Below are 72,089 nucleotides of genomic sequence, written 5' to 3' on the forward strand. Positions count from 1 at the left end.
TATGTGGTAAGCAGGATGACGGCATGTTCCAAAATGAGATAATGCATTCTGAATTGTGAAAGAAAAACAGATAATTTAAGGAAAAAGTCACTGAGGTTTGCTGCTAAAAGCTGTTTGGAATCATGTTAACCTCCAAATAGGTAACAAATTAATCTCTATAAAATCAGGCAAGGTCATCCAAAGCTAACAGTTTCAGCTCAGCACTGAACACACAGTCTGGATGCTCTTTGAACAATGCTGAGTTCATATAAACAACAAAGCAATAAGCACCTTAACACACAGGCTATTCAACAAGTACTGAAAAATGCAATTTGAGCAATGTGATAAAAAAACATGGCTATAGCACCATGTGGAATAGAGCAGATATACTCAAAAAGCATCTAGGTAATTGACCCTCCACCACTACAACTATACCTTGAGGCCATTCAAACCTGTGGAAGAATTTCACCTGAAATACCCAGATACAGTACCAAGTTTTATTTCTGCATTGGCATCCTCATGAAGTCAAAGTGGGCTCCTGATGAGAAAATACACAGTATTTACCTTCTTTTGCTGCCTATGCAGCAGTCATTATGGAGTATTTGTCATGCCTAAATCTAATATCTTCTGTATGGTAAAGACACTCAGAATGGAAATGGAACTACTTATTTTGGAAAATAACCACAACAATATTAAATAAAATAAATGTCTGAAGGGGCACAAAAGCAGCTGCATATCTGGCCAAAGTTAGATGACGAGTGATTCTCTTGGCACAGGCCATAGGAAGAATTAGGTTCTGGAATAATGCACATCTATGGATGTCTGCAGCTTGCTCTTCACAAGTTCTTCAGTGCCTCTCTCTTGCTTTTTCACAGCAGTGATGTAGTCATCCTGTGTCCTGTCTATAATTCAGTGCTTATAATTTCTTAGTGACCACAAAAAGTCTTTCTGCTTTCTGTTACCCTCTTTTCAGGCATAAATAGTTTCCTGGGATAAAAGAGAAGTATATTTCACTCACTTCTAAACGAAGCTAGTACCTAATGCATATTTTTAAAGTTTAAACCTAGCACTAAAAAGCAAACAAGGCTTCACATCTTCCTTAAAATTATGTCAAAATACAAGGACAGAGGGAAATTATTTTCAGACAGGGCATCAGTCTAAAAACTGTTGACCTCTATGATGTTACATTCAAATATATAGCAATAGTCTTGATCACTTTAATGAGAGCCATTTTACGGGTATCATAAACCATAAATATCTATAGTATTAAAAATGATTTCTCTAATTTAAATTTATTTAAAATGATTTCTCTAATAATGTCTCTAAGTATCATCATCCTCTGGAAAGTAGATGAGACTATTATGAACAGGAATATATGCAGCTGTTAGCCATACAGCTTCATAGAATATTTACATGTTAGACAGCTCCTCTTCTGCAGATGCCCTGAAGCAGCTTATTTAGTGTTTGCAAGCTTCTCTTTAACTATTTTTATTATTCTAATATCTGTTTGTACCAGCCAGGTGTTAAATTTATATTCCTTACTTTTTGCTCTTCCCCTGTTGACTACAGTACATTACAATACTTCGCTGTTTTTCCAGCGTTGAAATATTCTTCCATTATTTCAACTTATTTACAAAAGTAAATAAAATACATTCAAACATATTTTACTTTTTCCAAGAAGAAAGTCAATAAATTTTTCAAAACCTGTACTGCCCATTCTTGACAAAACCCAAGCTGATAAATTAAGTTTTGCATACGTGACAGAGATGTGGGAAATTTACTCATAATTAACCACCATTTGCATTCACCAAAGAGTAAGCAACAGCAGAGGAGACAGAGAGCATAGATGCTTTTTACGAGCTATCAGACACTGATATACATACTACATATTGTAGTACCTTAGAGCATTATCATAACAAGGTAGCATAAGAAAATCTTCACTACTGAATGAAAATCCAAAATTTATTGAAGCTAACTAAAATTGGTAGTTTATCCTTTCCTTTTATTCCTTTGTATGTCAATATCCACCTCCCAGTCTGATGGTTCTCCTTCAAAGATGCTTGCTTTTGTACTTAATCACTGAATACAACTGAAACATTAGATAAAAATACATTTTTAAAGACTTACTTTTCCTTTATTCTATTTTGGTTTTTCTTCCTATCACTTAGAAGTACATAATTCCCAGACTTTTCTGTAGGGAGCAGTAGAGTTACCATGTTTTACACTATACCTAGTACATTTTCTTCTATATTGCTCCCCGTGGTTCAAGCAGAGACCTAATATGCAAACCCAGTTCCTTTGTGGTAGAAAGTAAAATTACATATTGAGTCAGGCTTATTACTTAGTGTAATATTATATCTAAACAAGATAATAATAAAAATAACAACATAATATTTCTTTCACACTGAGGAATAATAGTAATAACAAAGCATGCTAACTGATTTCCCAGAAGGCCATAAAAATGAACAAAGATCTAGTTTCTGTGTTTAGAAATTTCCAAAGCTGTCACCCCAGAGAACCATATGTCAAGACAACAAATTTGGTCTTTTTTTTTTTTTTTTTTTTTTTTTTAACTTCTTAACTCATGACTGTCATCATGGTTCTTTGTGGTTTCTCCACCTCAAACGCTACATGCATTAATGCCTTCCTGCTTTACTCCTTCCTCTGCGCTAGGCCAGCATGAGCATCCAGGGAAGCTGGGAAAAAAAAAAAATCATCTAGCAAAATAGACAGTTAGGCTGCCCAAGTTGTTATTGCTCCTAAGAAGCTATTGACCATATTTCATCTTTGAAAAGTGCTCAAATTTTGTACTAGGTCCATATTTTTCTGTAGACCAAAAACTTGTCTAGGGGCATTTTTCAAGTGCAGCTACATTTGCATAGAGGCTGTTTCAGCTGCTGGCACTGTAACCCTCTTCCTCTTGGGTCACTTTGCTCAGCAACTTCTACCTCAGCAAAGAGACTCCACAAAGCAAGATACACAAAGTTGAAGAATACATAGCAATTATTTACTTGTGAATGCAGATCAGAGCTGCCTAGGACTACAGAGCAGGATGACACATAGACATTAACATCTTACTACTTGTGGCAAGCAATGACTTGTCAGTGATCTCTGTTGTTCCTCAGAATGCTAATCCTCAGCCTTGCTGAGTTGTCAACTTCTAATTCACTTTTTTTTTTTTTCTCTTATGATTTCATACCTTTTCTTGTCTGTGTTCTTCCTTTTGAATCCTTCAGAATTAAAAATAATTGGCATCTTCATTTTCAGAGTAAAGCTAAGCTGTCACACTGCTGTGCATCACCAAATTAGACTTCAATCACAAACTGCTGGAACCCCAGCTGGGAGTTAGGGTACCCTTGTAGCATAGCACTATTTATTAACCTATAGAAATAAGAACAGCATTTGAAACAACCCTAACTACAGTAGCATTTTTATAAATGCTCAGATCTTCAATATACTTATCTCCCTATGTAACAAGATTCTTCTTTGAGTTCACACACCTATCTGCACAAAACTATCTCTTTAACTCAATTTCTCTAATTCCTCTAACCAAAGTGTTTAAAAATAAATGACAATGTTTGACAAATAAATGACAAAATAAATGAGCAATGTTTGGAAGTCATTTTCTGCTCTCATTAGCCATACAGAGCCGTATAGATTTCAGGTCATTGAGGAATACATTATGGGATTTATTTCTCCAGAAAATAAAACTGTTTATCAGACAAATGAAGCACTGAAGTAAAACAAAACCTTGTTATTTTTGTAAATACCTAGATGAAAACATGCAATCAGAGAGGTTTAGGACTTTTAGTTTGAAACCTAGGTTAAGATAAAGAGTCCTTCACCAGGTGAGCATTTACATGCTTGTTCCCATAAAAATTTGCAGTCATCCCACATTTTTGTCATACCTACTGTTTTTTTTATCACTTTCATCATAGCTCTTGTAAGTGTAGACATTACATTCTTATTCTTTTGTAACATTAAGCACAGACAAAGCCCCATGCATTCAACAGATTCTGTTGATAAGAATCTAAGGGGAAAAAAAAGGAAAACGACACTAAGAAGCCTCTGCTGTGAAAACTCACACTAGAAATGTAACGAACATAATACCAGTTAAGAGACCTGTCCACTCATTTTTTATTTATTTTTTTTTTTGTAATGGACTAAACAAATAAAGCTTTCCATAATTGTCACCACTGGTGAACTGCAAAAACATGTTTTAACTGGTTTCAGTGAGCAGCTCTTGTGAAAGCCATGACATGTTATGCACTTCTGACATTCTTGTTGCTAGCACCTCTATTTTCACACTGCTGAAATTTGCCTGTTTCCTCCCTTTACAATTATTTTTCATTTTGAAAGGAGAAGAAAACAGAATCGTTGGATCTTTGTCAAGAGGCATGTATTCCTGACAGAGCACACACAGTTGTTTTTACCAAAGCAAATAAGGTGAATGAAGGACAGAAGAAAAATAATTTTTCAGCAAACGCAACCATAGTAACATATAGTCACGTAAAAGCTTTTTAAGAAGCTTCTGTATCAAAGACAGAACCACTAGAGACTCAAGTTATTTGAAGCACAGCAAGTTCCTATATCCTAACCAACGTAAGTATTTAATTGGAAAAAAAATAATCAATTTAGAGCCAGAGACTCATAATTTTCTTTTTACAAAAATTTGAAAGACAGATAAGAGCTTGAAACATAGTGTGAGAAAAATCAGTGAATTGGGTTTACATGGGAAGGGTTTGATAGCAGGTGGGCTCTTGTTATGAAGACGTCTGTCCTCCCAACCAACCACTACATGAGGCCCTGCTTTCCAGGACATGGCTAAGCACTGCTCGTGGATGAGATGTAGAAAACATACATATTTTTTCATCCTCCTCTTTGCTTCTGCAGAGCCTTTGCTTGTTTCTTTTTTTTTTCTCCTTTTTTTTTTTTTTTTTTTTTTTTCTTTTTCCCTTTAATTAAATTACTCTCATGTCAACACATGAGCCTTTTTCTTTCCATCATATTTTCTTCTCTCCCTTTCTTTTGAAGTGGGGGAGCTAAAGAGTGATTGTGGTGGAGTTTAGCTGCCCAGCAAGGGAAAACCACTAAAACAAGAAAAAGAGCTTTGAGCTTGATACAAAGTCTATTAAGTTAAATAAATTTTAATGTAGATGGACACTGAGTGCTGAATACTAATGTGAATGCATACTGCATCTTCCTTCATTCGGACTGTAATGAATTTCTAACTTTTTCTGTGTATGTAATCACTTGTAATAAAATAATATCCAGAAAAAAAAAAAAGAATTCAGGAGGTACTACCAAATGAATATTACTACAGATGTGTTTTGTGGGTTACGTTTTTTTCTCCTGTTCTGATGGCTTCAAAATGTTATAAATGAAGTCTCAACTCAATCTGAATTTTGTAATATTTATACTTATAAAAGGTATAAAAGGCGAGTAAACAGCACTGGGTGTGCGGGGAGTCTACGCTCCACCAACACGCACACACGAACATCAAACATTCTAAATATACAGAACATTGCTTTTACATACTAAACCCGAGTAGGCCTATATATATGTACAATCAAAAAGGGTAACAAACAATCCTTTAAGTTCCATGACTTAACAGTCTCCATTTTCCATTCCTTTTGAACAATATGTCTTGCTTTAAGTTGTCAAGCAACTCGGCCTTCGGGCCGTATGTATCCAATCCTTCCTGGAGCGAAGCATATCCATCTCCTTTTCAAGGCCAGTAAGGCCTGGGTCAAAAGGCACGTCCAGGTCAGCAGGGGGCGTAACAGCAAAAGCCTTCGATGGCTGTGGCAGCAGAGGGGCGTAGCAGTCGGATCAGTAAAGGAGCCCGCAGCTCCCTCACTGTCTGGCAAACCACACGTTTCTGACTGTGGTCCCACATGGCTCTTTAAGGCCTCAGAGATTGCTCGCCAGGTGCCGAGCAATCCCTCTGCAACCTTGTCGTTTTTAGTTGCAGAGTCCCACACCTTGACATCAATTTGGTCCCATGTCTCAGGCTCATAAACTGTCCGATTGTTAATAAGGAGAATAAGCTGTAAGGTTACCAGGACGGTCTTTGTTCCTAAGGACGTATGATTCCCCATAATGCACAACTGCTTACCAGCGAGGGGCAGTTGTGTGCGCGGGTCCGCTCCTCTCAGCTTCAGCTTCTTCCCAGCTCCGGTGTGCCCATTTCCAGCGACTTTCTGTCCGAGCTTCTCTGAGCGGTTTGCTGAGTCTGGCCGAACCTATCTTCATGAGGCGATCAATGTGCCTGTTCCCGTCCTGGTCTCCATTCTGCCAGCCTGTTCCTCTTCACTTCTTTTTGCTGCTTCTTTATTGATGACGTAACTTCATCGTGTTGCCTTTTTTTTTTTTTTTTTTTTTTTTTCTCTTGAGGGCAGGCTCCCCTCTTATACCCTTCACCCCACAGCAGTTCTTTTCAAAACAACTTCTCATTGGTCAAACAACTGTGACTTCATGAAGTCTCCTGAATCACCCTTCTTTGTTCCCTCTAAACTCAGTTACATTCCTGATGGCCTCATTGTTAAGAGTCTAATGTTACTAACCACGGGGCTTGCGAACCCCATGGCCACACACTCAAATCTTCCCCTTCTTTATTAATATCAACCATTTTCTCGACACGAATTACCACTCCATATATAACATTTCCATGTTATATTTTCTAAGTGTACCTATTTATATACTATGACGTATACCTGGTTTATTTGCTGTCTCTCTGGCTTCTGCATGATGCTGTAAGTAAAAATGTGAAAATAATAAAATGCTTGTCAAGTGGTGTTTTTGATCATCAAGATTTCTTGATCTTCAAGAGGTACCATAATTACATCTGGAACATACCAAATTGCTTCTTGAGTTCAAAAACCTACTCTCTTATAATCACAACTTTAATGGAATTTGAAATGCAATAATACATGCCAGCAGAGTTATGTATAGGAAACAAACTAAGTTAATAATTTTAAAACAGTAGCATTAAAGCTGAAGCTCAAGGTTGTTTTATGTTTAATTGTTGACACTGACAGTGCTGATAAACTGAAGATAGATATAAACATGTACACACATGCACTCAACAATGAAACTGCAGTTTCAAAGACTTAGAGATGTTAAGAACTGTGTTGTTCCCAAAAAATACAGATGAGCATCCATTTTCAAGACAGTATGTTAAGCTTCACTGTGATTCAGCTCTTCTTGAGATCTTCTTTCTTAATAGTAGGTTTGCTCTTTATCCGAATCAGAAAACTGATCTCACTAGAAAAATAAATAAATAAATAAACAAACACATCATCAGAAGAAAACAGGCAGGAACATATAGAGTCAATGGCCACCTTTTCACAGCATTTTTACATCCACTTAACTTGTGAAACCACACCCTGAATACTGGAAAAAACTACAACAAACAGGCAGCAGACACAGATCCCATACATTCTAGAGCAAGGCCCTGATGTGCAGGCACATCACATCATATAGCAGACAAGAGCACCCTAGGAAGTGACTCAGGTGAGAGGAGCATGGATCCTTCCGTTTAGTCACTTGCACAGGGAAAACACATGGCACAGCTGTCCCAGCAGACAAGGAGAAAGCGGGGAATGCTAGCTGATTCTCCCCAAAGCAGAATTTTCCCTGTATCATGGGGTAGGATAATTTAAGATTGTACTCTATACAGCGCAAAGAAATAAGGGCAAGTACACGCTCAGTGAGCTGACTCAGCAGCCTTGCAGTACCTGGTTAAGCAGTGCTAATTCAGTGATTCGCAATTTTCTGTCTGCTGCTGAATAATAGCCTAAGACAGGCTAATTTATATTAGTTCACAAAAACTAACAAATCTTGGTACATGTACACGTACCATTTATAATAGTATATTTATCTTTTAAAGTGGATATATTATAGATAATTGTTATATATACCTATCCACATTTCTTCAAATTGATACTAAAATTGTTTACCAGAAACAAAACATGAAATGATACTTAAGACCAAGCCTATCAAAAAAAAAAAAAATCTTCATTGATAAAAAGGGGATGTGCTTCTCAAGGTTACTTCTAAGGATTAGAAGCTACGCAAGACATAAAGCATAGCTTTAACGATTTTCTTTGTCTCCTCTTTTATTACATTATAGCTGGCTCAGAGTCAGTCATTAGTCTTTGTTTACTCACTCACATTCTCTACGCAGCGACTGAAGCAGAACATCACAAATTAACTGGATTAGTGATTAGCCACCTGTAGGAACTCAGCCACTTTGCAGGATTTGGTCTTAAAAAAAAAAAAAAAAAAAAAAAAAAAAAAAGGACCTAAAAATCTGACAGATAATTGAAGAATGTTTTCCAGCTATGGCTGCTAAATTGAACAACAGTCTGAAACTAAGGCACCAGCATCTCTATAAGTAAGCATTTAACACGGACGTTTCCAAAACTACCGTGTTCAAAAGTTCAGTAACCCACATCAGTGCTACAAAATTTCACTCAAAACTCCTTAGATGTCTGATGAAAGAGAATTTTCTTAAGCTCCAGGAACAGGTTAGAGTTCTTACTGACAAGTCTCTCTGTGCCTCAGGAGATGTAATAGATTTACTTTTAGGTTTACTTGGTTTTAAGTGCAATTTATGAAAAAAAAAAAATCTACCTTTAATATCATCACTGGACATTGAAACATCCAAAATTCAGGAATGCCAAGATTAAGCATATATTTATAGACAGACAATTGTACATACATAGAATGAAAAAGAAAGAAACTGGTGTTTAAATAGCTTTTCAGTTAAAGACCCAGAAGTCTTCCACATGTCATTAAAAGCAAGACTTTTTAAAGCAAGACTATGCACTGGCAATATAGAATCTATATGTAAACTACATCATGCAAAGATCTGAGTTATCACCAATACACTTGGCACCTGAATGATGAAAAAAGGCAAGACAGATTAGTCTGTAATTTTCAAAATGGAATTCCCTGAAAAGTCAAATCAATATTCTGTATGTCAAAAAATCCTATATTTTCAAGTCTCACTTGCACCAGGATTCAAAGCAAATAATATTTTATCCATATGATTAAAATAAATAGAAAAACATCTGATTCTTCTAGTATTTAAAATTATTATGTCAATCTTTTCTCTCAAAGGAATTTTAGGTTAACATTTCCATAGAGGACTATGCAAAAATAAAAAAACAGGGGATTTTGAACACATATCCCATTAACCTTTAAAGAAGATATCTATCTAAATCCCTTATACTTTAAAAAGGCTGAGTTATTTTGCTTTTCTCAGATCTGAGATAAAGTGAGTGTCAATGAGGTATCTACACTAACCCAGTTTCTACTCTAGTCTTTTGCCTCACACACCTTTCATGTTCAACAGCTTTCTTAACACAATAGAATAAATGACAAGTAACTGTCAAGGAATGCCCCGTTAGAACAATGAATTAGCCTCATCAAAATAATGCAGTCTTAAAAAAGGTATTAAAAATACTTAAATCTCTGAAGAGAGATTTTTTCTTATTGAATCCACAAGGATGTTATTTGTACCCAACACATGACAAAACATATTTTTTGCAGCAGTTAAATGTTATTTTCTCATTGACATTGCACAGTTATAATTTAAGTGTATTCTCCTGTAAATTGAAGTCAAAGTATACCTTTAAGATTTTACTAATCAAGTATACCTTTAATATTTTACTAACCAAGCTATCTGCAGAAATAACAGAAAATATATATACTAAGTAGAACAGATGCACAAAGATAGGTCTGTAAAAGTTTCTACCTGGTTTATATTCATCAGCATGGGAAAAGAACCTAGTATCTCATCCGGAGTTCTGCCTGAAATAACAAATTTAATTCCTCTCAAGATCCAATATTTAATGTCTTCCAGACATCTATTCTGTCTGAAATCACAGTTTGAACAGAATCTCAAAACCAGTAACAGGGCACAAGAAACACAGACCTAGTTTGTGACAAATTAAAATAACCTTCTCTGTAAAAGCACAGTTTTTGTGTTAGCTCACCTTCCACCAAAGCAAAGCCTGGGAACCTCGAACTTGACAAAATACCGTAGCTTTCCACTGTTTTTTCCCTCCTGATTGCTTATTGGAATGAATGATTGATTTGCCTAAGAGATTGAGGGTGATAAATCAATGATTTGAATGTCCTACTCTGTCACACCCAGACCCACCACAATTTTGGGGACTATGCTAATCCCCTTCTTGCTAAGGTCAATAAACTCTCCTCTTGCCAGACTGGAGTAGTAAGTAGTTTGACCTACATAACTTACCCAATGCTGCATTTTTCTCTACAGTACAGAAGTTATTTCCATATCAAACTAATATCACCACTTTATCACCTTATGCTGGATAGATGAAAATCTTTCACTGCCAGAGCAATTCCAGGTCCAGAATAGTAATGATAGCAAAAAGTAGCATACTGTGAAGAGAAAACATGATGGGTATACTGGAAACCCTGTAAGGGAAAATCTAAACATGCAGTGACCAGATGTACGTGTAACAAAACATAAAACTATCTATGAAATAAATGTGTCCTGGTAAAGAGTGTAACCTCTCTGCCCCCCCCTCAAAAAAAAAAAAAAAAAAAAAGACCACAATTTCTGAGAATGTTGTTCATAAAAATGCCTCTTTATGTTTTTAATAGCTTGGTTGGAGATAAGGGGTCATACTGTTTATTACTGTTTATACAGGACAACCTAGGTATGGTGGAATTGAATGTGTGACCATCCAATGGATAGTTAAACAAGTCTTTAAGGCACATAGCCTAGGTATATTTTTCATTTGGAAACTGAATACTCTAGAAAGTCTATTTTTAGTCAAACATTCAATCACAGTCTTCATCAGGAACTCCAAAATGTACTCTTTTCTTTGGTTCTGTCTTGAAGAAAATATTAGTTATTTCAGACCTGAAGTCCATTGAATCCTCACAAAACAGGCCTAAAGTTACCTAGTTTGCATATAAAAATAAGTAAAGATGATTAAATGAATATAGGAAGTGACATTTTTCTTTTCTTTAAAGCAAATCTTATCTGCATCACTTCTTCCAAAAGACTAGACCTCAGAGATTTCTAAATTTTCACTTCCTGCTTTTCACAGCACCTACCAGATGAAGTCTTCCTGTTCAAAACAATGCAGGTAATATACTTGGAGACTAACTATATGCAAATTTAGATCCTTAATAACCATCCTCACTGCCACATTCGTTTCAGTGCTTGGTAGAGCCATGTTATTTTATATCTGTGAAAGGTGTACTTGGATTACTCCTCAGGTGGGCAGAGAAGAGCCAAAGAGAGGAAATTCTATTTCCAAGGTGAAAGGTAAAGTATGCGACAGCTCCCTGCCGCTGGCTCTGTGCTAATAAAAGGCAGGCATTACACATGATTAGCATGCATTTCAGACCCCACAAATCATAGAGAAAAATCTAATAAAGCCTTTTGGCAAATCATTACCTACAAAAATTACGTCAGATTCACAGGAAAACAGCAATAATACTTTTTCATACTTAAAGACTTCATTTACCAGCAGATGAACACTACTCTGTGTTGTCATTCAATAATGTCAAATAAACTTTTAAGTGACTAGGACAGAGCATTATTAAGTCTTTCCAAAATTATACATCCTTCCTGAATATTAAGCTGTACTGTAAGTGCCTGGTGCTATGCCTATAGTAATGCTTTCATTTGCTATGTCATCCCTGGGAGTCTGCTATATTTTACTTGACTCTGTAGCAGATTCTGTTACCAAGTGTTCTGTGCAGATTCAGGAACTCTTCATTACTTTTAAGTCTGACTGTGTATGTCACTAAATTTACTAGACAAAAATAACTGACAATACCTTTGAACTGCAAAGAAATAGAAACCAACCTGGAAATTGCTAAATACAGCATACAAAAAAAAAAAAAAAAAAAAAAAAAAAAAAAAAGCTTATTTCTAGTTTTGATCTGTGTGGCACCAATGTTTGTGATGCCATGAGTGCCCAGCATGATTCAAAAGGTCTCCCCTCTGGCAAATATCCCTCTGTTAGAGGACATGAAACATAATTCCTGCTTTTTTTGTTTGTTTGCTTGTTTAAAGTAAATAAAGCAGTTTCTAGGTACTGTTATTTGTTATACCATTCTCAAACTAAGTTGCACGACACAAAATGCCTTACCCCTTCAGAGAAAATGACAGGAACTAAGACTTTCATCAGCATTAGTTCCCAAACAGCTAATAAAGGAACAATTCCTCAAATCAGCTTACATCCAAGTGAAATGGTAAGTTATTACCTTCCACAGCAAGTCCAACTTCTAGCACAGCATGGATGCTTTAGATACAAATATCTGTATGATAATGAAACGGCATAACGGCACAAATAAAAAGCCAGGCTTCCTAAACACTGCTAACTCTGGCTGGACTGTCCATGCCTTTTGGTATTGATAGACAAAGTCTGTAGTAGGAGTAGAGAACTCCAAAAGAATGACAGCATCAAGAAGATTAATTTAGGTTGGTCAGTCTCAAGATCCTCTGGTCCAACTCTCCGCTCAGTGTGAGGCTACCATGGACTGTTGACCAAAGTCAATTTCTGAATCCATCCAATAGTGTTGACTCCACCACTTCCCTGAGCAGCCTGCAGCAGTGTGAACTTCCCCCCTACCCCACAATATTTGTCAACATTTTTCTTCAAGGAACCTACCTTTTTCCCTTGCCTGTTTGCCTCCAGGAAAACTCTGATCCCTTTCCATTGACTCTTGTTCAAACTGGACTTAAAAGCCATCAAAATACCAATGATGATTATTTATGAGTTTAAGAGAAATGGTGTCAGGTATGTAATTCCAATTTCCATTTTCCCATGTTACCATAGTTACAGTCATTTATATAATACAATAGTTTATCACCTCCATACTTGTATCTAATAAACGTCAACCTTTGAGTAACTGCAGTCAATCTCCTCCCTTAACCTCTGCTTCTCCTCTAGTTTCTCTCTCCTCCCCAGCTCTTCATTCCTCCCACGCCCTAAGTCTTCACTGTAAGGTGAAGCCCACAAAGAAACGTCAAATCGTATGGAAGAAAAACCAAAAATGTTTAAAAAATGTAGCAGAACTCTTGCAGCACTCTGGGCTGAATCTGCAAACAGACATGAGTCACAGAGCATATAAATACTGGTCTACTAGAAACCATTGCTTAAGACTTGCCTCTGACCTGTCACAGCGCCAAAACGTAACAATCACTGAGCTACTGACTACTTTTGGCACCTGTGAAAACTGTGTTCTGGACTTTAAACTTTCCTGATGTTAACATTGCTTTAATCCCCTCTGCGAGGAAAGAATAGCTACAAAACAAAAAATGTTCTCTTCTTCTGCAGGGATTAAGCTTCCCAACTATCTTATTGAATGAATGCTATTATAAGGTTCTAACCTAACAATTTAATAAAACCTAAACCCTCCTAAATCCTAATACTCAGATGAAAAAGTGAGAAAACATTTAATATTACATAAACATATTTGGGATTCGCAGAACAAATACCTTATTTGAAAAAAAAATCAGTATTCCACCCTAAATAGTGGATTACATTGGCTAGTTGAACAAACGTAAATGAATTTGCAGGTTAAGTTATTCCACATGGAAGGTAAGGCATAGTAGCATTTTCCTTCCACTCCTATTCATGTTGAACCCCTGAACAGCATAGCTCACAACGCATTCACTACGAATTATGAAATACATTTTCTGTATTGAAAACATGGTGACTACCCAGACTTGCAAAGCCCCAGTGCAGGGGCTCTCCATGGGCTGCAGCCTCCTCCAGGCCACATCCACCTGCTCCACCGGGGGCTCCTCCACAGGCTGCAGGGGGACAGCCTGCTCCACAGAACTGCTGCTGCATGCCTGGAGCACCTCCTGCCCTCCTGCTATGCTCACCTTGGGGGCTGCAGGGCTGCTTCTCACTCCTTTCTCCCAGCTGCTGTTGTGCAGCAGGTTCCGCCCCCCCCCCCCCCCTTCTTAAATCTGCTCTCACAAAGGCAAACACAACATCACTTACCAAGTCAGCTCTGTGGCCAGTGCCTTTTGGAGGCATCTGACCCCCCCCCCACCCAACATGGGGCAGCTTCTGGACTCTTCTCACAGAGGCCATGCCTGCAGCCCCCCACTACTGAAACCTTGCCATGTAAACCCAATACAAATTAATCTTAATACTAAGCAACACCTGGCAAGCCTAATTAGTCTTTCAATAGATATCCAAAGAAACTAATGAGGCCAGTGAGTTTGAGAATAGAAATATTGAGCACACAGCTCTGTAAATCAGTTCAATGGTGTGACTATGCTTTAATGTCTGTCCTGCTTCTACTGTAGCCAACCAGCCAGAGAGACTCCATTGGAGGCTATGGAGGTGCAATTGTTGGATGGACCCTTTGGCCAAGAAGTTGTTCCAGACTGTCTTCAGTTGACTAGTCTGCTCCCTCCCAGAAGCGGGCTGGCAAAGTTGATGAACCTCATTGTTTTAGAGGAGACAGTTTTGACTGTAAAGACAGCCAAACAGCATCCAGTGCTACCTGCGTTTTGTATCCAAAAAAACAGGTTAGAGAGATTGACAGCTTTTCTTTTCCCCAGTCCATGCAATTACATCCTAAAACTAATTTCAAAACATCTGTTCAATAGGTTTCACTGTTGTCCTTCTATAGCTACTGTAGGATACTAAATCCAACAGAGTAATTTAGCTGTTGGTCCAGTCTGATCTAGCTACTGCAGCAATTATTCTAACAGACAATCCAGCTCTAGTCTGCCAATTAACATGAAATTAATGAAATGTTAGAAGCTGGATCACAGGAGTTTATACCTTACATAAACAGGGGTAAGCTTGGATTAAAAATTAGGTATCAAATTTTATTTTCCATGTAAGGAGATTTCAAAACTTGCACAAATTCAAACAAGTGACAGCTCAGCATAGCAGTATCCAATTCATCTAAGAACTATTAAAAAACATCTATGCCGAATATCCCCTATCACCATGAAAGAGCAGTTATTAAGCTTCTATTTAGTACAAAAAACTTCAAACACTATACACCAATCTCTGAAAAGTTTTTATTATCACCCCAAGCTGGTAGATATTACAAAAATAAACCATTATATAATAATGTAATTTTAATCATACATTTTTTGAAACAGAAAAGAAATAGAAAAAAATTTCTGTGGATATCCCACAAAGCACTGAACTCTGCATTTGTTCTATTCTTGCAGAAAAAAATAAAGTATCTCCAAAATAATGGAATGCAGTCTTGGCAGCCATAAGTTTATGGAAACTTAGCAAGGCTTGAAGTGAGATTGATGGCTATCTTGGAGGAGGTGGAGGTGGTGGTGGCAAAAATGGGTACGATGAGTTGTACACATTTGGGCCCATCCAAGCCATGTTTAGATTTGAAGGTGGATGGTGAAATTGATGCATCTGATTACTGGAACCAAAAACTGGAGGAGGAAAGGGATACTGCTGCATCATTGGATTTTCACTTCTGTAAGGCTGCCGGAACACCGGAGACTCATGATGTATTCTGTTGTCTGAATAGTATGCCTGTGGCGGTCTCATTTGAGGTCTTGAAAATCCTCGAGGTCCTGATGGTGGAGGAAATGGAACACCAGAGAACTGTCTGTCATGGTACCCCCTTGAATAACTTTGAGCAGGCTGTTGCACTGGCTGATGAGCTCCTTTGTACTCATCTTTAAAACAAAAAAAAGTTTTAGTATTTTGGAAAGTTTAAATTTAGTCCTCACAAACCTTTCAAGAATCACTTCTGTCTTCAAATACAAACAAATACCTAACCTGTATTGAGAGAGCTTACTACAGTATACAGTTAAGTCTGTTTTAAGATCATACATCAGAAGTTGAAGTCAATGAAATTGGAAGCGTAACCTTTTCTACAATACTGGCAAGTAGAACAAAGAAGTACTGGCAAGTCTACTGTTTAGCAACTAATCTTTACTTATTGGAGTAATATAGAAAGAATGATCCTGAGTGCTGCAAATTCAATCATTAAGAAGGAAACTTCACGTTCTTCCCCTCTAGGCATTTTCACTTGCATTAACAAACCATGCAAACACTCAAACTAAGTATTTTAGAAGTTTCAACATAAGGCCAGATTTAGCAACACACTACAAAGATCAGCAGTCCTTATTCCATCTTTAGTTTTTCATTTTCATTTTTAGTTTTTCACATTTTCATTATGTTGCAAACTACTACTGGAATTACTCAACATTAAGCACGTAAGGATATTTCCTCACGTCTTCCAAAGTTTGTGGTGTTAAAATCCATGTGCTTATAGGTGTAACAGAAAACAAGTTATTTTACTTAACTAATTGCTACTCAAATAACTACTGCAAATGTGGTGTCAAAAGTTATCTTAGTAACAACTTACTATTCAAGACATATCTAGGCAGATATATGACAGATATTTATCATGTTTTAAGCCAATGTACTAGACACTGCATTGATTGCACTAAAGTGCTACACATCTTTCAGACACATCTTTGGTATTATAGCAGATACAGGACAAATTGTTTCAAGTCCAATTTAATGAAGTTAATCAACTCTATCGGGGGAAAAGGCAGACCTAAATCTTTAGCCAATTAACTTCCAGCATTCATCTTTCAAAGATTTTTTTCCTGTACAGGTCACACTGTAAGCATACGTGTAAGGTTCATGATAAGTGTGCAGCCAGTTTATATGAATACTGTAAGGGTATTCATGACATCCATTCTGTAGAATTGCGTAAGGACTACATGAAGAGCATTACAACATTACAAAAACTTCCAGGAAGTTGCTAAGATATTCAAAAGGCTACAGAATTTACACAGACACATGATCTCTTAAAGATTTTAGGGTTAGAAACACAAGTAAGTACATAACACCACAAAGTCATTGAATTTGAGTTTTATCTGGACCTAATCCTTGGTGCTAGATTGCAAAACCATTTCATCTGTAAAAAAACAGATCTGTGAAAACAGTTAATACCAAGATTCCTAGCTGTTTTCATGGGGGATTAGGACCTTTGATTCCTTTGCTGCATCCAGCCCTTTAGGAAGCACTCGTGAAATCACTTCATGTTCTTTTAGTTCTTATTAAAGACTGTAACAAGGAGCAATTTTTAATGTACCTGGAGTTTTATGAAAATGCAACCATATAAAACTCCAGCTGAGACTGAGTTTGTGCTCCAACTTAACAGCCATCCTTGCTGCTGAATTCCATAGCCAAAAGTAAACTGCAAGTAGCATCAACTTTAAAACGTGTTATTTATGAATAACAAGCTCAGTAAATCATAACTCATACTTCCTTGAAACACTGAGAAAGCTCGTCCTGTTCTGTCCTCAGTTATGTACAGTAGTTCAGTAACAGCCTCAGCAAGCCCTAGGAAAGACACGTCCGCAGTAAGCTGGCAGAATAAGGACATGCTAGAAAATATGCCTTATGCAGTGCAGATAAGCAGAAACCAGGAGAGAAAATAACAATCAGCTATGAAAGAAGGGATGAACTTTACACAGAGGAAAACAGTTAAAAGGACAGCTGCTGACTTACAAGCTATAGAGAAAAGAGGTTCAGTGGGTGGGGGTGCCATGCCTAGCAACTGTACTAAAAGGCAGCAAACTCATGGCAGGAGTCAGTCCAAGAAAGATTTGTCCAATGGTATGACTAATAATGATTTTTTCAATGCAAAAGCAATGCACAGCAAAAATGGAGCAGACAGAAGCAGCAAACTGATATGCAAGCAGTAGCAGAAAAAGAGTGGAGGTAAGGTGGGTCACCAGTATTTAAAAGAAGTACAGAAAGCACATAACAGAAGGATATCAGTAATATCAAAGTAAGACTGAATTTAAATTTTTCAGCCAAAATGACAATAAGAATGTTTTCGTCACTAGAGACACAAGTGAAGACAGGAAAATTCAGTTACTGCAAACAGCACAGCCGCAAACATACACATGCAAATGATCTGTCAACAGCAGGAAGAAGTGAAGAACAGTGCATATATTATGAAAAACTACACAGTTCACTAATCTACTCCAAGTTTATCTAATGACTATGACAGGTGAACAGCGGATCTCAGAGAGCTAAAGACAGGTAGTTAATTAAGGAGAGGTATTAATATGCCTTGGGTGAAAAAGAGCTTCCTTTCTAGGAAGAGAAGTTCTGCATTGAAGACTGGCATCCTCTCCTTGAGTCTCAAATAAACGGTTTTCCAAAAATCATACATGGTTTTCCTTTATCTTCTCCCTATATTCAATGGCATAGGTTGAACTTAGGCCACAATGACCTCTGCAATAAGCAAGCTCCGAAGTCTGAAAGGTGGCATGTGCTCTCTATCCTTGCTGTGTATTAGATCACACCATCTACCCTAGAGGCTTTGAGTCTCCTCTGACAACTACCCTGCTCTATACTATTTCTTTCTCAGCTTAATGGAAAAAAAATTGCTGATTTTCCTTAGAAAGTCAGGAACAGTCACAGATTCAAACACTCAGCTTTGGAAAGTACACAAACATTTATCAACTGTATGAAAACAATTTTTAAGATCTGCTGTATGAAAAGCACAATGATATCTGACAGATGAAAGCACTCTCCCAGTGTTCACTCACCTGATGTATTTGTTTCTGATCTGAATTTCTTCCTTCCTTGATTTTGAGCCTTCTTTTTCCTTTGTTTTGCCTCTCTCTCCTTCTCATCATCACTGTAGTCCAAGGCCTGGTTAAAAAAAGAGGAGAAAAAAGCCATTAAAATATTTAAAAAAATGTACAAAAAACTTCAGTTCTAGCAATAAATCAGTATTTAGAAAACACTGCATCCTGCAGTCAGCTTTGAAAAATACTGAAGCTGCACTTTCCTGTTTTGCATTCTAAGAGCCATCATATGTTCAGCTGGCTTCTCAACAATCAGAACCTTAACACTCCACAAATTTCTCAGAAAACAATTGGACAATTCTCAGTTATTCTTTCCAATTTTCCTAAAAACAGCAACATTCAAGCACTAAACATATTTTTGCCTTGAAGTTAGTAAGAAAAAAAAAACAATTGTATGACACTCAACAGATTTAAGCGCACATCCTTTTTCATGAATACCTTTCACAGCTTACTGCTAAAAACTGCAGTGAAGATTTTCAGAACTTGCATGCAATTCAACACAAGTCTACCAAGGATTCTATCTCACTCTTCCCAATCCAACCTAATACAGACAATTCACCTAGTTCTCACCAAAATTAAGAGGAAAAGAGTAATACAGCAGTAGCTGAGTGAAACTGAGGAAGCTGGCTAGTAATTACCAACAAAAATCTTGCAAGGGGTTAACATGTTATTTAAAGTACAGAGTAGGTAAATTAATATATGGGTTATTTTAATAATCTAAGATTTTCATGACCAACACTGAACTGAGCAGTTAAATTTAACTACATTAAGCTACAGAAAATTAATATGTACTGACAATTTTAGACTAGTGAGATTCTAATAATATTGTTCTTGTCTGTTAAGCTTTCAATAGCAATGTTATTTCAAAGGAATTTTCAGTTTTGAAGAATGTTGTAATTTACAGTAGACTCAATGCCACTGCAACATTTTGTTCCTATTAGGCAAGGTTTTGCTACCTTTAGAACCCTAGCTTACACATAGAACAAGGAGGGGTTATTAACAGCAACAAAGAAATCTGTTAGCATAACTAGTTCCTCAAAAGACTGCTCCCTTGTTTGACTAAGGGGGGTGAGGGGCACAACCCCTACCTACCCCAGTTCCAAAAGGAAGGTTTTTGCTGTTTCCTGATGTATTGCTTCAGAGCACACATCTAAAAAACCCAGCACGGATACACTGCTAGGAAAAAAAGCAACCTAAATGTTAATTCTGAATACAATTACTTCCTCTTCTGCGTAACTGGATTATATTCTTACACTCCAAAAAGCCACAAGGAATGTAACAGTACTACATACTATGAAGTAAAATCTCTTGCTAGCTTCTGCATTTTTCTAAGGATTAAATACATCATCCTCAAGCAGAACAGAAGTAACAAACAACAGGTACCTTCTGCTGCCACCTCATTTTCACATGACACTCCACAAAAGCTACCTCAGAGAAGTCACAGTTATCTCCTCCTGCTGGCCTTGCACCAAAACACCATGCATTGTCTTCCTATGACCCTAAAGACATCCTATGACCCTAAAGACCCTAGAGAAATTGTACTGCTGAGTCTACAGCTAAAGTAGGCTAATTACAAGCCTGTGGCAAAAGAAACACTTATCCCATACCTTAAAAAAGGTAAGAAGCATGAAAGACCTAGCCAGGATTAAGTTAAGGTTCATGGAAAAATAGAACTTCATAGCATCAAAAGAACTGACTCCAAAACTCCACGCAGTTCACTGGGGGAGCTTGCCAGACAAGCTATGGAATCAACTGCCAGCTGAGGGCTCTGAAGGAGCCTGGCTCTATGAGACAATTTCAAGCATCAGTAGCATAAAATTAAATCTGCACCCCTGTCAACAGTTATTGCCTTCAAAGCAGAAGATACTTTCTACCAGCTCATCAGCTGTCACAGCCTGGTTATCCCAGGGTAATGTGTAACTACAGAACTATCCAAAGATGAGCCTAATTAAGGATTACAAGCTGTTGTGTATTGTTTTCTACAGAACAGTAAGCATGCACATCGCTAAGTCAGAAAGGTGTCACAAAACCCAACTAGGTTGCCCATCCTTGCCAGCAATGATTTCTTTCAAATCTCCTTCCTTTCTTCCTATCATGAAGTACAGCAAAGTTCCCTCGGTACTTTCAGGTTCTAATACTCAAAGACACCAGATCATCTTAGAAAAAAATCTTTTCGTAAATAATTATCAACTTTGGAAAAAGCAGTGAACCTGTATCTGCTAAAGACTTGAGTGTTTCACTATACACAGCCAGATTTTAAAGTTATTTAGACACCCACAAATTCAAATTAAGCATTTACATGCTTACCCCCTGAATAGCTTTAAAATACAGCTATGAAATTAAGAACTTACCATTAACCTATGAGCACATTTTATATCACCACCTTAGCCAAAAGCATACAGTCTTTCAATGCTCTGTTAGTCACATATCTACAGTCTAAATCTGTGCAACACTTCTAATTCTCAGATGATAATTCTTGGTGAGATGTCTTCCCAACAAAGGAAGGAAACCTACATTCAGAAGTGTTAAACGAGCATTCTTTGTGAGAAGTTCACACTGCTCAACTTAATTCAGCTTGTGGGAAGAAAAAGTATTTTGAAATCCATACCCCATACTAAATAAAGCAACATTCTGGATTGACAAACTGATACATCATTACAGCACGTATCTTCAAACCTTACAAAAAACTCACATATTTCTCCTTCAAGCCAGAACAACGAACCAGGATAAGGTATGTTAATGCAGTATTGCTTAGAACAACAAAAACATGGAAACCCACTCAAACAACTAAAAGCCCTTTCCTACCTATAGTTTATATTTGGAACCATGTTCTGTGGAACTACACTAACCTGTCAAACTTTCATAAAATTCAGAAAAAGCAGTTAATTTTAAGATCATTTTAGTACACTATTTGAGGCTTCTAGGACTTTGAGCTATTTTGTGTAAGTTAGGCTTAAAGTAAAAATTGCATGGAAAAATGGGAGCTTTAAGCCAGAAAAATCAGTCTCATGATGTCACATCAATAAAAACACCGTTTGTGGCTGTTAATAAAGAGGCAAATAGTCATGAAAAATAACGAATCAGTTAAAATTTGTGTTAAAGAGCACTAGACAGAAAGGCTGGTCACTGAAGTCATTAGAGATCCTACAATAAGTGATGGTTGTGAAGAGCTCTTGTTTCTGTATCATCATATATGACTGCCTTTGTATGGAAAAAGCTCATCTTGTTACACTGGCATTTTAATAGGAAACAGTAGGGAAACCTTAACAAGGAGCCATTCAAAGAATGCAACAGAACAGGTGTCACATTAATCTAAGAGACTAACATCCAACCTTGTAGAATACTAGGAAACCTTTATATACAAAGGATTGGTTATGTCAGGGTGAAAGGCAAAGATACTGTGAAAGCACAGCAAAGACAAAAATGCCCTAGCAGAAGCAGAACTATCTGGCAAAGTAATAGTTTTTGCTACTGAAAGTTGATCATTCAGGTTTCCAAACACATTCTTGAAGAACTGGAAAAACTGAAAATAAAGATACATACATTTAAAACTGCAAAAAGCAAGTAAAAAAGATAACTAAATCTCTCTCCTACTGACTGGTAGGCCTCTCCAAGGAAAGCAGATGCTCTTTACAAAAGTTATATCAAACTCTTGTATGCTTAAAAAAAATAAATTGGTAATTAATCCCACTGCACAGAATGTTTTCTATATACATTTTCAAAAACAATAGAACAAACTATATATACTTACTTCAGGTGGCGGTTCTTGGTCATTCTTCCAAGATGCATCTGACCCCTTCTCCCTAAAAGTAAAAAACACAGAGTGTTACACAATCAAGAAGTAAGAAGTTTTAAGGAGGCTATGAAACATCTCATGTTTCACTTGTGGTATAGTAACATATTTCAGGTTAAAAAATAATTTGTATGAAAACTGTAGTGTAGCAAGTAGGGTAATACTTTCTTCCAGACTTATCTGATATACCAGGATATATGCCTGTTTTTAAAGAAGCATTTGTTTTTTTCCCACATTTTTTTCTAAACAAACAGTAACATATGTGTCAACTTAGGGCTTCACCAGACAGGCCACTTGAAAACACTTTCCTCCTTTGAGTAGACAAAACACTTCAGACAGCTAATATTAAGCTGCGACCAGTATCCTCCCAACACGTCCTTTTAAACCTAAATTGCTTGAAATAATTGGGACAAGTCACCAGAAATTTCTTATGATAACTACCGTCATAAAATTTCTTATTCTTCCCTTATATACCCTTATCCTGTTATCTCCAGTTGAAAAGAGTAAAGAATTTGTCTAGAAGGATATGAGCTTCAAGTCCATCTATCGCAAAGCAACTTCAGAATCAAAACCCTAGGCTTGGCTTACAATTCTATTAAGATAGCATTAACTAGATAATCAGTTAATAGATGGTTGTAAATATAAAATTAAAATTTAAGACAAAAGACATGTGAAGAAGCAAAAACAACTCACAAAAAATGTTCTTGCCCCAAAAGAATTCTGAATTGGTGCCATTTATTTCTCTCACCACTTCAAGAACTCCATTAAAAAAATCAAGCAATTTCATTGATCAGTAGCAACTCTGGAACAAGTTTAATTTAGAAGTCTGTCAAATATGCTTCTTGAAAATTTAATATATTTTGGTCTGTAATTTCAAGACAATCTTTACTTATGCAAACTAAACAAAATGCTAAAATGCATACTTGTAAAATGGAGCCATGTAAGTTTAGAAAAGTGTTCTATATGAAATATCTACAAACAATGCTCTAATAACCAAGCATTATGTAATCAGCAAGTCAACAAAAATCAAGCTACAACAGCAACACTGATGTACATGACCAACTCCATGCTGCCTGGATTTAAACAGACCTGAAAGACAGCCCAAGAGAATACAGGCAACTCATCTCGAAGTGCTTTGTGCCTCAATCCCCACCCGTAAAACTGAAGCTCAATCTTTATGTATGGTTAGAAAACCTTAAAGACAACACCACCGTGATTATCAGGAAAACACCTCAGAACACAACCCATTAATTTCTAGGCTACAGAAAACACTAACAAGGCAATGAAGAAAGGAAGAATATTTATTATGAACAAAGTTCATTGTTTCTTCCTCTCACCTTCTTGTTTCAGGGTAATAAACTCCCTCCAGAAATACCAGAGCATAAACAAGACTTCAAAACCTGTCATCACTAGGCAATACGTAGTACTACTAACTGCAAAATTCATCTTAAGTTTTCCTAATCTTAAAGTAGTTTATCTCACTCTGCCAAGGCAACCTTCACCATTTCAGCACAACAGAACAATTTCCATCCTTTGAGATACTTAATCTTCTGCAAAGAGCAGGACACTAATTCTTAGATTTCTGAATTCAGGTACTGTAAAACCTAGAAGTCTAACAAAAAGGTGACTCATAGGAACCATGAAAATACATGAGCTTCTTTGAATTATTGTGTTTCAGTCAATGCAGACAAAAATCCACACATTACTTTTATTAAGTCGTTTTGCATTCAAGAAACTTGGCACTATCTACTAAATACTGATACTTCCATTATCTTCTCCTTTAATGCATAAAGCCTGTTCACACCACTGCAATTTTGCACAATGCAAGCAGATTTTTAAAAAGCTTCAAACTTAAGTTTTTTTTAGATCTTAATTCTGATTGCTTTCCATTTCAAAGCACCACTACAGTTCTGAGTAGCATTTTTTTAAAACTTTTAAGCTGACAACACTTCACAGACCAATCTGCAGAGCGAAGTAATCTAATCAAGAGCAGGGAACAAAATCACTCGTCATCAAATTTGTAATCCACAGTCCAAAAAGCCCTACCATAAACCACTGACTGAAGCTGAATTCTTCTACTGTCCATGCCATCTTGGTTTCTTTATATAGATGTTACAGCAGAGATAAGACATGGAAGTTGTTTATCCATTTCCACTGGCAGAATCTATCTATCCTACCTGCTTTGTGAGAAGGTAGCTTCAACAGATAGTACCAATGGTGTCACAAAAACTTAAGAACCTTCACTGACAAAATACATCAAAAATAAAAGTTCCAGTGAAATAAAACTGAAACAGGACCACCATTCTCAAATGCTGGTTACTTTGGACTAGACTTGTTCACATGTATCATTTTTATGCAAGGCAAGAAGCAAGGTCTGACATGCTGCTCAACTGCAGTGATAAGACGTGGAAGTGTTGAACATCTTACCTAGTGTTCAATTTCGTACCACAGTAGTTAAGTATTACTGAAATAAAACAAGCAGTTCCCAGAACTACTTGCAAAGCATACAACAAATTATAAAACTGATCTCACATCTCAGATGCTGAGTTTGGCCTACAGTTATTGATGCAGTAAGCAGATTATTAAGTCTGTGCAACTACTGCGCTAAGCAACAAAGTTCACTTGCAAATTATTGAAGACCAGCTGGATGCAGAAAAACAAAGCTTTCTCACCCTACTGCTTCCATCTATTTTAAAGGTCTCCGCTGAAAGTGGTGTATACATTTTTTAAAAATACCTGCTGCTTTCAAAGAAAAAACCTTGCAGGCCTTGCTATATCCTTGGTCAATAAAAAAAAAAAACAGTAAAAATACTGACTGAAGTTGTAATTTATACAGACACCAAATGTTACAATTTTTCTCTGTGATAGTGAGTCAAATGAGAACTAATCCTAACAAATAGGGACTTAGTCACATGTGACAGAACTTCTTTAAACCTACAGTTATCTCAGACATTTCATTATTAGAAAATTAATGTTTAGCCAACAGTTACCATGCCCTGTTTCTTCGTCCTTAGCTTTGAGTACTCATCTTTGAGATGGTAACAAACCGTATTCATACATCATACTTTCCTCAGGCAGGCAGATACTATGAAGAAGTACTCAAGGCTAAACTTCGATTCAGCATTTTCAGCTACATTAAAAAAAGTTATAACCAGACTAGAGAAGATGTGCTACTTACTGTCTCAGTTTCTCTGCAAATATATACTGGGTGAAGTCCTGCACCGATGGAGCAAAATACATGTTATCTTGCACATTAATACTTTTCTCTTTGATATGCTCTGGGCTGTTAAATCGTAACACATAGAAGGGATGCATAACAGGACCAAATATCTCAAATATCTGAAAGAGACAAAAAATCATTTTAAAATGCACCACCAAGATTAGTTAACTAATTTAATCACAAACAACTGTGAAGCTTTAACATAACTTGCATTATGTTAATCAACTTGAATTGATGTGTTTTCAAATTGCAGCATCAAATCAAGTGATTCTCATGTTTTACCTTTATTACTACATTCGTTTGACAGTGTATTTTCACATGCTAATACTGCCTTCACCCACCCAACTGCACTGCTTTCACTGTTTCCTTCACTTTAGTAATCTTTCCTTTTGTCAGACTTCTGTTCCTCTCTTGATTATGCTTTCAAATCTGAGTAAATCAACACCTGAACAATCTCCTGACTGTTTACTCCTGAAGTCCATCTCTAGGAGATGCCTTTATGTTAGTTTCCATGTCTTTTCAATGGAGAACAGAGAATTCTGAGATGTATGGGACACCTGCAATTTGATGTTTTCCAGTGTTCCACTCACATCTAGTACAGACAAATATTCTGGTAGAAAGCCATCACCTAGAGGTGTCACTTTCTCCATAGCATATACAGAATTCAATGTAATACCCCTATCAGGAAACATTCTTCTTAAAGCACACACTAGCCTAAACCTGTACCACCAGAGTACACATACATAACTATTCCTGTGTTTTCCTGGAAAGCTTATTTTAATTTCTCCAATCTTTGCCACAAATCCTGGCAATAAAAGAGCAAAGATTATTATTAAAGCAACCTCTATTTCCATAAGCAGTCATATCAAATGACAGAATCAGATAACAGACCACATATTGTCATTCTATATGGATGCAATGAGTTCCAGGCTCGGAATTTTTAAGATTAAAGAAATCAGATGACTAAAAAAACCCTAAAGTTCAAGGAAAAACTATGCATAAAGGAAATGTCTCTCAGTTGACTCAAATACTATTTGTTGCAAAATAAAATACTTTGAATTTAATATTAGAATAACAGGTTTTTATGCTTTACACACACACCTTTCCTGCAGCTTGCCGATCTTCTTTAAAAATTATGCTTTCCTCATTTATTGGAGGTAGGCCTCTCACAGATTCAATTATTACTACAATGGAAAGAAAAAAGCAATTAGAATTTTACGTTTCAGGAGCAGTATGTACTTAATTGCAGAGGAATACAAGAAAAATATCTCTATTTATAAACTAATCGTCAGCTTCACCCCAAAATTATTGCGCACATATAAAATTTCTTACAGTCATTTAAAACATTCTCCAGTGATCTGAGTGAGAAGATTCACACTGGTTTATAGAACTATCAGATACAAAACAGAAGTCTCAGATACATGTATGTGAATTACCTATTGCATTTCCTCAGGCTGTTTCTTAACAGCAACAGTAATTTGTGGGGGAGGCTGCAATTTTTTCGCATGTGAGTATAGATGCATGGGCATGTTCTGCCTTAATATTCCAAAAAAAAAAAATCCACCAGAAAAAAAAAGAATAGAAATAGCTATTAATTTCCCCTAGTAAGTTAAAAATTATGCCAAACAGTGCAATCACAGCAGTAACCAGGAGCGTCATTTATCAGTTCTGTATACAGATACGCAATTTGAAATATTTTTGCACTTCAGTGTCATACAGTAGTCTCATCCTACATTTGGGCCTAATTCATGATTAATGATGGTATGAGTGGTCAAACTGATCAAGTCATTCTAGCACCTTAAAAGATGAAACGCTTAGGAGACTTATGTACTTAGAAAGGGACAGAGAAGTATGCTTTTTCTGTGTTAAATACACAATTTGATGATATACAGCCTATGAATCACCTTTATTTTTAGGTTTTCCAGATTCAAGGATAAATAGCTTACTCTTTACTGGAGTCTTTAGAATGCTTCACTCATTTTTTTCTTTTTTGCTTAAGAAAACAGAAATATCGTCTTCCTTTACATTCAGTAGAAACTACACTTAAAAGCTATCAGCGGTCTAGGAGCATCATACTCAAAACTTCTGATTCTGAAGGTGATCTTCTCCACCCTTAAAAAATAATGCTAAATTAACTATTTTCAATTCCTCAATCATCAAATATTCAAGCCCTTAACATCACTTTCAGACTCCTCCAAAAACTAACAAAAATCTTCCAAACTTATGTAACAGAACTTAAAGCAAACACCTCCTCAAGCAAAACCTCCTAAGGCTCAGCTGCTATTTCGATCTGCAAGCGTGATATGCCAAGCAAGCCTGTGACAATGCTACAGACTTAACAGTTTACTGAATTTTGTGAGATAGGGAAATCACTGTTTTGTGTCTACCTATATGATAAAATGTAGGGTGAAAGAAGCCCAGTATGTTGTTTAATCCTCATGAGAAATATATCCTACAAAAAAAAAAAAAAAAAGGCAAATACACACAAAGTTCTCAACTCGAATTGACCACTTACAGATCCCAGTCTTCAAGTATGCCAAGGAAGGCATTCTAGCAACCATAAGCTCCAACAAAAGCAGGGAGAACCACTATGAGATTTTAACCTACAACTGATTTGACCTATAGTCCCCCCTACCCTAGCCTAACAAAATCCTTAAACTTCAACTCTTCCAGGACCACAGAATGCAATCCTAAGGCAGGTTTGCTATATATATACACACACCAAAGCTGTTTACTTTCCAGGCTACAACCCAGAGATGAATTTTTCTGTTAAGCACCTTGAAGCAAAACACAGCAGAAGTTCTGTTAAACGTCGATACACTGAACAGAAGTATATGTTCACCAAAATAACTACCATTCTCCTAACTACTGTGAAGCACTCCTTAATCTTGTTTTTCTACCCCTAACTTGACCTCATAGTATGCCTACTTACAGACATCAGCATACAGACATTGCAGATTTTATCAGAAATCTCTACCGTTTTCTGTAGAAATCTTCCAAGTATAATCGAAGGGGCAGAAGGAGTTCAGGATACTGATTACTGTGTTAATAGTTTTGCAATTTCCAAGTCTTCAACACATGTGTACCTGATACAAATTTGGTATACACAGGTTTCTATTTAGGTCAAAAATCAAAAACAATCTGAAGTTAATTGACAGAACCCCTGATATGGCCATAAATCAATTGAAATTGAGGCCTCTCAGACACCTGTTTCCAGCAGAACTGAAAAGAAAACATGCAGATGGAGGAAGCCACAAAGCAAGGCAGAAAAAACAGGAATTAACATATATTGGGGTTTTACTACACACTTTAATCTTTACTTCATACTTGTTTACTGTTGTGTTTTCTAATTTTCACCAACCAGCATAAAATCAGCAGTACACATGTTCCAGTTACACAACGCAGAATGCAGATTAAAGTTGTCACCTGTCAGTATACAGACAGGATGTGTAGAGATTCTATTCACCAGTAACAATTGAAACATGAGGACAATTTTCAAAACCAAAGTCTTTAAAAGTAACTTCATTTAAGCATTCACACTCTAAACCTAAGGTAAGAATAGCTGTAATCTCTCTCTTGAATATTTAACTTTCAACTTCTTTTCAAACTATTGTTTCAGCTGAAAACAGCCCTCATCATTATAAATACGTGAGAAAAGATGAGTAAAATAGGCCAGACAACTACCTTCAATGGCCAGACAACTACCTTCAATTCTTTCAAGACAGCTTCGGGTCAAAGATTGAGATGAACTCTAAAGCAACAACAACAACAAAATTGTGGATGAATAGCTTGTATCCCCTGGAGTTTTTTGTTTGTTTTTACAATATAAAAGTTTTAATAGCAAAAGCTATATGCTTCATTCTTTTTGTTTTCCCATTCAACATAAATATACTATTTTCAAATCTCCAATTCTCCTAGGAAAATTGCTTTAAAAGCAGTTCAAGCAGCATGGAGCACTTCAAATACGCTTAAATACAAATGCACTACGGAAGTTTCATTAATACCAGCTTCTGCAAAACTTATTTCACATACCAAAAACTGACGTGCCAGGTAGAGCTGAAAAGATCCCTAAACACATACTGCCTACAGCCAAACCTACATCTATTATGTGTCTCAATCTTATTAAGCTTACCCTCCAGCATCTATAAATCACATTAGTCATGCTGTCCTATGACTGCTGACGATGGCAGCCTGCATTTGGTCAAGGTGCCAGAAATGGGATGAACTACGGGGGGCCAAAACGATGAACTTACTCAAAATACCAATTATCCAACAGATGCTGCGTTGCAAACAAGCACTTGGAACTGCATTGTACAGTGTGCTTTCACTTACACACCTCCTGTATCTTCAGATGTAATTCATATGTAGCATTTAAAATCTTTGGATATCAAAAAACTGCACATGCTCAATCTTATTGTTGCCAGGATTAATACAAAGGCCATAACACAAGGTGAGAAAAGGCTTCTTACAAAAGTCAGAACATTGAAGTCCCACGAAAGCATATGCAAACAATACTCATTTAGTAGTAGTTTGTCTATTAGATCAGTTCTCAGGTGGTAACCTACTGCCCCCTTCTCTGAACAAGTGCAAGGTAATCAACAGAAATGTTTAACAGCACTATGGAACAGAATGCTGCAGTACTGAAACTTTGGAGGAACAATTAAATATACAACTAATGTGAAGATGAACACATAATTTTAAGTAAAAGGTAAATGCATCTTGCCTACCTAGCTGCTCAATGATACTGGAAACTGTCCCAAAGAGCTTCAGTTCAATATTATCAGGTAGAATTAAAGATAAGTCTTCAACTGGAGGCAGTTCCTGAAAACACAAAATCAACATTCAGAATATAATCGTCATAAATTCACCAATTTGTTGCTACACAAACTTGACAATCAGAAAAACCGCCTAGCATTTTGAAGATTTCATTAAAAATCTAGTTTGATTCATCTTTCAGAATAATTCTAAATGAACTCATCCTGGGGGAATGTCACTTTTTAAGACATCTTTTCAATTAAGACAGTACTCTGTGTATTTCCATTGCAACTGAAGTAGACACTAATTTTATTCAAGTGGATAAAGCCAGCAACTGATAGATGTTTTCATTTCTTCAGATTTGTCTTCCTAACTAAATAATAAATCACTTTCAACATACAATTAGATAATCAGTAACCACAAAACAGACCATTTATTGCCTTGACTTCAGACCAATATGAAGGATGTCAAGGTATTATCTTTAATTTAAAGTTCTATTTAGTGGAGGATAATCAGAGAGGAGCTTCGAGAAAAGCACAGAACTTCAGCTACATAAATGAGTACCACACAGAGAATACACAGAATTTTAAACTTTGCCTTTGATAGCAGATTTTAACACTTGTATTTGAACTTGAACAAACTCATTAGTCATGTCCAATGTACTCACACTAGTATTTCTCTGTAAGTTACAGTGCTGTTATTTTGACTATATGGAATGAAACCTATGTGCAACTAGTGTAAGTTACCTTCAACATCATCTGAATTCGGAAAAAGTGTCCAAACTTCAGCAGTTAACTGTATTTCTACAAGTTCATCTCCAGAAACATAACAGCTACCAGCAGAAGACTCACTCCAACAAAAGAATCTTATTCTGGCTCTCATCAACACTTTACCTTATCTTCATTTCTCGACAAACAAACTGAGGCCAAATTTTTTCCAGATTACATAACATAGCATCAGAGCCAATATACACAAATTTAGAAACACTGCAAGCTAGTGTACAGCTAGTGTACATTCAATCACTAGGTTACGTTTATTTTCTTGCAACTTAAAAGCATATCAAATTCAATTAAAGATAAGCTACTTGATGAGATTTTAAAGATACCACTTTTTACTTACATCCAGGGGCAACTCATCTTTTGTTTTAACACAATGTCTTCTGTTATCCTTCTCATTTGGATGATCATCTTCATCAGACACTGTTGATGAAGAACACGAAGAGGAAGAGGATGTAGTTGAGCTGTCTGAATCTGTGTCACTAAATGAAACAAATATGGGAGTTAAAATATGGACTCATACATGGAAGTTAAAAAAAGACACCTAAATCATGCATTACTCAACTACCTTTGGACAGCAGGCATTTTTCTGAGATGTATAATAAGAACGCCAATCCTTCCTGATCCAACAACTCACTGGACAAGATCACTAAAAAACTGAGAAAAGCAATGCTTCAGCATTTCAGAACAAACGCTAACTGTGACAGCTCACCTGGGTGCCCGCAAGACGTTTTGAAAGATAACATATTAATCTGCCTACTATAGCTCAGTCACTCTTGATACACAATCCCAACATTAGCACAATGCTAAGTGGAAGTAGAAAATATATGTACTTACTCCAACTGATGTATCTTGCACTATTAAAAAAAAATATAAAATTTTTGCAAGGCTTTTTTTTTTTTTTGTAATTTTCACTGGCATAAGTATTTATTGCCCAGGACACTTAATGTTTGAAGTAAAAGGCAAAGTAAAAAAGCAGTCATTACTCATGTTCACGTTTCACTTAGCAAAAAGTTTCCTTCCTCAAGAGTCAGAGGGAAAAACAAATACACAGAACAGTCTATCCTGTTGACTGAAAACGCTACTTACAAACCTTTAACAAACACACACCGAGACAGTCAAACATTTGTAGGATTGCATGTATGTTTTAGTACCCCATCTGACAGTTAATAGTGCAGGATTTACAAACAGGAATAAATAAAAACAAAAAACGCTCCCTTCTACCTATTTTAATATTAAATCACCTTCTTAACAAGCATATTGATGGCTTTCAATTATCTGTTGTACTTTTTCTAATAATTGCTAATAATAAAGACAACTAAAAGTAACACTTTCCTGAACAAATCCTTTGAAAAAGGACTTATTGGAACAAAATCAACATAGCAAAAAGACTACTGAAAATCAAGTAGTGAGAGAAAAATAAAAGAATGAAGTGTAAGAAGAACAGTGAGCTATGTGCTGTAGCTTAAAGCTTTCAGATAAACGATTATGATGACAATCACTGCAACAGATTTTGGAAGCAATAAAGAAGTCCCTACAGACATAAAGATTAAGTCACGAAACTCGCTGCTGTACTTTATGATGTTCTAGGACTACTTGAACTGAGCAAACCAACTATTTCCACAATCTAGCTTTACACTATTAAACCATTAATGAAGCTCATGGGGAGAACTTCAGACTTCTTATGCATCAACTTCTGATGGTTAGAAGAGGCACGTGGCAATCTCGTATTAGGGAACTGCAACAAAAAGTAGCCACGAAACTCACTGAAGCTGATTAAAAGCGTGCAGGCTTCAGAAGCTGAAAGGCAGCTTACATCTAAGCAGAGTTATCCTTCATTATGAAGAATCCTATGTTCAGACTTCCTCAGGTGCCTCGTCACAGAAAGCAGTTCAGAGGCACCCTGGGGGCACCAGGACCAGCACCACACTCAACATGATGGCGGCCCAACGAGCCACGATGCTCTACAAGCCCAAACTCTCGTGTTCCCATTGATTTCTGCGCCCCGCAGCCGCTGTTTTGGAGGTGTACTAACGACCGGGGGCCGGCTCTCGCCCCTCGAAGCGCCGCAGGGCAGCGCCGCGCGGCTCCCCCGCTCCCCAACCCACCTCTCCGAGTCCGCCGCCGCGGCCGGCCGGGAGCAGCACGCCGCCTCGCCCGGCGGCAGCACGGCCTCATCTCCCCCCTCGCCCTCCCGGGGGCCAGGAGAGCCCGGGGCCGCCGCGCCGGGGCCGAAGGTGAGCGCCTCCAGCTGCGCCGCCACCTCCTGCTGCGCCGCCATCTCGCCCGGCGCCGCCATCTCGCCCCACCGGCCGCGCACCCGCCGCCCCCCCTACCCACGTGGTCGCCGCCGCCGCCTCGGCCGGGCCGGGCGGGCCCGAGGAGGAGCAGCGCGCGTGCGCGAGGGGCGGGCGGCCGTGGGCGCCATTTGGGGAGGAGCGGCGGCGGGCTCGGGGAGTCAAGGCCCTGGGCGGGGTGACCTGGGGCGCACCGCGGTTGGACGCCGGTTTTTGGGAAGGGTAGGGGCTGCTCTTATAAAGTGGGGGCAGCTGCCACGTGTTGTGTCCTGATGCGTGAAGTCCTGTCCCGCCGAATAAATTTTATGATTAAATCGGTATTTACCACGTGTATTTTGTTTGTATTAGGCTTGCCCACGAAGGAAAGTTGGAGTTAGGGGGTTTCTCTTGAATGGGTGTGCTTTGAGGGCCTAGTGGTATGTGAGTCTCGGTAATTTGAATATGCTAATAACACACAGCAGATTTATTTAATTAGAACTTAAAAGTTTAAAAGCTCTCCGTTATCAACTTCTTATAATAATATCTGAAGTTAAAACAGTAACCCTATAATAATACCTAGCTCTATAACGCTGAACCACATCCTCCAGATCACCAAACTATTCACCACAACATAAATGAGCATTTCTGTGGGTGATTTGCCTTAAATACATGCTGTTCTGGAGCCAGAGGGTTTTTTCGGTGCGTATCCAGTGCCTTGCACAACTCCACAAGGTAGCCTGCTGGTGTATTAGGAGTCATTCCTCTCAGTGCCCAGGGATCTGACATACAGTGGTGTCCACCCATGTAGGACAGAAAAGAGGAATTCCTTCTGCTCTTCTCCATGTTCACACTTTAAGTTCTGCCCAATGACAGTGACTTGGGAGGCAAAATGCATGCCTTTTATTGAACACAATCCATCCATGGCAAAACCCAAAAGGTGTGCAAAAGACAAGCAACATCTAGAGGTCACTTGGACTGTGAACCCCCAGAAAAGCCCCTTAAACCAGACTCCAAATCAGAACTTGACAGCGTTTTGCCAACACTATTTGTTCCCAACCATGATAGAGCCTCATCATGCTGTCCTGTGGACTGGCTTCCAAATCAAGAGCTAAACCTGTTTTCACTCTCAGGCAACAGGTGAGCGTCAGAGTGTAATATAATTCTGAAGAGGAACACCATGAATAAAAATGTAAGAGAATTAAGTGTGATGAAGGCAGAGTGCAAAGAAGACTGGGATTTGAAAGTATGATGAGAGCAGAGGAGAATGAGACTCATTTCCCCGTGCATATTTTCCATGTGATAAACGTCCCCTCCAGCTCTGAGAGAACTCTCTGCTCAGAGCTCAAAGGGTGCTCAAAACAATTCCTTGTCCTCCAGACTGCCTGGGCAATGCTGATTAAAATGCCATAAGAGTGCTACACAAATATCCCAAACAGGCTCAAGTGAGCATCTGACAGGAAATAGATGTCTTCCTCTGGTAGTTCTACTAGTTAATCACAACACGACACAGTATACACAACCTGAATTTAGTAGGAAAATTAAGCATATACAAATATGCGTATAAAGTAATAACGGTTTGTTGTTGCTGTTGTTTATATTTATCTAGAATTATATATAAGCCAAGCAGAATAGACACTTTAATGTATGTTTCCACAAAAGGCTTAACGTCATTGGCAACTGGTATTTTTTGTACTGTCCTAAGTGAGGAGCCTTATATAAACAATACACAGAAGTAAACTCTCTCATTGCACACTCACCACACTCACACCACCTTGCCCCATGCTGACATCTCATCCCATGCGAAAGGAGAAAAAAAAAAAAAAAAAAAAGAATCTGCTTTTCTCCAGGGACTACATTGAGTTTCTGAGGTTAGGGTATGTAAGGCACATGGTCTAAATATTACTGCCCTATGCTGTAAGCCCTTTAACAAACAGGAACTTTGTGAATTTGTACAATTCATAAAACATTTAGATGTCAGTTGCACAGGGATTAAATATTGAACATTCATCAAATTGGTTTATATTGAATCTCAGTGACAAATGTGTTTTCATCCCTAATAAAGCGACTAAAATTATGTATATATATGCAATTAAAGTATATCTGGTAAATATTTAATTTTAAAATTAAGCAAGGGGGGTTTATTATTAAAGTGGTCTTTATTGTTACTTTACTAGCTTTTCAGATTTGGGACTTGAGATTTACCTGAAATAGACCATAGTACAGGGTTTGTGAGTTTCTGTGAAGAAGTTGATCCGTGTGGTCAAATCACTTCCTAGCAAAAGGTAAAATAATTGATGTCAATATCGGATTGAACTAGTTGAATAACAAGGAAACGAAAATTAATTTTATTTGCTAAATATAAACCTCTTATCAATGCAAAAGTACATTCAAGTCTATCTTGCACTTATGTAAGTAGAATCATTCGACTGTCTCACAAATCACATCTTTCCTGCTTTCTAAAGTATTTTAGTTAAGTGTTTTGCAGTTGTACTCTGGCAAGTAGATTGTGTTTTGACAGTTCCCTTCATATTTGTGCAGAACTCCCAGCATCTTCCAAACAAGAGACTTTATTTCATCTGAACACTGCAACTTAGCCTCCAGCATATAAGATAGCACTTCTCTTAGAATGAGGGTAGTGAAAAGCATGATGCATAATAAACATCATCATCCATTCAACCAGGGCATTTCAAATAATTTGAAAAGCAGAAACACCAACATGAGGATGTTCTACGAAAAGAATCATTTCATAGATGAACACTCTAATTGCAGTAGCTGTAACTGTGAAAGCACTTGTTTTCAAGACTTAAACACTTAAGAAACATTACTGCTAGTATTGGAACCCAATGTCATCTGTTGAAAGAGGGCTGCAAGTGATTGCTGGCCTGTTTTCTGCCTGTAGTTTCTTTGATGAAGCTCTCTGGAGGTGTTGTGTTCTGTATTTATTTTATCTATTCCTGCTACTAAGACGTGTGTGTAATTGTTTCATCATACTTTTAAAGCTAAAATGACACCACTGAAATTATTATTAAAAAGTTTTATTAAATTTCCTTGAGGAATCTGTTACAAAACGCTGCTTAATCCTGTTCTCTCTCCTGAACTTGAAGATTGAAAGTTGCTTGGAGATTTCTTACACTGCTTATTGTATCTTAAGTGGAGAAAAAAAAAAGAATAAGAAAGGAAGGCAAGTTTCCTAGTATATTTGAAATATGAAACCCAATACTGTTGTGACATTTAGCATTTATATTTTTTATGCTTTTTTATTCTAGTTGACAATACACAGTGATGAGAGATTATATGTAGAATAAGAAGAGTATTTTAATTAACAGAATGAGCACAATAAATTTGAAAATATACTTCTGAAGACATTTCTTAACTTTTAGGTTAGTTTATTTAGGTAGTTTGGCAGCATTTTGTGTGTAACCAATTTCAGTGCTTCATCGCTATAATCAGCTACTTAGATCTTCCTTGAGATTTTTGTGTAACTTAAGAATTTTTGCCAACATATAAAACGAAAAAAAAACAACAAAAAAAAACCAGGAAATACTGTTTTTGAAGGTGTATAAAAACAGAATGGTAAAGTGACTGGTTTCAGCTGCCATATACTCTTCCATTTCTTATTACTGCCCAATTTACCTCTCAGCAACTGTAGCATTATTATCTGAAACTGCAGTCAGTGAAACAGTGACAAATTGCTCCTCACAGGTCTAAATAAGGTCTCCAAGAAGCATGAAATGATACCAGTTCTAGGAAATCTGTTTACACATTCAGAGGTATAGTATGAATAGATTAATAAAAAAGCTTTTGTCTTCTAATATCCTGTGGTGGGTCAGAGAAACCCTTCAGAAGATCTGAAGATGTCTCTTCTCTGATTTGGGTCAAGTGATGTCTAGAATTCTGCTAGTGTTGACTCAGGACTAAAACTTATGGTGAAGAACCAAATCACATCACAGAAAACGCTTGAGTTCTCAAGTGATTAACTGAAGAACTAAAATGACTTGAGCCTTTTATTAGCACTGTTCAGAACAGCATTTACTGCTCTTTCACATGATGTGGGTACAGTTATGCAGCTTGTCAAGTCCTTAGCTCAGGTCAGCACCAGTCCTTCTCCTATAAATAATAGGAGAAAAGATAGAGCGAGCGTTTATGAATTTGATGAGTACTGAAACAACGATACTGGAAAAAGCATTTGAAACACACAAAACTGAAGTTACACTAGGGCTTTTTGCCAGCACAGTGACATCAAAAACCCACATCCCTATGTGTCTTTGCTGTGCTTCTAGTTTCTACTTAGACTTTCCCCAAGTGGTCCAGAGTAAAAGGATTGCACTTCACACCACTCCTCATAATACTCCAGTTTTTAAATTGATAAAGGAAAGATTTTTTTTTTCTTGTAGTCCCTCAAATTGCTTTCATTTAGACCTACAAAAATAGATAAGTACATGAGCTGAATGTCTTGTAAACTGACCAGCACTTTAGAGTGCTAACATCTGAATTGTCACTCTGACATCTGAGAATAATTACTCAAGGGAAGTGAAAAAGTCATTTTAAAACTTTGAGTTCTGTTTGCAGACTCTTAGAAAAAAAAAAAAGTGAAGAAAGAAAACTCAGAAAACTAATCTTTGCTGTTACAAAAGGTACCCTTAAGCAGCACGTGAACTCCACCTATTTCAGAGCGAACAATAGGAAGACTGACTTACTAAATCTCTTACTAGAGAAGGTCAGAAAGACATAACAGTTGCTGGCACTTCTCTTGTATTAGACGGTCTTGGTAATACATCTATATTACTACACTTGTACACCAATTTGCAGGGAGGATTTTGTCTAAGGCTGCTTGAAGGCTCATATGTTAAGTGGGATATTCATTGCCTCTGGTGGCAAAGACTGGTGCCTCCATAGCATTAAGAATTCATGTTGTTCCTTATATATAGTCCAGTTTTAAGGGAAAAACACAGGTTATAATTTCAACAATTTTGAAAATATTGTTGCTATTTCTGAGCCTTTTTTCCACTCATCAGCTAAATTGCAAGGGAGATGAAAGTATTCCTGATCAGGAGCAGAAATCAGATCATCAACAGAACTTTCTGTATCATTGTTGCTCGTCACATTTCATTGCAACCAGATGAATCAATATTATAGCTTACACAGGTGAGGTATCTTGTTCTGAAACAAGATTAAAATAGTTACAGTACAGAATGTTTTACTCACTTCAAAGCTTCAAATTATTGTACAGTTGGTACACACTCCTTTTTCCTTCTGTGTATAAAGAGTTAGGCATGCTATAACTAGATGAAAAGAAACAATATGTAAGTATATATATAAGTATATGCTTAGTATAGAAGACTTTTTCCCAAAAATATATATTTTAAATATGGAAAAATACACAACTTCATCTTACAGTCCCATTTTCCTCTTAATTTCTCCTTCCAAATGTAGCCAGTATTTCTCTGATAATTGAGCTGCCCAGTCAATTTCATCAATAACAATTCAAAACTGTTCACTGGTGGGCTGACTAGCTCACCTCCAGTTACTCTAAGAGTTTGTACAATTCATTTATCAACTTTTATTAGAATATATTAGATTGTTTTTCTAGTTATGATTTCAGCCCAATATTTGAAATTATATCAACATAAGCATAGTTTGATTAGTTGCCAAACCAACTGCATCCAAGCTACATCTATAAATGTGATTTATTCTGTTATGTATAAATAGCTCAGATATTTAAAACATCTGCATAGCTGAAATCTTCATAGGGAATCATATTTGGAGGGAGTAATATGCTTTATAAAATTGAACATGGCTTATATATAATCACCTCAGAGAAAGAAAATGTTTCAGTAACCTGCTTGTTTATCTGACTATCGTAGGTTCCTGTGGTTCCAGCATGTCTCCCACAGCCTTCTGTGAAGACTCCATGATTATCAGAGCTTTATCTGACTGTCTCTGGAACCTGGAAGATGTTTTTTTTCTGTCCTGATACATGTTCTCAATCAATCCATCACATTTTGGCTGCACAGCCTAGTATTCTTTCAGTGCTTGCAACAGTGTTTTGGGTAGACAGGCACTCATTAAAGTGTCAATATCTGACAGACATTAGGCATGAAATCCAGGAAGAAATTAAAGAATGTAATTTTTAATCCACTTATGTAATCACTGAATCTAAAAGATGTTTCTCTCTGTGTTCAGATGATTTGAGGTAGATTTCTGCACACTTGACATCTCAGGTAGTGTTTCTTACATTGCAGTTTCATAATTTTAATGCAGCATAAACTGGCACTGCCAACAAAATAGATGGTTTTGCTCTTCCCCCAGTTTTCATTTTCTGTCCTATTCCTTGTGCCAGCACTGATGTTCATGCAGACATGAGTGAGTGGGGGTAGGGAAGTGATCCAGTAAAAATTAAAACAGGCACCACCAGGTTAGTTTCAGCCACTAAAGTCCCAAATCCCACATTTCACTGTAGCTCTACAAATGCTAGGGCCAGTGTAAAGGGGCTGCAGGATGCGCAGTGAGCAGGTAAGAAGGAGCCAAAGGCAAGACTGTGACATTAGTTGCCAGTACCACTCTGTGCTGGATTTAGCTTGTTCTGAAATTGTGGGTCACCACCTGAGTGACAGAGGCTACTTTTTGTAACCAGTCCTCCTACCTGGCTTCTTCCAGTAAGGAAAAATCACAGTCAGTCTTTTCCTCAGAGTATATTGATGCAGGATGAGGATTTAGTAGATACTTTTTTTCTCCTGTCAAAGCACTGACTTTGTAAAGTTATATGCAAATAAACACAATCAAATAAGCATTTAAATGATGTATTTGCTCATACCTCAATACTGACTTCTGTGGAGGCATAGTACAATAGTAATCATAATGATGGTCATTGTAGAAGTACCAACACTCCAATAATCCTTCTATAATATTGTATCTTAGATTTATTCCAGCTTTGGCAAAGCAATCTCAGCATGTTTTTCTCATGTTTCTGTAAATTGCCATGTCACAAAGGAAAACTAGAAGAAAAGCACACATCCCTACAGATACCTGCTTGGTCATTCACCGGTGACTGAAATGTATTTCCTGCTTTAATTAATCTGAAAGACATGCTATTATGGGGATGTTATATATCTGTTTACAGATTTTGATTATTGTTATGGTGCTTGGCTGCTTGCTGGGTTACACCATACAGCCTTATGCTTGTTTCCCTTGACCCAGATGGATAGGGGAGAGAGTCAGAAAAAGGTAAAAGTGCAAGAACTTTTGGGTTGAAATAAGGACAGTTTAGTAAGAAAGGGAAAAGGAATAATAATAGAATAAAAGAAACAAGTGGTGCACAATGCAATTGCTCACCACCAGCCAACTGATGACCAGCCAGTCCCCAAACATCGGCAGCCACCCTGGCCAAATGCCCCATTTTTATTGCTGAGTGTGAGGCCAGGTAGTGTGGGATGTCCCTTTGGGCAGCCTGGGCCAGCTGTCCAGGCTGGGTCCCCTCCAGCCCCTCGCTGGCAGGGCAGGGCAGCACAAGGAGCTAGGAAGGCCTCGCTTCTGTGCCAGCACTGCTCTGCAACAGCTCAAACATCAGTGTGCTATCAATATTATTTTCATCTTAAATCCAAAACAGCACCATACCAGCCACTATTAAGAACATTAATTCTATCCCAGCTAAAACCAAGACAATTACATAGCTAATAATCTTCTGTCAAGACCCAGGGTATTTAAGAGTTAAGGAACCATATCCAAGTTCCTAGCACTGAAATTTGTGCTTCCTCCTATTTATGAAGGACTAGCCTTTTTCTTTCCTTTTTTTTTTTTTTCCTCTCCAATGGACCACTGTTAAAAAACAGAAGAACAAAAGGACTATAACAAATTCTAAAAATTCCCTTTGAGATAAAACCTGTTTTGTAAGGAAAAGCATAAAAGACACATCTTTGAAATATCTGAAGAAAGCAGTATAACTTAAGATAACAAGAAGGTCCAGGAAACCTGCAGGTGAGAAAGTTGCCAATTTAGACTTACTGTTGAATGCTTTTTGAGAAAGCATTACATCCTTATAAATTATATTCCCATTTGTTCTTCACATTTCTTTTGGTACTTAGGTACTCCTTCCACAAAATATACTGATTTCTCCATTTGTTTGGCTGGAACACAATTGTGTTTCCATTGCATTCAGAATTAACTACAGAGAACCAGTGTACTTTTGACCTTCGGCTCTCCTATTGTAATTCTCTGTAGCTACAAAACAAACAAAACTTTACAGGAAAAAAAAAAAATCTCAGAAAACAAAAATCCTTCTGCCTAGCAAAAAAAAAAAAAAAAAAAGCTGAAAGCGCATTGCCTTAATGCTCAAATCTCATCACTGACTTCTCAGTGATAGGTAAGATCTGTGTAATGCTCTCCCAAATAAAAGAGCTACAAGTGAAGTCAGCCTCCCCAATAGGCTAGAAGCAGTCTGTTTGGAAAGCCACCTGAAGAAATATGGAATTCATTCATTCATATTTGATGCCTCTGAGCTCAATGTTTTCAGATAAAACTGAAAATCTTGTAGACAGAGTTGCCTTCCGATAACACCACCAGCAAAACATACTGGAAACAATCACAATTCAGAGCACTTACTCAATGACTTTTCAGACATAATAGAGTCAGAGAGCAAACAAGCACATTTCACATTAGATACACAAGTTGTACTCAATGTACCACAGCAATCTAAAGAAAGCAGAAAGAAAAATTAGATGAGCATATTACACAGGTTATTCATTCTACCGGATGAAATAATATTCCATATCAGTCATTTAAAAGTAGCTAGAGGGAAGTCTGTGTACACATTGTGATTTTGAATGTTTGTGTCACTTTTAATTAAGGGTCCATATAGTTTGTTTCCCCAAGAAATTCACAACAGTGAGTTACACATCTCCATTTCTTTCCAGAAACATATCTAAATAATTTAGCTACCTTCATGACATACTTGCACCTTCATTAGCCTCTAGGGATGTCATAAAATTTCTCCCTCTGCTTTGCCTCCTTATTCTTGGTTACCTATCTAGGGAATTTGTTTTTCATTCTGTCCCCCTGTCTACAATGCCAGGAATTTTATATACCCTCTGCTCTCCTGTCATACTATGTTCCTGTCTTTTCTTGTTCGTTTGATCTAATCCCATCTCTTTTTGATAGTAGCAATTTGTTGTTGTAGATACAAAGCTCTTTGGGAACCAAGGAGCACAGACCCAGAAGAGACCTGGCTCATCAATTCCAGGTCTCCTGCAATCTCAGACAATCATATGACTCGTGTTTGGTCCAGATGGACTGAAAAAACATCCACTTTGTGCATCACAAAAGAGAAAATTTATTTTTGTTTTATGAACTGTGCAGTAAGATAAAAAGTAATACCACTGCACTGCCTCCAGAAGAAAGTAAAACAGACTATGTGAAAGGATAAAAGTCATTCATGTAGCACTAAGCGGCCATTGTTTACATAAATTACCTCAGTTTTGACCAGGTGAAGGGAGAGGTACAGTGCAAATAGGATCAACAGTGCCAATATCACAGAATCACAGAATTTCTAGGTTGGAAGAGACCTCAAGATCATCGAGTCCAACCTCTGACCTAACGCTAACAATCCCCACTAAACCATATCCCTAAGCTCTACATCTAAACGTCTTTTAAAGACCTCCAGGGATGGTGACTCCACCACTTCCCTGGGCAGCCTGTTCCAGTGCCTCACAACCCCTTCAGTGAAGAAGTTCTTCCTAACATCTAACCTAAAACTCCCCTGGCTCAGCTTAAGCCCATTCCCCCTCGTCCTGTCACCAGGCACGTGGGAGAACAGGCCAACCCCCACCTCGCTACAGCCTCCTTTAAGGTATCTGTAGAGAGCAATAAGGTCGCCCCTGAGCCTCCTCTTCTCCAGGCTGAACAAGCCCAGCTCCCTCAGCCGCTCCTCGTAGGACTTGTTCTCCAGGCCCCTCACCAGCTTCGTCGCCCTTCTCTGGACCCGCTCAAGCACCTCGATGTCCTTCTTGTAGCGAGGGGCCCAAAACTGAACACAGTACTCAAGGTGCGGCCTCACCAGAGCCGAGTACAGGGGGACGATCACCTCCCTAGCCCTGCTGGCCACACTGTTTCTGATACAAGCCAGGATGCCGTTGGCCTTCTTGGCCACCTGAGCACACTGCTGGCTCATATTCAGCTGACTATCCACCATCACTCCCAGGTCCTTCTCTGCCTGGCAGCTCTCCAACCATTCATCTCCCAGCCTGTAGCTCTGCTTGGGGTTATTGCACCCCAGGTGCAGGACCCAGCACTTGGCCTTGTTGAATCCAGTCTCCCTTTGGAGGGGAGGGGATGAAACAGGGAACTAAACAGAAGGAATATTGTACCACAGAACAAATCCACTCTGCCTGTACATCTGGAATACTCAATGCAATTCCTCATCTCAGAGAGGATCAGGTAGAACTGGAACAAATGTGGAGAAGGTTCTGTACGAAAAAGACAGCTTTCTCCAGTCTGCAAAAAAGACAACCAAAATGTACTGTCAGGGAGGCTTATGAGTGATATGAATAAGAAACAACACTTTATAATGACAAGAGGCATTAAAATAATGACATTAAAATATTAAAACCTGCTTGAGGCAAGTCAAAATGGAAAAAAGAGACAGATTTATTTATTTATTTTACACAACACACATAAGTGAGCTTTGGAACTCCTTTCCACATATTTTTTTCTGGATACCAGATTTTATTAATTGGAAAAATAACATCATTGCTTCAGAAATTTCCTGAGCTACAGATTGCTGCAAGCTAAAAACACCTATGCTATCTTTGTTAATTATGTTTTTCCTTTAGACAGTCACCATCATCCATTCCTGCAGACAGGATATTCATCTATATGAGTCTTAGGTCTAAACAAATACAGATGTTTTTGTGTTCTCAGAGTGGCAGTTCTGAGTACCCAATTCCACTGAGACTTTCTAACAACGAGAAGTCCTGAAGCAATGGCTACTTCACAGGAAGTCTCTGCCTGATATGCTTATATATACATGGTAAGTCAGATATGGAAGCAATGCTCTGACACTCAGAGCAATTTATTAACATATACATGATTGGCTTGGCATTGCCTAAGAGTCAGATATACTAGATGTGTGCTGCATAGTGTGTTTAGCTTTATTTCTGTGCAGAATTTTCCTGAGAGACATATATGCATCTTAGCCAACAATAAAAATCAATTCACTTTCAGAAATGGCTTTCTGTTCCTACTCAGAAGGTTAATTTCCATCACAATCTGCTCTCTAAAGCACAAAGCATTTTTATTGGGAAAAAAAAAAGTACTATATCTTCATGTTGTATTTTAGTGATAATTAGTGGACGCCTCTCACAAAAAAAATCATTCAGTTTAATTCAGGAAAAGTTGTGTCTTAATAAACTTATTTCTCTTATTGCTTAGATTAATTAAACCAAAGAAGTCAAAAATTCCATTTGTCAGTATTTAAGATTTGTTTTTTTTGCATTTTTGAGATATGCAATAGACTTATTTTGCTTTTGCTGTTGAAGATCAATTCAGAAAAAAATAGAGAAGTATTGATTGATTTATGGATAAAGCAAAAAAGAAGAAGTCATATGCCAGCAAAAGTTACAATTGAATGGACTTATCCTCATGTAGAGAGTCTCTACAGTCAGGAGGTTGTTTGTGCTTTTGGGCCTTCTCTTTTATCTTCAGATTCTGTTTGCTATAATCTGGTGTACTTCACGTACTTCCATCAGAAACAATTCTGAGACAGTATGGGAAAAGTAGCATAACTTCACTAGAAGCTTCCACTCAGAAGCAATGTGTACTTTGCTGTCCAATGTGTGCTGCCCCTATTCAAGATCATAGTTTGTTAGATATTAGAAACTAGTCTGCTTTTTTTTTTCCAAGAAAGCTTTTTTTTTCTTTTTTCTTCAAGAAAGTGAGGAAGAAGGAAGAGCAGACCACTATAAAAAAATTGAGTAGAGAAACAGTTCAACAAAATTATTAGAAGACTTGTCATCTGATTTCACACCTGTGATGAGCTCCTCGATAAGTAATTAGTGATTAATCCCATCAGTGAGAAAGACATCCTTCATCTTGTGGCCAGAGAGCGGCACTTGAACTTTAAAAAATCATGGCTGTCTCTTGAAAAAGACAGAGATGCCTATAATTTCTTTAACTGAATTTGCTTTCTCAAGTAACTCAATATATTCAAAGGAAATACAATCCAGAGATACTCATTCGTTTTTCTATTCATCTGGGAATTCTGCCTATTGGAAATGATTTCCTTATTTCCACAAAGCTGAAATCACTCATACACAAAACGGCTACGTGCACACACATACAAAAGTAAGACAGCTTTGTGTCCCTACTCTTTAGGCTTCTTAGGTAACTTTTTTGTGTGTGCACCAGAATAGAGGACAGTTTCAGCTGCAGATGAATTCACGAGGAAAATAAAGAGAAATTTTGGACAGCATGTTCTGCGAGTTAGTAAATTTCGTCAGACTTGCTTCCTTGTTCTTCAATCTATGTCTTCCTCACTGAGACAGCTGGGGCTTCTGATCAGATTTCTCATCTATCCATTCTCTAGAACTCAATAGAGTACCTTAACTTAGCAATACTGATGTTTATACCTTTTCTCTCCAGCAATGAGATAGAAGTGTCATTGTGCTTGGATGATCTCACTACAAGAGTGAGAACTGGGTCTGGCTGGGATGGAGTTACCTTTCCCAGCAGCAGCCCATACAGTGCTGTGCTCTGCACTGTAGCTAGAAGGGCCCTGATATCACACCAATGTTTTGGCTATTGCTGCACAGAGCTGGCACAGCACCAAGACTCCCTCCAAACCCCCCAAAGCCAGCAGGCTGGGGGTGGGCAAGAGGTGTGGAGAGGACATCCCCAGGGCAGCTGACCCAAACCCACCAAAAAGATGTCCCATACCATATGGTGCAGCAACAAAAGCTGGAAAAGGGGAAGGAGAGGACTTCTTACTATGAACTCATCTGTCCTCCTAAATAACTGCTACAAATACTGAGACCCTGCTGCCCAGGGTGCACACAAACATGGCTCGTTGATGGGAAGTAGAGAATAACTGTGTTCCCCCACCCCCCCTTCAGTTTGTCACAGCCCCTGCTTGCTTTTTTTTTTTTCTCCCCCATCTGTCCTTTCCCTTTAATTAAATTATCCTTATCCCAACCCATAAGCCTCTCTTTCCCAGCTGGGTAAAACCAACACAAAGTTAAAATGGTAAGTACAAATGTGTGTGCAAATGATATCAGATCAGAGGTCACACTGTGGTGTTAAAAATCAGTTAATAAATCAGTGGTTTTAAAAGATAAAGAGAAAAACAATGAAAGGACAATTATTTTCATAGAGGAAAAAAACTGACATCAAGCACTAGATGAAGACTGGTTTTGGTAGCAAGGGAAAATCTGGCTATTAGCAAAAGAGAAGCAGTAATTGTGAATATGAAGGCTTAATCTAGGAGCATTAGTTACTAGACTATACATTGTGATATGTGACATTGGCATATGAAGCTTCATGGACAAGCTAACCTACTGAACTACTTGAGAAATGTATATACAAGAGCAGAAGAGAGCAACATTAGAATACTGGGGAGGGGAACAATAATCAAACAGTAAAGTATTTTTTTTTTTAGTCATCTACATATCCATATTAATTTCAAAAATAAAAATAAAACGTAGTCAGAAGACTGAGTAAATTTGAAGTACAAAGGGAAAGCAGATATTTTTGCAACTATATTGAACGTTTCTCTCTTATTTTTTAAAAATCCAGTGCTATTGTACTTACTCTTAGTAACTTACACAGGTTACAGCAAGATAACCTACAATGGTTAAAGAAACAAGAAAATACAAAGGTCCTTGAAGGACAATTACTCATGCAAATAAACAGCATGTTCTTCATTTTAATTACTTCTTTGTCACATGCATGTAATCTTTTCTGCACTCAATTTCTTCTTTGTCATCTGTTATTATGCCATATAGTAAAATCACTCTGTGATTTGTATTTAAGATCAATGAAACTTGTTTTAGGGGGCTGGTGTCCTTCATGAAGCTAACCAGTATTGGATGAAGGAATAGTATTAACAGAACTTTTATCATATTGCAACTGGTTTGTTTAGATTACTCAGCTAGGTATAATTAGGAGGCATCTAAGAATAAACTGTGATAAAAAATAGAAATAGCTAGGTGCTTTTGTCAGGCAAAATTTTATTTTTGTTCCATAAAAAGTAGATTGTGATGTTAGTCATGAATTCAAAATAAATAACAGCGAACAGATTCCAGTAATATCAGTGAATTCAAAACTAAAAATTTGGCATTTAATCAAATTGTTAATAATTCCAGATGGTACAACCCTGTCTGAAGCATGTTCAGAACACAAGTTCACCAATTACAGTTCTTGTTCTGATTTAAATTTTTTTCACAGACAGAATGTTTCATTTTCTGATCTCCATTTAGTGAACATGTAATCTAAATCATTTTGCACCAGCCGATACCCTTCTGAAGAAAGGCAGTATTTATATATTGATGTATTCTCCATATTGTTCTAATACGGTGTTTCATGGACATTTCAGTTTGAGAGATATAAAAGCTAGCTGACATGCAATTGTATTGATGTGGAAAGTTAATGAGGGACAAGTTACTGAAAGTTAATAAGAAGCTCAACACCTTGCTGGCTTCTCCAGTCCCTTTTTCCCCACCTAACTGGGCTGAGAAGGGCCATGTGTAGCTGAGGTGCTTGCAGGCACCATGGTGGACCTTACCAAGCTTGAATTTCTACAAATTCATAAAGGGGCAATGACTGGAGAAAAATCCAGTCATGGGCTGTAACATCTGTTGAAGAGACCGTAAAATTTCCTTTGACCAGAGCACACTGGGATAAAAATGTTACTTGTTTATTTCACAAATCAATCTCATAGTTAATTTCACTAGCAGTTATTCTGAACTAGCAAATAAAAAGACTTGATTCCTGTCACATTAAGGTAATCCAAATTCAGAGAAAATATGGAGTTTCTCTTAGGTTTACGAGAGAAAATGTAAACATCTGTAAACCTTACAATGAAAATGAAATGAAAACTCACTTGTATTTTTTCTTATGCTGTTTCTCACTGTATCAGTGAACCTTCCTATCACTGCTGCAGGAATCTTTAACACAAAGATTCAACACACAGATTGAAAAAGAAAGTTTGATTCTTAGACTTTGATTAGAAGTGATCATAACCATAATGCTCTGCTAGAAAATATAAGAGAGCACTTTATTGCACAAATTTAAGTGTTCTACACACATTTAAATGTTCTTTCTCATGAGCATCAATTGACAGTTTGCAGTGTTAAAAAAAACATACACAAACAGTCCACACTGAGGTATGTCTCTATTAATTCAAGCATTAAATGCCTATCATTCAGTTTCCAGGTTCAAACCAGGGCTTTTTTTCCTGCAAGTGTCTTTTTTTTTTTTTTAAGTGAAAGATAAGCACACATATACACTAGAAGTGTGACTTTCAAACAGATTCATTCATAATATTGGCATATTATTTGCTCCACTGTATCTTGTTCCTTTTCAGAGAAAATAGTGGTTAGCAGAAGCTGTTCTTGCTCAAAACTCTGCTTTTTAGAGTCTTACATGGATCTAATCTCATCATTTTCTCCTATACTGTCCACAGAAGGCTATAGGAAGAGTGAGCACAGAGCAGTCAACAGCACATTAAAAACAGCAGCAACCTGTACATCTCATTGTCCATGGATGATCAGTGGCATCCCATAGAGATCTTTATGCAAGATTGAAGTGGTAGTGCTTCAAAAGCATTTTGAAGGATTAATGCAGAGGAATGTTCCCCTCCCCAGAAATACTTAAGCTGCATAGCTTTACTACTTTCTATTATACAGATGACATATCTCATTTAAAGTAATATCAGTACTAATTAAGCAGAATTTGAACATTGATGACTATCTTTGAAGAAAATATAATAAGGATTCTTCATTTCTAAGTTTGAGGAACCCAAAAAGATAAATGCAAAAGTATTTTTTAATCGTTAAAGATGAATACTGCATTGCAGATGCTTTAGGGACTGGTATGACATACTGTCCACAATTTGAAATGGTACAGTTCACAGCAGACCTCTTTGACAATGCAATATTGCTCAGATGTAAGATCTTGAAGCTTGTAACAATTTCCCCAGAGAGGCTTTCAGAGAAGCTACATGATATGCAACACTTGCTTTTTGTTAAAAAAAAACACATCCCATTGCTTGACACTTGAGATTTATATGACCAAAACCCTCTGGATATATTTTAGAGGCACCATCACTGTAAAATAATGAGCTGTAAAAAAAAAAAAAAAAAAAAAAAAAAAAAGAAAACAGAGGTCTATCGGTCATACTTAGCAATACAGAGAGACTAATGCATCCAAATGTTACATCAATATCCATGTAATTTGGGGGAAACCTACAGGTTGGATAAAGGCAGGAAGTAGAAAGAGGAACTTTTCTAAACAGGCAATCATGTTATGTTGCTTCCTAAAAGCTGTGTATATAGGATTCTTTGCAACCCTCAGTGCCATGTTTTTGATGTATTTTCTATTGATAATGCTATGATTTGTTGTTCTGTTGTATACATTGTGTTTTTGATTCTATGCTTTGTACTGTGAGCATAAGAAAGAGGAAAGGAATTTCTAGGTAAACATTGTGACAGATTTACTTTTTTTTTTTTTTTTTTTTTATACAATTACTCCCATTTGTGAAATTTCTGCTTTGGCAGAAATACAATTGAGGATATCCTAATCTCAATGCTAGCACTAAGGAAATAACCAGATAAGTGCAAGAACTTGAATAAGCACAGCTTGGAAAGTTCTTCTCAGCATGGAGATTACTATTACTATGCCAAAACCTGATACTTTGACCATGTGCACTGTCCTAGTCTATTGTAGCATGAAATTCAGCACATTTTTGTAGGCTGACTCTAAGAGGCGTATTCCCTTTGAATATGCTACTGCATGGTTGGTGTAAGAGATTCCATAGTCTCAAAAATTCTTATTTGCTTTATTCATAAATCAGGACACCAAAACAATTTAGACAATGCCAGACACTTAAAATCGCATAAGTAAAATGAAATGGGTCATCAGTTAAATTACTGGTTTCATGGAGATATATGTTGTACATAATATTTAAAAATCTTCAACTTCTTACCAGTTAGAAGTTCCCATCGCATTAAAGACATTTTGGAAAGCTTTCTAAGGGGATACACTTTTCCACTTTTTCTAAGGGGATACACTTTTTTTTTTTTAACAGGAACCTCATACTTCCAGAAACTCTGTGAGCCTTAACTATGTGTTAAAAACAATACCTGGTTCACAGAGACAAAAGAAAAAAAAGTCCCCTTACAGTCTCCCTCATTTCTGTTGGAAAAAGGGTAGAGAACAGCAAAACAGAAAAGTGTTTTTTTTTTTTCTTTTGTACAAAGGAAAATATTATTCTAATTTATTGTAATTATTCAAGAAGGTGAAAGTAGATAAAAATGGATATACATTCAATGCAGTAAGTACTCAATAAATAAGCATCTCTATTTGTATTAGTTTTACCAGTATCCTGGCAAAAAAGACTCTCCAAAGATATTCCCTAATCATTCCTGACCTCAGAGAACAAGCTGTGATAGTACTTATTTCGTATGGAAAGATGTTTTTACAGTAGTGGATCATCATCATTTGAGGCATTAAATATACTTGCTTCTGTGGTAAACTGTAACAACTATCTCAGTCAAACTCCAAGGTTAAAAATCTACAGTAGCTTGGCAATATTAAAACCAGATTGATTCAGGGAATTTAGTGAAGATACAGGCAGTAACTTCTATTAAACGTTATGTTAAATAATCACATTACACAATAATGAATTACTTCAAACAATAATGAGTGACAATGATTGCATAAATGAAAATATTCCCAATAAAATACTTTTTGATTAAATCTAAAATTCTAAATATGTATTATTTAAAATGAAGCTTTAAATAATTAGAATTCCACAAATATCTTACATGCTAGCAATTTATTTCTAGCATATTTTTTCCCAATACACTAGAAAACCTTTCCTTCTGCCAACCGTCCTGTCTCAGTTTTGTCACTGAGACTGAACTAGTTTTGTCACTACCTATCACATACTTTGCTTTATTTTACTGCATTTTTATTTTACTCAACACTGGTAAAATTGACCATGGTTCATCACGTCTTCATTCATGTATGAATTACAAAATCTAGTTTACTTCATCCATGGTCTGTTTCTCATTAGAAATGAATCCAATGTGCTTTTTCTGTTCTGCAAGTACAGCTGCAGAATTGGAGTACAACTCCAATTTCCAGTTTCCCCCAGCACTGAAAATTGCTGAGGTCTATTTGCCTAATGTGGCTTACCTCATTTTAGTTAATAGCATTGAAGTATCCTAAAGCTAAAAGGATGAGATGAAATTGAGATCCAAAGTGTTCTTTGTACAGGAAAATATTAATTACAGTATTTCAGACTACTCTCATTTATTAAACCTGGGAATAAAACAGTTAAAGTCCCTATTTATTATGCATTATGTGTGGTCTAGAATAGTAACATCAAAGTAAGACAGCATTTTTCTTACCTGTTTTGTTATTTGGTGTGCAGTATAGCTTCTTCAGTGAAAGAGATGCAGGTATTGATGCTGCCTCAATCCATGCTAGGCTTTACAACGTATACAGTACAACATGTAACATGGCACACAGCACCTTACTGCCTGAAAAATGCCATTTAAACAAGCACATGCTTCCTGTGTCTTCTGTAGGGGTGACAAGCATTGGCAGGACACATTGGTACAACGTGGCTATTTACACCAGATTGGTAATTTTTCAGCAACCCAGGCTGAACTACCAATGCAGGCCACAAACAACTTTGAACCCAGTTGCTGAAGATCTGGAAATCCTTCCCCCAAAACAAAGTAATTGCCCCAGGTGGGACTAATATAAGGTTAGCCCCATGTCCTGGCGAGTTAGCTTAACCGTTAGCACTTGGTTAAAAATTCATTAAGGGTACACTGGGAGGGGGAGGAGATAAATCAAGACAAATCAATAACAATAAATGCAGCTGTTTCCCCTTATATCCATTGTGTGTTAAGTGATTCTGGCATCAAAACTAATTATTTTCAGAAAAAAAAAATAAATAAATGTCAGAGATGTAGCCAATGTTACACTGTAATCTGTGAGAGTATCATAACCTTGAGAATTTCTTGGACCTGGTTTATCTTGGTTCTGGGTTCTATACAGATATCTGGAAAGGCTTATCCCAACACACTGACTGTGCTAGCTTTTGGATGTATCTAATTATACACCTAAAAGTAAAATGAAGATCATTGCCAATGCATAGTTACCAACACAATCACTGATGAAATAGAGGAAAACTCATGCTGTGGATGGTTTGGCTTGAAGCCCTGGATGTCTTATAAAAATTTAGATGTCATTAAGAAAAATCCATTGTTTTTAGAGTTATTATTTCCCTGCTGAGAAAACATTCTCCAGTCTGCAAAACCAGCATATTAGCTTAGCATGAAAAAACAATCTTATGGCATTTATTTCCACTAGGATGCTAGAAACTCTAATGAGAAATTGAATGTGAAAATATGTTTATTGATGGGAAGAGAACAGGCTTAGAGAACATAAACTTTTCCATTTTTTTTTCAGTTATCAGGGGTTTCATCTAATTCCACAAACACATACTGTTTAATAAGCTACACTGGAGTAAGAGAGAACCTGTAGTGTCCCTTGCAGTCATCACTGGATTTATTTTATTTTATTTTATTTTATTTTATTTTATTTTATTTTATTTTATTTTATTTTATTTTATTTTATTTTATTTTATTTTTGTATTACACAAGGTAGAAATCTGAACTACATACATTTGGAAGAAAATAAGAAAATATAACAACCTCATCTATCTGTGTCAAGTCTGCTTGCTCCTTTCCTGAGATACACTGGCTTACCCAGGCTTTCCTTTGCAATTTTCCCTACGTGAAAACACGATAAAAAATTGACTCAGGGGCATGAATATCCTGCATTTAGTTCCATTTCTGGGCTGATGTGTGTTACACTTTAACCCTCCCTTGTGTTGGCCTTCAGACACAACAGAAAAGGCTGCATGTACCACATCTTTTAATTTTGCTGTGGTGTTATAACCATTTATACTGAACAGCAAAGGAATCAGGCTGTATTGTGCTGCTTACTTTATAAGGCAAGCAGTTTGTTTTTAAGAAGGGGAGGAACAGTGGAAGTAGTTAAATGAACTAAATGCCTGAAAAATATTTTAGTCCAGCAGTCTTGAACCTGAACTCTTGTTTTCATTTGCAGCACAGGAACACAAGGATAACCCTTCTCACATAGGCTGTACTGAGACTGCCTAAGGACGTGGTCTAATGCTCTTCTTAACTGCATTTACTTACAGTCCCAGCTAAGATGATCAGGCAAAACCCAGTCTCTCACATAACACTCTTACCCTTTATTCTGAAGTATCCAGAAGTTATTTTCAATCCTTAGTTTATCATACAGCATCAAGAAGACATTTAAAAGTGTTCAGAGATTCCTTTTCTGTAGTCTACTGATCAGGTACCACATACTTACCTTGTACTGTGTGCTAAAAAAATAGTCAAGATGTTTTCTTACATATGAAGCAATCTGGATGCAGAAAGCACATGCTTTTCAAGCAAAACCTTCCAGTATAAAAGGCAATTAGGCACCTCCATAAGATGCATGCCTGTCAGGCTGATTTGAAAATCTATACTTCAAACAGGAAATAATTTAGGATAGTAATCATTTCAAATATGAAATGTAATCAAGGAGAGGGCAGCTAAGATGAATGCAATCTATTTATGGTGGAGGCAGGTGAGAGAGTTATATTATTTCCATAAATTCAGCTTTGCTCTTTTCTATGAGTTATTCAATCTTTCATAAAAGTTGCAACTGAATGTAGGAAGATATACCTATGGAAGTTCTGTTTTTGTGGGAGTTTTTTGATATTAAGTTATTGGGAGCATGTTTTCCTACCTGAACGCTAATACATTGATGAATTTAAAAATTTAAGATTTTGAACTTGTGTAGTCTAACCAATGGGAATTTATGTCAAATTAAAATTAACTAGGGAAAACAGAAAGGGTGTACATTTTTACAATAAAAATATTAACATCTCTTTAAATCCTGACAAAATTTATTGCTATCATTCCTGTTGTGATCAAGTACCAGTTTGCTGCTTTCCGCATACTAGCCAAGAGTTACTACTCCCAAAACAGTATCACAAAAGGATTCCTTGTTACTCAGTCTGTAATAAACCTATGCTTGCCTTCAATTCAAAGGTGTTTGTGGGTGGTTGTATATCTTTAAATAGCATCAGATTTGTGATTAAATTATGTAGATAATTATGCTACACAATAATAAACAGGAATTGTAACCTTGAAAGTAAAGCAATGGCTATTTTATTTAGACTTCACAAAACAGTGCATTATTTTGACAAAACCAATGCATAATATGGATTTAGAGTGTTTAACTTCATGGAAGTTCCTGGTGTTCATAATTGGTTCAATCATTGCTTCTCTATAAAAAAAAATAGAGAGTCTGAATATTGGTCATCTGAATTCTACACTGTTAAACAGAGAAAACAATTATTACCCTAAGATGGTAATAATTACCCCAATGGACTCATAATTATTTTCACCACACTTAGCAATCAACTTCCTTATTGCCTAATGGTATCTGTCAATATAATGAAAACTGCAGTTTGATGGAGAAAAGAAGAAGATGACTTGTGGGTCCACAAATAACAGAGATAAGGGGAAGAAAAGTAGTAGATTGGACATACAGATATTAGCTGTCCTTACTAACATACCACATGCACATGAGCCAGGGAAACAAAGGACACAAAGAACTAGTAAGTTACATTGATTTACTTTATTATCTGATAGCTCTGTCTATGTAAGCACTATTTCACATAGTGCTTAATCTAATACTTTTTTTTTTTAGCTAACAAACTAAATTATTGGTATTACAAAAGCAATTTGTTCTCTTTTAGCTACTTTTGATTACTTCTAACACTTTCATCTAATTTATAATAGAAAATGTACAGAAATGTATTTCTAAATCAAAAGGGAAGGTCTACATCTAGACCAAAGAACAACTCCACCGTTGCAGTGGACCCAAGTCATCAATATGCCATGTCATCTCTTCTAGTATTGTATGCTCCAAAATGAGGGAGGAATTTCCTTTTCCCAGAGGAAAGCACAAAAGCTTTGGAAGCTGCATTTTTATAAATCTCATACTGCTTTTTTTTTGGTTGCGGTTGTTGTTTTTCCCACTCTAATTAAACAAATCTAAATTATAGTAATGGATATGGTCAAAATTAAATGAGACATGGTACACTAACCCAAGGTCTGAAGATCCAAAACCAGTGAATCACTACAGATTGAAAATTGTTCTTCAGAAGTTTTTATGATGGCAACATAATCAATGAGCAGGTATTTTAAGTACTACCTCTGCTGATGGTGTTCCATTACAAGGTTATGCAGACATAGCTATTACACTGAAAGAGACAAAAAAAAACCCTCTTCTGTAAGTTTTTTTAATGTATTTTGTTTTATATATATAAATGTATGTTTAAGGATATATAAAATCATATATTAATCTTTATTTTTCTGAATAAAGAATGAAAGTGTTGTTCCACCAACACTTCATTACTGGTATGGCTCACCTTTAAAGGCGGAACATACATTTTTCTACATCCTGTCAGCAGCTTGCATATTACTAAATATTAAATAGTTGGAAGCTGACAAATAGTCCTGTGAATAGTCCCAGTAGGAACAGTAGCTATCAGTGAGGGAATTACAACATTCGATCACATCCCTGAAACTAAGCAGAGTAGAAAAACGTGTTTCATTTCTACATGCCAAACTTCTAAGCAAAGTTAGGTTTTAACTATCTGCTGAACAGAAGTAACAAAAGCTTATAAAGCTGAAGCTAACAAAACTATTTCCAAGAAAGACTGATGAAATATTATGTAGGTATTCTATCTCATTTTGCCTCTTTTTTTTTTTTCTTGCCTTTTCTGTCTCAATTTTGATTCATTTTCCAGCACCACAGTATGTACAGACATGAAGCTTGGTATGGTTTGCAGAACTGGGCAGTAAACCAACACTTTTCTGTCCTTGTTTTTATGTTACATTTGTTACATTAAAAAAAAAAAAAAAAAAAAAAAAAAAAAAAAAAGGAAAATAAAATTTGAATTTTCAAAACCTTACAATGGCACATGGCAAATTTAAGTTCATTGCCATAGTGACTAGAGCTTGTTTCTCAAGCTTAGTCTTTCTACAATAACAAAGCTATCGCCCACACATCTCTGAGCTTATTCTTCCTGGTATAAACATTTTAATACACAGTACCACAGAATAAGTACAGTACATATGTGTTTTTTTTTTTTTTCTTTTTCTTTTTCTTTTTTTTTTTAAATAACAGAAAAGAGTGTGAACTGCACATGTGTTCAGAATAATTGTGGAAACATGAAGACAGGAGTTTGCAAGGGATTTGTGTCGCTCTAGTTTTCATCTTATATTTTTAAAGATCATCTAAGGACTCATCTGAAAAAATGAAGATATATCTTTTTTTTTTTTTTTTTTTTTTTTTTTTTTTCTGAAGTCATATTCACCTTAGGCAATTTGCAAACTGATTTTCTAAAGCAACAAACATTGTTACAGATTCTAAGATGAATGTGATCTAAAGGTCATGCTCCCAAGCTTCTTTTGTATTTCTCCTTCACCGTTCCTTTGGTTATGCTGTTTTTTCTTTTTTTTATTATTCTTTTTTTTTTGTATTTTTTTTTTTCCTTGAGTTAAAGCCCCCTTTAGGAAAAAGAGATGAAAAGTTATAGCACAGACATTCGGTATCCTTTTGTGAATCTCCCACCTGGTTCTCCACAGAATGTTCCTGATGGGGCTTCATAGTCCCATGCCATTATTTCTGAGATACTGAATAGGATACCTGCTTTTTCATATTTCATGATCACTTTCTCTAACAATAAAATAATATTTCAGCACACACAAACATGGAATGCAACAATATTTCATGCAGAAAAATTAGGAAAGAAGATAAATGATTTTAATTTACATGAAAAGGGGTGGAATTTATTATGAGATTGCATTTAACATCAGTGATTCAGTAATATTATGATAGTGGGTAAGGACCATGCATCTTTATAAAGTAAGAAAGCCACCAGAAATGTTGTTTATTTCGAACAAAGTTGGGCTTTATGCCACCAATAATTTTTTGTTTGTTTGTTTGTTTCTTTGTCTGTTTGTTTGGGGGGAAGGGATTTTAAAAGCATTTTAGTGCTTAATTTCATGGTGTTATGCAAATGTAACATTTTATTTGAAAAAAGATGAAAATTCATTTTGAAGATTTAAAAAATGCCATTTTCTTGTTTCACAACAGCATTTTTCATCAAAGTGTTATCCAGATTAAGAGACAGGCATGTCTTAAAAGGTTAAATAACCCTGAAGAGTACAGATGTTTGTGTTTGTTTTTTTGTTTTCTGAATGAAACACAAACCTGGAACTCTCACATAATCCAAAACGTATTTTTCCCTGATTTTTTCCCTTTGATCATGAAACAGAATGATCTGTAATTACTTCAACTCCTATTTCACTGTCCAATGAAGCTACTGCATGTTCTCCTCATATGTTCACCATGCTGGGTATTTGCCAAAGGATTTCCATGCTCTTTTTTCTCTATTGGCAACCTACTGCCTGTAGGGAGATAGCTGCAAATATTGTTTCTCTCTCTGATCCTAGTCATCGTCTTCTCTCTGATCCCTAGTCATAAAGGACATTGGCAGTAATCTTTGTTGGCAGTAATTTTTGTTACCAAAACTATTTCTATTCTTATCTTCACCATTCTAGCAGTTCCTTATTGATGGCCACCTTCCTGACTTCTGATTTTCTTGCCTTGTTTTGCATAAAATCTGCATAACAGGACTTCATGGGTTCAGTACTCATTGTGACAGACTGCCCTCACCCATCTTACTTGGGTATGAAACTACTCCTTCCAGATACAAAACTTCATGAGTTCCAGGATGAAGACGAAAGCTTTTCTAAAAAAGCTATCTAAAGGCAACATAAATCACATACATATAAAGACAACTCCATTCTTGATACTTCCAATTGTCACCTGTTACCCCCATAACATTTTGAAGGCTTGCCTCTCAAATTGTGCCACAACTTCAAGAACTAGCAGACAGACTTGCAAGGTTTTAGAGCTATAATTCCATTAACTTGCTGAGCTGTAAGAAAACTGATTGTACTATCCAATACCCACTATAGTGGTTTCTTCAGTCTCCCCAGTATTAAAAATACTAGTTTATGCATTATGATATGGATTGTTTGGAATTGTGCACAGTAACATTAAGACATCTACTGTGAGTGTTGTTAGTCCTGCAACACAGAAACATACGTATAAATATCACAGTGCATTAGTGCAGACAAACCTGAACTGTTCCTAACCAAGCTGATGTGATTAACTCAAGCATAGCATCATGCCAACATGGCTCCTAGCAGTGCTTAAGGAATGTATTGTGTATTCAATTATAATGAAGGCCAAGCCTCTCATAAAAAAAAAAAAAAAAAAAAAAAAAAAAACCACTTTGAGAAACAATTAAAAAGTGTCTCTTCAAGCAGTCTGTACAGAAGAAGGACTTACCTCTTATCATTCCTTGAAGATTTATCCTTTTCAGCTTTTGTCTAGAAGAGGGCAGCAAAAGGCAGCATCCAGCACCCAGTACCCTTCATCCAGATGTCTGCTGGGCCATCCATTAGGCTGTGCTCCAATTGTCTTTGAGAGGAAGTCAAAAACATTTTGAGCATGTTTTCTATCTCAAATGATCAGGAAATTAAAAATGTGGGATGCATCATGGAGCTCACCTCATATGCAGTGAGGACGTTGTTCAACAAGGTAGTGAAGAATTCAATCTCATGTTGCAATGAAATCTACTTCCCTACAGACTTTAGTACACCCCATAGCAGGGCATTGGTATTTAATACTGAATCAATCAAATGTAAGCTAGTACTACATTTAAAACTCCCTATATTGCAAATTACAAATTCAAATCAATTCTAAAATGTTGCTAGAGGGGATGAGCAGAGAATAAAAACTAAGACTTTTATACAAATGGCTAATGATAAGAATTGTGCTGATCCTACGCAAAGTTATAACTGAAATGTAAAGGAAGTTTTCTTTCTACTTGAAAAGTTTGGGGGAGAGAGCATATAGAAGACAGCATGGGGATAGAAATGGGTCAGATGTTGTGTGTATTGACACAGTTCATAGCCTGGTTATCTTAATCCTCCAGGTTGCAGGGGACAAATGTAGCAGCTGTCACCTAAATTATCTGAAACATTCACAGCACATGTGGCAATGTCCCAAAGACAGACAAGGTACATAGCAGGAGGTAACACCACCATATCTCTTTTTAGACAAGCTATACCATTTTGAGTTCTCAAAAAGTTTTGTGCTTCTACAGTCACAGATGGCACCTAAACAAGGTTTTTAGGGATTAACAGTTAAGTGTAAATGTTGAAATGTTGACCATGTATAATGTTGACCCTGTATAAATGCTGACCATGGTATAGATCTTAAATTGACCCTGTAGATACTGTAAATACTGTAAAATGAGTTTAAAAGACAATGAAAATAAATAACCCAAAGGCTGCATACTGCAAAATGCTAAATTCCTTCTAGAAAATACTGATCCATTTCTTCTCTACATAAGTGATGTGAATACTGTGGTGGTTTATGTCATACACTGTATAAATCAGGCAGTTATCTTCCATGACCATCATAAAATCTATTTTAAATTTAAGACAAACAGGCAGCAAATTCTTTGCATGTTGCAAGTGAGAGAGCAAGTAACATCATTTGAAGGGCTGAGAAGAAAAAGGAAAGCATTTTAAAATGAAAAATGGAACGGAAGCAAAACAGTGGAAGAAACTCCACCAAAATTAATTAATTAATTAAAAAATAAAATATAACACTTCAGAGAATGGAAGTGTTGGCACAAAATAGACACAGGACATGAAGCAAAACCAGCAACTCCTGCTATTCTTTCCTTTGGCAAAATCCATACTGAAACCAGAGTGGAACTCCATCTTGATCATGCATATTTTATGAGCAAGAACAATTTACTGAGAAAAAGGACATACGTCCAAATACCAGGCTACCCCCTGTTCTCATTAGACACGTGTTTTCAAATACTTGACAGGATACTCTGTGTCAAAATCAAGTTCTGTTTTTCTGTGAAACTTCTGAAAACTCAGTAAATAACATTTTTCTAAAAATCTCTACATTTTGATTTCAGTGACTCTCCCATCCAAAATTATCTTTCCAACCCATCTAATTCTATTCTTAGTATGTATATATTACACACTTACATGCAAAAGTAGTAATGTGTAATCCAGATAAATGTCCCCTTATTGGATGCAGTCTTGCAGGAATCAGTTTCTTCCAGGTAGTTTCCAATGAAGGAAAAAACCACAAAAAATCATAGAAATACCAGTCTTTGCAATCCAACAATCCATACCATGAATCTCCGCACATGGCTGTGGAGTTCACTAGAAGATGCATACTTCCATGACTATTGTGTTTCTTGGAAATGAGTTTACAGCTTCTACTGCATAGCGTACGTGAAAGGTGGTTTTATATGGAAAGGCCATAATGATTGTCATCACATAAAGCTTAAGTAAAAAGATGAGCACTTAAAACAGTAAGCACACCAGGTGCTAGACAAAGGCCAACGCAGACATTTGGTCCTGCACAAACAGCTGCTCACAAGATGGAGGCCACTCAAAACAACAGCAGGTCACAGCTAACCCTGATAGATTAGCGTTTATTTTCTTTATTACAAATTCAGAGCACAGTTTGACTGACATCTTTATGTGGCCATGCCAGCCTGAGCACAGTGCATACCCATCTGTAGTGAGTTGCTCCATCCTCCCCTTAACCTCTGCACTTCACAGCAGAGTAAGCATTTGTGTATCCAGGTGGTAAATTGGACCAGTTCCCTCATTCAAATCTCTTCTTTGTCGTTAGGTTATTATCAATCTGGATCAATGTTGCAGCTTAGTGTACTGTTCAGTATGACAAGTCATTGTGATGTGTAAGCGTGGGAAGAGAGGAAGGTGGAGAGAGGGATTGCTTAATCCTGAACCCTACCTAAAAGAGGTCTGTGTGACCATTGTTTCAGTGATTGCAATACCGTCTACATGCAATGAGAATATAGATGGTCAGTGCAAAGGGCTGCAAAAACAACACAGAGACAGAGATTCTGACACCCAGGTTCACTGGGAACTTGTTGTCCAAGAAGTCTTCTATTGTTGCTTGTTTATACCATGTATAAACAGTACCTTGTGTAAGATGGTTCTGAATGTGTTGCAAAAGAATATATTCCTCACAGTTTCTGTCTAATGAAAACAGTTCTATCTGCTCTTGAATTCTGGCTACTAGGACAAAGTGGCAGAGTAGTCTGAGGTCTAATTAAATACTCCTGCTAGCAGGTACTCACACAGAAAAAGCAGCATAGCTTTCTGATTGGGTATAGGATTTTCATGAGGTTGCTGAAAGTCATCAGAAATCTCTCTGCTACTCTGAACTAAAAACACAAGTTAGAAAGGTGTTTGATGGAAAGGGGGGAGGGTTTAAGAAATCATGTAAAAATATACCTTCTGAGCAGAGAGATTTTGTTTGGTGCTTTTTTTTTTTGCCTTTTCTTTTTTTTCTTTCTTTTTTTTCCCTCCTAGTTGCAATCATAGTCATTGTACAAACAGTACTGATTTTCTAAGAAACCATGTAAGAAATCAAATGGCAATATCCAGTGCGACAGGACTAACACTAGTTTTAATAACATTTGTTTTTTTATTATGCAGCTAGTAGTATTGTATATATATTCATCAGAAACACTGATTTGTCTGTAGCTTTTTTAAAAAAATATGTTATACCATGTAAGCAAAGTACATTAGAGCAATCAGAACTCTTTCAAATTCAGCTGGCTTTAGAGTTGCAAAAGAATAATTTGTACTGTCAGCACCTTCCCCGACAAGTTCCTCTCTAACATGGGAACCATGCTAAACTGGATTTTACTATGCAAATAATCACAAGCTTTATTTTTATTTTTATTTTTTTTTAATGGCCAAAACAAAATCTGTGATGTACTACAGCTTGGCCTAGAAACTGATGACTATCCTGGATTTCCTACCATAGGTTACTGTAAATAACAGAATTAAAATTTGGATTCCATGTCTCTGTGCCCTATAACTGCTCCTCAGTGCACCAGATCTGCCTCAGCTCTCCCCTTGTATTCGCATGCAAACCATTTCTGCAATACCACTGCACTTCCATGTAAATTCCACCATTATACTCCTTCCTGCGTTGCCCTGCCTGGGTTAGGCATGCAATTGTACTCACTGCCCACATAATGCTGGCCAGCTGCTTGCTGTCCAATATAGCAGACAAGAGTGAGTTTTCTATTCTTTTCCTTGTTTAGAAATTGATAGAAATGCTTTTATCAGCATAGCTCCCAATCTTCCCCAAGCTTGTTAGAGTACAGTTACACCAAGTTACTCTGACAGTCAGTGCGTCTGTAACGGTGAGTATATAAATCAAATAAAGTTTTAACAGGTCCATCCAGAAGTTTATTATAGCAAATTTGTACATCAGGGTGAAGTAAGCGGCAATACTTCAATACTGGGTTACTTGGATCTTACTTAATGGATTACTAAAAGCAATACATCACATCATGTGTTAGCATTGAAACATCTACAAAATAAGTAAAAATTATATTTCCAGTGTGTAGTGTCTTTTAAGAGATTAGTGAAATCAGATTGTATTTTTCAAGATCCTTAAAGAATTGACATTTGAGAACATTTTCTCAGGTATTGTATAACCAGAGTAAACTAAATGGAAAGCTAACACTAACTACAGCACAATAAATACAATTGCCAATAGATACAATTTAGAAACACACAGTAATTCATAGCTTGGAGATAAAAAACAGCTTCTCAGAGAGCTTTACTTAAAGAGAGAAGCAGCTCTATTCTGTGAAAAAAATTCTGAAATTGCTGTAAGTTCACAGACACAGAATGGCTGAGGTTGGAAAAGAGGCCCATCTGGTCCAAACCTCCTGCTCAGTCAGGGCCACCTAGAGCAGATTGCCCTGTGGCTTTTGAATATCTCCAAGGACGGAAACTCTGGTCAACCTGTGCTCACTCACCGTCACAGAAAAAAGAATTTATTATGTTGACAAAATCTCCTGTGTTTCAGGTTGTGCCCTTTGCTTCTTATTTTGACACTGAGCACCACTGGGAACAGCCTGGCTCCAACCTTTTCGCATGTTCCTTTCAGGTATTTGTACACTTTGATGAGATCCCCCCAAGCCTCCTTTTCTTCAGGCTGAACAGTCCCAATTCTCTCAGCATCTCCTCACAGGAAAGGTGCTCCAGTCCCTTCATCCCCTCAGTGACCCTTTGCTACACTTTCCACGTTGTGGGGAGCATGGACACTATTCCATTTGTGGCTTCACCAGTATTGAACAGAGTGGAAGAAACACCTCCATTCACCAGCTGGCAATACTTTGCCCTATGCAACCCTGGGTACCATTAGCTTTCTTTGCAGCAAGGACACATTGCTTGCTCATGTACAACTTGGAGTCCAACAGGACCCACAGGTTCTTTTCCACAAAACTGCTTTCAAGACAGTTAGCCCCAGCATGTATTGGTACACATCGTTGTTCCTGCCCAAGTGCAGGACTTCTCAATTCCCTTTGCTGAAATTCAGAAGGTTCCTGTCAGCCCGTTTCTACATCCTGTCCAGGGACCTCTGGATGGCAGCACAGCCTCCTGGCATATAAACCACTCCTCCCAATTTTGTGTCATCTGCAAACTTCCTAAGGGTGTACTCTGCCACATCATGCAGGTCATTAATGAAGGTGTTAAACAGCGTTGGATCCAGTATTGAACCCTACGGTAAACCACTAGTTTATGGCCTGCAACTAGGCTTTGTACCACTGATCTCTTTGTACCACTGACCCTCTGGGCCCAGCTGTTCAGCCAATTTTCAACCCAACTCACTGTCTGCTTATGCAGCCCATTCTCCATCAGCTTCTCTGTGAGGAAGTTATGGAAGACAGTGCTGCAAGTCTTGCTGAAGCCTAGGTAGCCAATATCCACTGCAGGCCTCCTGGCATCTTTGCTTGACTTCCTACTTCATGGGATGCACTGTTCTTGAGCCTGGAAGACATGATCCTTGAATATCAACTAGCATTCTTGGCTCACTCTTTGCTCTAGGGCCTCATCTTTTGGGACTCTTTCAAGCAGATAAATGAGCAGGAAAAGGTCTGCTCTCCACAAGTCTAGGCTTGTGATCTTTCTTTTTGCCCTTTTCCCCACTTTTAGGATTCTTCAAGGATGTCTTTGACCTCCCCATCCCCAACAAGCTCTTTCTTGTTTGTAAGTATGAGGTCCAGTAGAGAACCTCTCCTGCTTGGCTCCTCTATCACTTGTGACAGGAATTCACCATGAATGCTCTGCAGTAACCTCCTGGGTTGCTTATTCCCTGTTGTGTTGTCCCTCCAGCAGATATTGAGGTGGTTAAAGTCCACCACAAGGATCAGGGCCTGTGAACATGAGGCTGCTCCTAGCTGTCTGTAGAAGGCCTCATGTACTGTTTACCTGATCAAGTAGCCTATAGCTGACACTCTGGTTTGGTCTTTAATCCTTACCCATACACTCTCATTTGGCTCATCGCCCATCCCCAGGCAGAGCTCCATGCACTCCAGCTGCTATCTTATATAAAAGATATATCTTCCCCCACCTCATCTTCCCAACCTGTTCTTCCTAAAGAGACCACTTCCCTCCACTGCAGCTCTGTGGTCATAAAAACCAACTCACCACATCTACATGACAGCAACAAGTGCATGCAGACCTCTGCTTACCCACATTTATTCCCCAAGCTGCACACATCAGTGTGTGGGCACTTCAGAGAGGCACCTACGCATGCTGATTTCCCAGAAAGGATCCAGAGCTTTTTCACATAATGGTGCAACTATTTTGTTGTTTTTGTCTTTCCCTTGATTCACATCACTCTAGACCATTTTCTTGTGATTCTCTCCATTACACATCACTCCTAACTGAAACCCCTAATTACCAGGTAAGCCATCCTGATAGCAGAGAGACTTTTGCTCCACTTAATCCCATCTCTCCTGAGCAGATATTGGTGATCAGCCAGGGTCCCATGGCCATAGGAGACAAAATCCTGCTGCTGACACCAGCTGCACAACCAACACAACTTGGTTTCTTCCTTCCAAACCACAGAAATATGCCCTGAATATAAGAAATGCTAATGGTTTATGACTTTTTAAAGAATATCTACAAATTGCCTAAAGTCAGCTTTTTAAAATTCTATTTTAAGTGATACTATATATACACGTATTTTACTGTGTAGTATGTAATGCTTCCCACAATAATAGAAATAATATGCTTGTCCTGCTTAAAAGAACAAATTTCTTAAAAGAACAGGTACTCACCTTATGCAATACCATTTCAGACTCAGACAGTTTGTTACCTTTGACAAATTTGTCAGATCTGAGTCAAAATTGCCAGGGAATTCACAAGCTATTGAAAGTAAGCGAGTACAGGCACAAAAGGCCCACCATGTATATTGTTCTATTAAGAAAAAAACGGGTTAAATATTCATGACCCTATCCTTACCCTAGGTAATATAAGATTTATGGACCCAAAAATATCTGACAGCCTTTACAGACTGATCTCATCTACACCATAATCTTAATCTTCTCAACACTGTCAGAGGTGGTACTGCACCACTGGACTAATATGAGTGAGACTAGGCTTGGGTTCTGTATTTTCATGAAGTCACTGAGTTATTTGAATGCATTATTTCCACTACAAAAACATTAGTACTTGAATTCAAGTTTCTCTATGATGTTTTAAAGGTGTCCTTTCCTAAGTCTGAAGATAACCTCCTGTAAGTAACATTTTGCAGTGTTTTTGTTCATGATGTTTTTGCCGTGGGAACACCATGACCAGTTACATCCTCAGCCCATGCTGCAGGCTGAGATGCTTTACCACCTGGAGTGAATTTTAAGTGTCAGCTATGCTGTACAGGTGGTAGTGATATTTTTTGACAAAGTGAAAAAAGCAGCTGTAATAATAATAATAACAACAACAACAACAACAACAACAATAATAATAATAATAATAATAATAATAATAATAAAACAATTGTAGCAGTGACAATCTATTAAGTATGTATGCTTGCTGAGAACCAAAACTACATTCAGAATTGCTAGTGCCCTCTTCAATTTTCTGAGAAGGAAATTGTTGTAAATTAGCAAGCCGGACAGTTTAGCAGAGACATTCAACTTGTAACGAAGTCAAGCAAATGCACCACAGCAAAACTCACAGAATCTAAGGGGATAACCTTACCATAAGTACCAGCTAAAGGTGACTTTTTGGTGTATCCCTTGGAATTATATGGCAGCCCATGGCATCGTGTCTCTGCTTAGTCCACTTTCTTATGGCCTGCTGCCCTCTCTAGGAAATAGATGTTCAGACATTTTCTGCTCCTCGGTGTCACTTGAAACAAGGACCTTACCTGAAGCTTGCTTGCTGAAGTCAACAGGAGGCTTTCCATTAACCTTGCAGTGCTACAAGGCAGGCTTTAAGGCTCTTATTTTAGCACCTGCCTAATTATAAGCACATGAACATTGTAACTGTGCCAACGTGACCACCCCTGTGCCCAAAATCATAATAAATCAAGACCCAAGCGAAGAGCCTCAAACATTGCAGTTATAATAATAATGGGGCAAAAAAAGTCAGAAAAGATATTCCAGTCTAATCTATTAAATCTATTAAATGTACAACATTTACTAGTCTTAAAGAAAAAAAGTGAACACTCTTGCTTATATATCTAAATACATTGCAGACAATGAGAAGCTTGTAGGCAATCGTGAAGGCCATAAGTAAGGAGACAAGTTACGTTACCCGGTGTTTCCTAGTAACTAGCTGTCTCTAGAGGCTGGTCACCAACAGGGAACACTAGATACATGGACTCAGCTGACATTTAAATTATGTGAATTAAAACTGCAGCCCCCTTCCCTCCCTTAAAAAAAAAGGTGAATAACAGCATGCAACAAATTCATTTTCTACTTTTCCACCCCCTGAAACATCATCACATTGCCAGTCACATTCCTGCAAATCCTGCATAGCCTTTCACCCATATGCTCAAGCACACATAGAACAGGATCTTGCAAGAACATCTTTTTACAGAGGGCTTTTATTAAGAAACAATATAAATAGCATAATAAAAATGACATAGCTTGTGGGGGAAAAAAAAAAAAAAAAAAAGATTGCAGAGTGAAAAACAGCAGCACAATATCAGTAGTAACATAAACCAAGAAAGACAAGGAGAGCTTTGATCAGGTTACTTCTCCTGCCATAAACAAATGTTCTCCATTTTATGCAGAAGTGAAGGAAAATGGACCCATGTGCTGTGGGTGGGTGCGATGAAAAGCTGTTCTTTTTTGATTGTGCCAAAAACATTTTGTTTCCTTCATCTAAAAAAAAAAAGATCTAGATTAATCTAAGATGAAGAATCTTAAAATACATTTTCAGAGTCATTTGTAAAGCTCCATATCCCTTTTTTTGTAGACAGAGGCGGAGAACCTATTAATCTTACATGACCTTTTGACCACTATTTTGCCTTGAAAACATTTACATATCCATCTATTAACTCTGAATATAAATATATGTTTGAGTCTACCTTTAAATCTTTTTTGTATATATCTGAGAGAATGCATCAAGGCTTCATCTAGACCTGTTGTTTTTTTACTCTTTTTTAAACTATCTATTTCCTTGTATATATGAAAGTTAGTGTAATTTTTGTCAAGTTATTTAACTGTGGGAGCCTCCTCAGTGCAGTTTTCTCAAAAACCTCTGCCTCTGGTGCAAGCTTCTTGTGACAAAGCCTAATCTATGTTAGGAAACCAGATCACCAACCCATATCTTTGGGAACCATGAGACAGAACTCAGTGCTGTCAGCTTTGCTGTAATGAGCAGGATATCCTATATGGACATAATTCCAACCTACACAGGTTTTGCAAATTATAGAATTATATGGAGTACAAATTATGAGAAACTTGCCTACAAGAAACTTGCTAAAAGAATTTTAGAGGAAGAAAATGTTTGAAACTTAGTTCATGCTTGAAGCAATGTCCTTTACTGTATGCTTGGCACTTTACGTATGCTTGGGCACTTTACGAAACCAGAGCACAAATTCCTGGGACTTCCTCAGAAAGCACCTTCTAAGGGTGTGAGGTATGAGCTGGCACGAGGAATACCATGGAGCGTGGAGGAAGGGAGGCAATATTCACTAGTCTCATGTTGGTCCTGGAAGCTGTCTGTCCCTCAGCTGTCTGTATGGGTAACAGAGAGAAAGACATTTTGGTAGCAGCATAGCACCGGTTAGAGCAGATGTGTCTGCCCTTGAGTAGCCACTGAAGGAAGTTAGGAAAACTACCATCCTCCAGCTAAAGCTAGTCTTTGTGAATGCTCTCCTTAATCTTAAAAATATCACCTTCAATTAGACCATTAGCACGGTTTAGCATTGGCAGAAATACTGTATAAGCGTTATTTTGCGCCACAGTCAAATTCAAGTATAAGAGACTAAAGCTGGTCATATGTTTTCACTCTCTTAGGTGTAATCCTCAAACATTTGATATTCTCCAAAACAGGAACGGAAGAAAATAATTTAATTTCATATCAACAGTAGTAACAACTCAGGGAGGCAAATACCACATTTTAAATAACACAGGAATTAAGACAACATGGTAGAGCCTGGATACGTATACATCCTTCAGCTGAAGTTTGTCAGCAAATCTTATTGTTTAGTTATAGTTATTATTTCTCCACTCTTTCTCCGCAACTGAAACAGTTAAACCTGTTGCAGACAGAAGCATTATTTAAGTTCACTCTTCCTACTGTAATTTATGCTTTAAAAATAAAAACAGAAAAAATACAATTTCCTTAATGTCTTCATTCTCTATGTATTGATTAAATTCCTTAATGAAGAATCTAGGAAGAGTTGAACCAAAGCCTCAAATTGAAGTATTGACAGGCACTGGACTACAGAAAGAAAAAAAAAAAAAAAGAAAAAGAAAAAAAAAAAGAGAGAGAGAAATTGCCAAGAAAAACCATATGCCACTAATTCACTAATTTATTTCTGTATTAATCTGAAATCCAAAAAAGAATGTGAATGCCAACAGTTCACTGTTATTCAGTAGAGTGCTTAGGCAAATGATTACCTTTAAGCGAATTCTCTGGTTTCACTGATCTCAGTACCTAAAGTAAGAATCAGAATTGGATGAACAGGGCTGGATTTAAACGTATGCTGATTTGCAGTCTGAGTATAAATCAGTATCAAATTTTGCCTTAAAGAGACATTAATAATAGCTGGTACAGTATTGCAAGACAGCAGAGTCAGGAAAAATGAACCCTTAGCCCTCCACACCTTCATCAGAGATGAAACGCAGTCAGAATCAGCTCAAGTGACCTGAGGGTCCAGTCACATTAATTCCTTTTCTTGGTTTAGAACTGATTTTTAAACGAGGTGGGAGGAAAAAAAAATGTGATTTTTCACATCCATCTTTTTCCTAGCCCACCAAAAGCAGATATTAATGTCAATTATTCACCTCTTCCTATTGCTTTTTTTTTTTTAATAAAAAAAATGAAAATATGAAACCTGTGGATTACTGTACATAGTGACAATGACATGCGCAAGAGATATATTGGAAAAAAGGGAATATGGGAATACAGCAGTGTTTATTAGGAATGACATACACAATGCTGGTGTTATGATTATGCAGAAGACTCAAATGTCTGTGGCAGACAAAAGGGAAGTGTAAGATGATAAAATAACAGGCAAATGAAGCAGATATTAATGTTTATTAAACAGTTGTCATTTAAGGCTGTAGATTTGCCATGAAATGTATTGCACACAAATAGTGAGATACATTATAGATCCCTCACCATGTTTTTCTGTCAGTAAAATTTTTCTTCCAGTCTGAAAGAAGAGAGATCTTCAGGTTTTGGGGACAGGACTCAGTATGTGCTGAAGTGTGGAGAGTTTGACAAAACAGCACATGGAAGGAAAAAATACCAAACCGTAATGACTGAGAAACGTGAAGCGCAACAGCTCACCCTATAATGAAATTTAATAGAGGATGAGAAGCCATGCTGGAGATCTGAAAGTGAAAAAGAGGATTCATGTTGTAGCCAGGTGTCAGTAGGAGAAAGTCTCCAGTGGTTTTGAGGACTCTGGTGTCGTCATACAACCAAAGACAAAAATACTGCTCTCAGTAGATGTCATGTACACCCTGCAGATGTCAGGTCAGCACCTCAGAGAGACTACTTTTATCCTTGTCCTCATAAAAACTTCTTCTGAATAGTGATGACTTTGCTTCTGAAATTCTGCAAATGCCTTTTCCTGCTGAGACTGTCTGCACAGTGCCCATGGCCTGTGCTATTCGAGTGACCACGCATGGACTGCGTCTTTTGCAGCACCTCAGGAAGGCAGAGTGCTTCTTGCAGGGCCGTGAGGAAGCACAGAAAAGAGGCCTGATCCTAGGACAGCAGTGCAGCTGAAAAATGGCTTCTGAGCTGAGCACGGACCAGCCAAAGGCATGCTTGAACTTGCACATGCTGGCACAGCCTCAGCTTGTTTATTGGGCACTGGAAAGTTAAAAAAAATAAAACTAAACACACTCTCAGGAGATGTAGCATGAGAAGGCATCAGATGGGCGCTATGATTTGAGACCATACCTCAAGCAGGAGGAAGGTTGACACAGGGGTAATTGTGCTGCTATCCCACTGCAGGCCCGTAAATCTCAGGACACACCACTTCTAGGTCTCTGTACACCAGCACTCTAAAGTCATGCCAACACCTACCCCATGCAAACATCTTCTTCAGCCCAATCAAACGTTTCCAACCAACTAGCTGGTAACTTTCTCAAAATTGTTCTGTTGTCTTCTCCCACCGGTTTGGAAGAAAGCGATACTCATCCCCCCACCCCGATAGGTATAACAATAATAAAAAAAAATGCACGGTGATTTTTTTTTTTTCCCCCAATAAGAAAAACCTACTGTGACGTTCTTAATAGAAACACATAGCTAGTTTTCTGAATTGTATCTCTTTGTGAAAATACACACCCCTTTGCATAATAAAATGACTATAAAATGACGGGAATAATTCCAGGAGCCTCTTGTCAAATTATCAGCAACACACTCCACAGAAAACCACATAGAAAGGGGAAATCTCATAAAATACAAAAGGGCAAAGCTCTGAAAGAAAGTTCTGTCTTATAATTCATTTTATACATTCCCTCTCTGTTTTCAACTACAGAAGCCTCCTTTTTTAATTAAATTATCTGTCAGTAAAGAAATACATGGAATTATAATACGCAAGAAGACATTGCTACTTCAATATTCTACACTATTTATAAGACTGCACAAGGCACAATTTTTGACTTTTAAATACTGGCAAACCAAATAATTTTCATTTCTTA

General features: G+C 37.2%; 1 protein-coding gene and 1 long non-coding RNA gene across 7 annotated transcripts; both read right to left on the reverse strand.

The window, feature by feature from the left end:
• Nucleotides 1-14,810: 14,810 nt before the first annotated feature.
• On the reverse strand, nucleotides 14,811-33,471 carry NAF1 (nuclear assembly factor 1 ribonucleoprotein). Of its 4 annotated transcripts, none has more exons than XM_084516580.1 (9): nucleotides 33,263-33,471; nucleotides 31,530-31,636; nucleotides 30,351-30,425; nucleotides 26,725-26,807; nucleotides 25,582-25,742; nucleotides 22,362-22,413; nucleotides 18,569-18,674; nucleotides 17,271-17,348; nucleotides 15,015-15,664 (listed from the first exon to the last, which is right to left on the reverse strand). In XM_084516580.1, exons 1-9 carry the CDS (start codon nucleotides 33,451-33,453, stop codon nucleotides 15,282-15,284), a joined length of 1,236 nt encoding a protein of 411 aa, XP_084372706.1. In that variant the 5' UTR covers nucleotides 33,454-33,471; the 3' UTR covers nucleotides 15,015-15,281. The 4 variants fall into 4 exon arrangements, with proteins under 4 accessions (XP_084372707.1, XP_084372706.1, XP_084372705.1 ...); XM_084516579.1 differs by having other exon boundaries at nucleotides 30,351-30,444; nucleotides 31,498-31,636; nucleotides 33,263-33,468; XM_084516582.1 differs by lacking the exon at nucleotides 33,263-33,471 and adding an exon at nucleotides 31,723-31,825 and having other exon boundaries at nucleotides 30,351-30,444; nucleotides 31,498-31,636.
• A 3,164-nt stretch (nucleotides 33,472-36,635) lies between these two features.
• LOC311436544 lies at nucleotides 36,636-52,435 on the reverse strand. 3 transcript variants are annotated; one of them, XR_014692928.1, is made up of 5 exons: nucleotides 52,048-52,435; nucleotides 43,789-43,915; nucleotides 42,029-42,118; nucleotides 38,636-38,712; nucleotides 36,636-37,537 (listed from the first exon to the last, which is right to left on the reverse strand). It is a non-coding gene; the product is annotated as an uncharacterized lncRNA (long non-coding RNA). The 3 variants fall into 3 exon arrangements; XR_014692927.1 differs by lacking the exon at nucleotides 42,029-42,118; XR_014692926.1 differs by lacking the exons at nucleotides 42,029-42,118; nucleotides 43,789-43,915.
• Between the last annotated feature and the right edge of the window lie 19,654 nt (nucleotides 52,436-72,089).

The sequence above is a fragment of the Aythya ferina genome (genome assembly GCF_964211825.1).
Source record: "Aythya ferina genome assembly, chromosome: 4".
NCBI classification, from domain to species: Eukaryota; Metazoa; Chordata; class Aves; order Anseriformes; family Anatidae; genus Aythya; species Aythya ferina.

Bases quoted from the DNA above. Each gene is read 5' to 3' on its own strand.
- NAF1 (XM_084516579.1), bottom strand. From the start codon at position 33,453: ATGGCGGCGCCGGGCGAGATGGCGGCGCAGCAGGAGGTGGCGGCGCAG. The intron at 22,414-25,581 runs GTAAGTAGCACA...TTTTACTTTTAG, and splicing joins TTTGCAGAGAAACTGAGACA to GGAGAAGGGGTCAGATGCAT. The intron at 15,665-17,270 runs GTATGAGTTATG...TTTGTTTTAAAG, and splicing joins TTTCTCAGTGTTTCAAGGAA to ATGAGTACAAAGGAGCTCAT.